The 72089-nt window shown below is 44.0% G+C and overlaps 1 protein-coding gene across 1 annotated transcript; it reads right to left on the reverse strand.

Moving 5' to 3' along the window:
* Positions 1–17277: 17277 nt before the first annotated feature.
* On the reverse strand, positions 17278–49489 carry LOC115118091 (bcl-2-modifying factor-like). The gene is made up of 4 exons (XM_029646635.2): positions 49357–49489; positions 44437–44633; positions 43829–44019; positions 17278–24953 (listed from the first exon to the last, which is right to left on the reverse strand). The coding sequence occupies exons 2-4, from the start codon at positions 44606–44608 to the stop codon at positions 24837–24839; spliced, it is 480 nt and encodes a 159-aa protein (XP_029502495.1). The 5' UTR covers positions 44609–44633; positions 49357–49489; the 3' UTR covers positions 17278–24836.
* Between the last annotated feature and the right edge of the window lie 22600 nt (positions 49490–72089).

Raw genomic sequence — 72089 nt, forward strand, 5'->3', positions numbered from 1 at the left:
TAGACAGGTGTGTGCCTTTCCAAATCATGTCCAATAAATAGAATGTACCACAGGTGGACTCCAATCAAGTTGTAGAAACTAATTTTTTAGTCTCATAGCAAAGGGTCTGAATACTTATGTAAATAAGGTATTTCTGTTTTTTATTCATAATACATTTGCAAAAATGTCTAAAAACCTGTTTTAGCTTTGTCATTATGGGCTATTGTGTGTAGGTTGATTTGAAAAAAATAATATTTTAGAATAAGGCTGTAACGTAACAAAATATGGAAAAGGGGAAGGGGTCTGAATACTTTCCAAATGCACTGTATCTCCAATAGGACCCGACAGAAAGGTCAATATTCAAGTTATGCACATCTCATGGAGGTAGGATCAGGTAGTCTACAGCATATAGTAAAGTATTAAGACAATGAGATGCCATGGGAAAATTCAAGTCCTTATTGTGATCTCTTATTGTGATCTACACAGAATGTAATCATCACTACATCAAACTGGTAATTCAGTGGTCACCAACCGATTGATCGCTTGCGCTTTTTTTTTTTTTCTTTGTGTTTTGCTTTTGGAGGTAGACACTTGATTCAGAAGCCCGCAGACCGGGAGAGCTGTGGCTAAATTTAGTTGTGCTGGCCAATCATAGCTCAAATCACTGTGCTCACAGCTTCCATGACCAGGCCACAGCAAAGTTTGATAGCCTACATGAGATTGCATAACTTTTAAAACCATGACCAGAGAGAGACTCTCAAAGAATTCAGCAGATGCTGTTTTTAAGAGTGGGTTCATGTTTAAGTGTATATTCAGCACTGTCAACAATGTTTTTATTCAACACAATTACAAAACATAAAACGCTGCTGTAGCAGCAATGAATGAGTAGCCAAGTGTATCCATAGGCCTGTGTTTTTATTATTAACCGCCCGTGTCTTTTTTAATATTCCTCAGGAAAGGATTTGACCTAGTTTTTTCCCCGAGTTGCCAGTATTCTTAAAAGCACCATGACAGATGCAGGGACCATCAGTCCACTAACATAAAGAAGCTAATTATTTGCTAATTATTTCAATTCATGCTCAGCTGTGCCTTGCAAACACTACACCAACTGATCTATTTTGTTATCAAAGCTTGAGTTTTGAAATATAATATGGTCTGAGAAGAACAATATTGGCAGGCCAGGCATATAGCCAATATATTTTGATAATGTATAAGGCCTACTGCACAAACCTCATTCCTACAGAACTGTTTTTGATAGGTTAGTTTGACATTTTTAAGTGATGTTAAACATTTCTCAGATCTCGGGATGCTTTTTGAATGAGAAAGTGATCTTGGCTCAGAAAAGGTTGGTGACAGCTGTAGGCAGTCACCAAAATGAAGTTTAAAATACAAATGTTACACATCACTCACTGTTGATTAAATTCACTGTTTTTTAAAAATGTTGATCTCTACATCTGACTGTCTTTGAACTGAATAATTTATGAGGAAATCTGTTCATTTGAGTGTCTGTATTTGTTTTGTTATGCTGTGTTTCCCGAGTGGATTCAGCTGGGGTTCCATGCCAGGTTATTTTCAATACTTTTAACAAAGTCAATATCCAAAGTGCAATTTAAAAAATAATAACGTAATTGCTGGAGTACTACTGAAGTACTACTTGGAATGATAACCTTCATACAAGAAACTCTGTACTATTCCCCAATGTTATTCATGAGATACAGTGAATTTGTTGTTTTGTTTATCTTGAGGAATGTTTTCATGTGTTCCCATGGTACAGTAGTGTCATCAGGTTAATGATGAGCTGCCAGCTCAGAGAAGATCATGGGAGTCTGAGTCCATCCCAGGTGGCTTCCAGCTCCAGATGTCTGTATGTTATCTCTTAGAGGAGTCTGGGTTCAGGAGTTTACACGGTTCCACTGAGTAATAACGCCAGCCCTCAGCGTTAGGGATGAGCCTGTTGATTAGCTGTGATGGCTGGCACTGTGACCTCAGTATGTGAATGAATGACAGTTGGGACAGGACCCACATGAAAAAATATTTCTGTTTACTATAGAATACCACACTATTTACAATAGAATTCTGTAGTAAACTGAAGTATACTGTTGAATACTATACTACATGCTGTAGTATCCCTCGGTCATGTGTAGTACTTACTATAGAATGTTGTAGTAGACTGTATTATCCGGGGTGAAAAAAACACTACAGTAATGTTAGTAAAAACACTACAGTCCGCAAAAACACTGCAGTTTTTTAACTATAGTAAATATTACAGTATTTAATTTGTGTATACACTGCCAACACTCTCCCCCATATCTCAATTTGTGCCACACATAAGTGAGAAACCTACATGCCAAGTATAGAGTAGACCATATATTGTGTTCCCTACAGGTTATAGAAAAGAGCAGAAGCTCTGAACTATCCAACACCAGTCCTATCTACCTACAGGTTATACAGTACCAGTCAAAAGTTTGGACACACCTACTCATTCAAGGGTTTTTCTTTTATATTTACTATTTCCTACATTGTATTATAAACTATGAAATAACACATATGGAATCATGTAGTAACCAAAAACGTGCTAAACAAATCTAAATGAATTTTAAAATTGAGATTCTTCAAAGTAGCCACCCTTTGTCCTGATGATAGCTTTGCACACTCTTGGCATTTTCTCAACCAGCTTCATGAGGTGGTCACCTGAAATGCACTTCAATTAACAGGTGTGCCTTGTTAAAAGTTAATTTGTGGAATTTCTTTCCTTCATAATGCGTTTGAGCCAATCAGATGTGTTGTTACAAGGTAGGGTAGGGGTGGTATACAGAATATTGCCCTATTTGGTCAAATACCAAGTCCATATTATGGCAAGAACAGCTCAAATAAGCAAAGAGAAATGACAGTCCATCACTACTTTAAGACATGAAGGTCAGTCAGTCGCAAAAACCATCCAGTGCTATGATGAAAATGGCTCTCATGAGGACTGCCACAAGAAAGGAAGACCCATAATTACCTCTGCTGCAGAGGATAAGTTTATTAGAGTTACCAGCCTCAGAAACTGCAGCCCAAATAAATGCTTCACAGGCTTCAAGTAACAGACACATCTCAACATCAACTGTCCAGAGGAGAATGCATGAATCAGGCCTTCATGGTCGAATTGCTGAAAAACCCCCACTAATAAATGACGCAAATAAGAAGAAGAGACTTGCTTGGGCCAAGAAACCCGAGCAATGAACATTAGACCGGTGGAAATCTGCCCTTTGGTCTGATAAGTCCAAATTTGAGATTTTTGGTTCCAACCGCTGTGTTTTGTGAGAAGCAGAGTAGGTGAACGGATGATCTCTGCATGTTTGGTTCGCACCGTGAAGCATGGAGGAGGAGGTGGGATGGTGTGGGTGTGCTTTGCTGGTCAGTGATTTATTTAGAATTCAAGGCACACTTAACCAGCATGGCTACCACAGCATTCTGCAGCGATACACCATCCCATCTGGTTTGTGTTTAGTGGGACTACCATTCGTTTTTCAACAGGACAATGACCCAACACACCTCCAGGCTTTGTAATGGCTATTTGACCAAGAAGGAGACTGATGGAGTGCTGCATCAGATGACCTGGCTTCCGCAATCACCAGACTTCAACCCATTTGAGATGGTTTGGGATGAGTTGGACTGCAGAGGAAAAGCAGCCAACAAGTGCTCACAATATGTGGGCACCCCTGCAAGACTGTTTCAAAAGCATTCCAGGTGAAGCTGGATGAGAGAATGCCAAGAGCGTGGAAGGTTGTCGTCAAGGCAAAGGGTGGCTACTTTGAAGAAACTCAAATATAAAATGTATTTTGATATGTTTAACATTTTTTTCATTACTACATGATTCCACATGTGCTCTTTTATAGTTTTGATGTCTTTACTATTATTCTACAATGTAGAAAATAGTAAAATAAAGAAAAACCCTTGAATGAGTAGGTGGGTGCAAACTTTTGACTGTTACTGTAGACAATTTGCTATTTATCGAGCAGGTTTCCTCAAGGAGAAAGCCTCCACTTCTATGTTTGTCACGCTGTGATCTGTTTCACCTGTCCTTTTGCTTGTCTCCATCCCCCTCCAGGTGTTGCCCATCTTTCCATTATCCCCTGTGTATTTATACCTGTATTCTCTGTCTGTTTGTTGCCAGTTCGTCTTGTTCGTTCAAGCTAACCAGCGTTTTTCCTGTCAGCTCCTATTGTTTCCCAGCCTCCCTTTCCTCGTCCTCCTGGTTCTTGACCTTTGCATGTCCTGACCCTGTACCCGCCCGCCTGACCTCTCTGCCTGACCCTGAGCCTGCCATCCTGTTTCTTTGCGCCACCTCTGGATAACTGAACTCTGCCAATCCCTGACCCTGAGTCCACCTGCCGTCCTGTTCTTTGCCTTACCCTGGTTCTTCGACCCCTGCCTGCCTTGACCTGTCTTACCTGTCCCTGTTGCTACAATAAACATTGTTACTTCGACAGTCTGCAACTGGCTCTTACCTTGATTCCCGTTAATGTTAAACATAAAATGTAAAAAACACTCTAGTAAACACTACAATAATGTCCGCCACAACACTACCGTAAATGCTACTGTATACTACAATCTGAAAAATCACTACAGTAATTGCTACAGTATACTACAATCTGTAAAAATACTACAGTAAATGCTACAGAGTCAATGTGCGGGGGCATCCGGTTAGTCGAGGTAGTTGCGGTAATATGTACATATAGGTAGAGTTAGTGACTATGCATAGATAATTAACAGAGAGTAGCAGCAGTGTAAAACAGTAAAAGAGAGGGGGCAATGCAAGTAGTCTGGGTAGCCATTTGATTAGCTGTTCAGGAGTCTTATGGCTTGGGGTAGAAGCTGCTAAGAAGCCTTTTGGACCTAGACTTGGTGCTCCGATACACCTTGCCGTGCGGTAGCAGAGAGAACAGTCTATGACTAGGGTGGCAATAATCTTTTACATTTTTTGAGCCTTCCTCTGACACCCCCTGGTATAGAGGTCCTGGATGGCAGGAAGCTTGGCCCAAGTTATTTACTGGGTCATACGCACTACCCTCTGTAGTGCCTTGCGGTCGGAGGCCGAGTAGTTGCCATACCAGGCAGTGATGCAACCAGTCCGGATGTTCTTGATGGTGCAGTTGTAGAACTTTTTTGAGGATCTGAGGACCCATACCAAATCTTTTCAGTCTCCTGAGGAGGAATATGTGTTGTCGTGCTCTATTCACAACTGCCTTGATGTGTTTTGACCAGGACAGTTTGTTGGTGATGTGGACACCAAGGAACTTGAAGCTCTCAACCTGCTCCACTACAGCCCTGTTGATGAGAATGGGGGTGTGCTCGGTCCTCCTTTTCCCCTAGTCCACAATCATCTCCTCTCCATCTCATCGTTGTCGGTGACCAGGCCTACCACTGTTGTGTCATCGGAAATCTTAATGATGGTTTTGGAGTCGTACCTGGCCATGCAGTCATGAGTGAACAGGGAGTACAGGAGGGGACTGAGCACACACCCCTGAGGGGCCCCCGTGTTGAGGGTCAGTGTGGCAGATGTGTTGTTACCTAACCTTACCACCTGTCAGGAAGTTTGGGATCCAGTTGCAGAGGGAGGTGTTTAGTCCCAGGTTCCTTAGCTTAGTGATGAGCTTTGAGGGCACTATGGTGTTGAATGCTAAGCTGTAGTCAATGAATAGCATTCTCACATAGGTGTTCCTTTTGTCCGTGTGGGAAAGGGCAGTGTGCAATAGAGATTGCATCATCTGTGGATCTGTTGGGGCGGTATGCAAATTGGAGTGGGTCTAGGGTTTCTGGGATAATGGTGTTGATATAAGCCATGATCAGCCTTTCAAAGCACTTCATAGCTACAGACCTGAGTGCTACAGGTCAGTAATCATTTAGGCAGGTTACCTTCGTGTTCTTGGGTGCAGGGACTATGGTGGTCTGCTTGAAATATGTTGGTATTACAGATTCAGTCAGTGATAGGTTGAAAATGTCAGTGAAGAACCTTGCCAGTTGGTCGGCGCATGCTCGCAGTACACGTCCTGATAAGCCGACTGGCCCTGCGGCCTTGTGAATGTTGACCTGTTTAAAGGTCTTACTCACATCGGCTACGGAGAGCGTGATCATACAGTCATCCGGAACAGTTGAAGCTCTCATGCACGTTTCAGTGTTGCTTGCCTCAAAGCGAGCATAGAAGTAATTTAGCTTGTCTGGTAGGCTCGTGTCACTGGGTAGCTCGCAGCTGTGAGTACAATTGGTTAGGTGGCCATAAAATGGCAGCCATCCCTCCTCCTCATTCTTATGCTATGATGTCTAAATAAGTCCATTGCACAGACGTTGAAGATGGGTTCTGTTCCCAGCTGCTGGACACATCAGGCCTGCTGGGGTTTAGCAGTGCAGAGAGAGGCAAAGAGCCAATCTACTACCTTGTTGTCATCAGAACTTGGCTCTGCTGGCCCTGCAACTCGTGCAATTTTTTAGATGAGATGGCAGCCATCCAAGCCTGGAGTAAATCAGCACTGTCCGTCAGTCAACAACAGCCAGCACAGAGAGGAGGGGAAGGAGGAAGTGTGCATATGAGAGAGAGGATGAGGGAAGGGAGGGGGAGCATGAAAAAATTTGTGGAAAATTATGAGTGGGGGAGGGAAGGCAAGAGAGATCGAGGGCTTGGTCTATTTTTGTGAAACCTGAGCTGGGAAAAATGTCTCTGAGTTTAACACTTTCCCAAAATGTTTTGCAGTTGTTACTGTTAGGAGGGATCCATTGCGTGAGCCAACACACGCAGGCACAGAACCGTACACACGTACATGCAGAGCCTCATACACAGCCCTGGTGTGCTTGTTTTTCTCTGTCCCTGCCCCATCCCTCACCACACTTATGTTATCAAGGTGAGGCACACACACACTAACAAGGCAGCCTGACGTCTCTGGCCTGACGTCCAGCCAACTGTCTCCACCCACTGAACCGGACCGGCTTCTGCCAGGAGGCTCTATCAGCTCTTTATCTGCAGCCTCCCTGCCTCGCTGTCTCTCAGCAAGGGGCTGTCTGGAAACTGGGCATGAGCAAATGCTGCTCTCATTACTGAACACCTCATGCAGAGTGAACACAGAGGGTTGAGACTGGTGTGTCCTCAGGAAACCACAGTGACTGCCTTATTTTATTCTGAAAGGAGCCTTTTCCTGCCAATTAATTCTCAACAATACCCCGCCTTGTTTATGTCCTGTATATTGTATATTGCTTGAGCCTCCTCAAGTGATGTTCCAAAGCATGGATTATCAGACACATGAAACAACAGCTGCCTGCGGTGGGAAGGTTTACAGTTTGAATCCTTTAATTAGGGTTTAAATGTAATAAGATAAGCATAAAAAGATAACATGTAAAAAGTAGCCCACAAAACAATAGGCAGCAGGAGACAAAAATGGCAAGTTCACTAGGTTTATGTGCTTTACTTGGAGGATTTTAAATCCCTCCCCTTGACCGCAGGATACTGCTAGTGTTTGTGAGTCAGAGATTGTGTGTGTGTGTGTGTGTGTGTGTTTTGGGTGTAACTATCCTTGTTGGGGCTAGAACAAGGACAATTCTGACAAGTGGTAACAGAAGGAAATAGGCTATTTTAGGCTTAGGGGTTAGGTTTAGGGTTAGGGTTAGGGTTACAACTAGAGTTTAAGGGATCATTTAGGATTTTGGCAATAGCCCTTTATCTACTTCCCCAGAGTCAGATGAACTTGTGGATACCATTTGTAATGTCTCTGTGTCCAGTATGAAGGAAGTTAGAGACATTTTCTTGCGTTAATGCTAACTAGCATTAGCGCAATGACTCGAAGTCTATGTTACAGTATCTGCTAGCATGCTATCAGACACCATAGACTTCCAGTCATTGCGTTAACGCTAGTTAGTAATTGCACTAGAGCTAGTAAGAAACTTCCTTCAAAGTGCACACAGAGATATAAAATTGCTATCTACAAGTTAATCTTACTCTGGGGAAGTAAAGGGCCTCATTTCCAAAATCCTGAAATATCTCTTTATGGTTAGAATTACGGTTTGAGTTAGGGGTTAGGGTTAGGACATAGGGATTTGGGGATAAGTTCAGGGTTAAGGTTAGGGATTAGAGAAAATAGAATTCTGAATGGGAATCAATTGTTTGGTCCCCACAAGGATAGTTAAACAAACATGTGTGCGTGTGCATGTGTGCTTTTATCTGTGTGTGTATGTGTGCCAAGAGTGTGTGAGTGTGCGTGCATATGTATGTGTGTGCTTGTCCTTCTTCTTGCGTGTGCTTCACAGCTGTGCGGCTTGGAGTGACTGGCGCTCAGCAAAGGACTGGGCTCTGCCGGGTTTCTCTTGGTTAACAGAAGAGAACTCACAGTGCTGCACAGTGATTGCACAACTTATTTTCTAAAGAAAATGTACAGAGACGGCTGCAGAATAAATTAAGAACCAATGGAGAAACACAATACAGAATATGGACAGAGTCAAAGAGATGAACTCTCACTGTCCCAAATCACAGGAATTTAACAACACTTGCAGCCCCCTTCTCAATGACTTATGCATGCCAGGTTCTTAAGCCTCAGTCTCTAAGCATGAATTAAATGCATCTTTGCCTTACTTATACCACAATAGTACATAACCTTGTATACTAATTGGGAAGGGGTTGAACTGAAGTGAATTAATGTTTCATGCACAGATATAAAAATCCCACAGTGTGTTAAAATCCCACAAACTCATTGTCTTCAATTGTAGAAAATAAAATAATAAATAATTGTCCTTTCAGTATTGACCTAGAGTCAACAGATCCATCTGCTGATAGTTGTGATTTGCTGTGATTTGATAGCAGAGCAGGGCTGAGGGCTAGAAGGGCTGGGAGGCTTGAGTTGAGGCTTGGGATGGCGGCAGGTAGCTTAGAGGTTAAGCGGTTAAGTGTGTTGGGCCAGTATGCGAAAGGTCGCTGGTTCTAATTTCCGAACTGACTAGGTAAAAAATCAGTTGATGTGCTTTTGAGCAAAGAACTTAACCCTCATTGCTCTGGATAAGAGCATGTGCTAAATGACTAAAACATAAAACTGGATGGGAATGGGGACTGGATGATGGAGGGCTTGGGGACTAGAGGGCTGGTGAGTCTGTGCTAGAGCTGGACGATAAACTGAAAATGATCTATTCTCCGTCAGGAAACTGAAACGTTTTGGCATGCATCCTCAGATCCTCAAAAAGGTTCTAGAGCTGGACCATCGAGAGCATCCTGACTGGTTGCATCACTGCCTGGAATGGCAACTGCTCGGCCTCCGACCGCAAAGCACTACAGAAGGTAGTGCAAATGGCCCAGTACATCACTGGGGCCAAGCTTCCTGCCATCCAGGACCTCTATACCAGGCGGTGTCAGAGGAAGGCCCTAAAAATTGTCAATGACTCCAGCCACCCTTGTCAAAGACTGTTCTCTCTGCTACCGCACGGCAAGCGGTACCGGAGCGCCAAGTCTAGGTCCAAGAGGCTTCTAAACAGCTTCTACCCCCAAGCCATAAGACTCCTGAACAGCTAATCAAATGGCTTCCCAGACTTTTTGTGTTGCCCCCCCTTCCCCTCTCTTACACCGCTGATACTCTCTGTTGTTATCATCTATGCATAGTTACTTTAATAACTCTACCTTCATATAAACTCAGCAAAAACAGTAACGTCCCTTTTCAGGACCCTGTCTTTCAAAGATAGTTTGTAAAAATACAAATAACTTCACATATCTTCATTGTAAAGGGTTTAAACACTGTTTCCCATGCTTGTTCAATGAACCATAAACAATTAATGAACAAATACCAGTGGAACGGTCGTTAAGACACTAACAGCTTACAGACGGTAGGCAATTAAGGTCACAGTGATGAAAACTTAGGACACTAAAGAGGCCTTTCTACTGACTTTCTACTGAAAAACACCAAAAGAAAGATGCCCAGGGTCCCTGCTCATCTGCGTGAACGTGCCTTAGGCATGCTGCAAGGAGGAATGAAACCTGCAGATGTGGCTAGGGCTACAGGGAGACAGGACGGACAGCTTATCATCCTCGCAGTGGCACACCACGTCTAACAACACCTGCACAGGATCGGTACATCCAAACACCACACCTGCAGGACAGGTACAGGATGGCAACAACAACTGCCCGAGTTACACCAGGAACGCACAATGCCTCTATCAGTGCTCAGACTGTCCGCAATCGGCTGAGAGAGGCTGGACTGAAGGCTTGTAGGCCTGTTGTAAGGCAGCTCCTCACTAGACATCACCGGCAACAACGTCACCTATGCGGACAAACCCACATCTCTGGACCAGACAGGACTGGCAAAAAGTGCTCTTCACTGACGAGCCGCGGTTTTGTCTCAACAGGGGTGATGGTCGGATGCGCGCCTGTCATCTAAGGAATGAGCATTACACCAAGGCCTGTACTCTGGAGTGGGATTGATTTGGAGGTGGAGGGTCCGTCATGGTCTGGGGTGGTGTGTCACAGCATCATCGGACTAAGCTTGTTGTTATTGCATGCAATCTCAACGTTATGCGTTACAGGGAAGAAATTCTCCTCCCTCATGTGGTACCCTTCCTGCAGGCTCATCCTGACATGACCCTCCTGCATGACATTGCCACCAGCCATACTGCTCATTCTGTGTGTGATTTCCTGCAAGACAGGAACGTCAGTGTTGCCAGCGAAGATGCCAGCGACGAGGCCAGTGAAGAGCCCTGGATCGGAGGGTGAGGGCTAGGGCCATTCCCTCAGAAATGTCCAGGAACTTGCAGGTACCTTGGTGGAAGAGTGGGGTAACAAATCACAGCAAGAACTGGCAAATCTGGTGCAGTCCATGAGGGGGAGATGCACTGCATTACTTCATGCAGCTGGTGGCCACACCAGATACGGACTGTTACTTTTCTCTGGAAGACTGAAACAGGTTTCCCTAAAAAATATCCCTGTATTTAGCTCCATCCATCATTCCTTCAATTCTGACCAGTTTCCCAGTCCCTGAAAAACATACCCACAGCATGATGCCGATGGTTTTCTCGGGGTGATGAGAGGTGTTTGGTTTGTGCCAGACAGCGTTTAACTTGATGGCCAAAAAGCTACATTTTAGTCTCATCTGCCCATTTTCTTCCATTTTTTCCCTTCGTCCATATGTTTGGGGAGTCTCCCACATGCCTTTTGGCGAACACCAAACATGTTTGCTTATTTTTGTCTTTATTAAGCAATGGCTTTTTTTCTGGCCACTCTTCCGTAAAGCCCAGCTCTGTGGAATATACGGCTTAAAGTGGTCCTATGGACAGATACTCCAATCTCCGCTGTGGAACTTTGCAGATCATTCAGGGTTATCTTTGGTCTCTTTGTTGCCTCTCTGATTAATGCCCTCCTTGCCTGGTCCGTGAGTTTTGGTGGGCGACCCTTTCTTGGCAGGTTTGTTGTTGAGCCATATTCTTTTCATTTTTTTTTATAATGTTGCTCTGTGGGATGTTCAAAGTTTCTGATATTTTTTTTTAACCCAACCCTGATCTGTACTTCTCCAGAACTTTGTCCCTGACCTGTTTAGAGAGCTCCTTGGTCTTCATGGTGCCACTTTCTTGGTGGTGCCCCTTGCTTAGTGGTGTTGCAGACTCTGGGGCCTTTCGAAACAGGTGTATATATACTGGGAACATGAGACAGATCATGTGACAATTAGATTGAACAGAGGTGGACTTTATTTAACTAATTATGTGATTTCTGAAGGTAATTTGTTGCACCAGATCTTATTTAGGGGCTTCATAACAAAGGGGGTGAAAACATATGCACGCACCACTTTTCCGTTTTTACATTTTTTAAATTTGACTTCACCAATTTGGACTATTTTTTGTATGTCCATCACATGAAATACAAATAAAAATCAATTTAAATTACAGATTGTAATGCAACAAAATAGGAAATATGCCAAGGGAGTGTAACGCTCGTCTGAAGAAGTAGACCAAGGTGCAGCATGGTAAGTGTTCATGATCTTTAATAAGTAGACAACGATAGACAGCTGCCTCTGATTGGGAACCACACTCGGCCAAAACCAAAGAAATACAAATCATAGAATGCCCACCCCACATCACACTGACTTCACCAAATAGAGAAATAAAACGACTCTCTAAGGTCAGGGCGTGACAGTACCCCCAAAGGTGTGGACTCCCGGCCACAAACCTGAACCTATAGGGGAGGGTCCGGGTGGGGACCGTCGCTGCAGGCTCCGGACTGGGGACCGTCGCTGGAGGCTCCGGACTAGGGACCGTCGCTGGAGGCTCCGGACTGGGGAGCATCGATCATCACTGGAGGCTTCGTGCCATGGATCATCACTGGAGGCTTCGTGCCATGGATCATCACTGGAGGCTTCGTGCCATGGATCATCACTGGAGGCTTTGGGCAATGGATCATCACTGGAGGCTTTGTGCCTTGGATCATCACTGGAGGCTGGGTTCATGGAGCTGGCACAGGTTATACTGGGCCGTGGAGACGCACTGGAGGTCTAGACCGCAGAGCTGGCACAACCCGTCCTGGCTGGATGCTCACCCTAGCCCGGCAACTGCGGGACGTTGGAACAGGATGCACTGGACTGTGAAAGCGCACCGGAGACACTGTGCGTAGAGCCGGCGCAGGATATACTGGGTCGAGGAGGCACACTGGAGGTCTGGATCCCCCCGTGTGCCTCCTCCCAAATTGTTTTGGGGCTGCCTCTCGTGCCTGCTTCGTCGTGCCAACTCCTCGTATCTTCGCCACTCCGCCTTTGCTGCTTCTAGCTCCCCCTTAGGACGCCGATATTCTCCAGCCTGTGTATGATATACCTAAGTATGATTCCCAATCAGAGACAACGATAGACAGCTGCCTCTGATTGGGAACCACACTCGGCCAAAACCAAAGAAATATAAAACATAGAATGCCCACCCCACATCACACCCTGACCTCACCAAGTAGGGAAATAAAATGTCTCTCTATGGTCAGGGTGTGACAGGGGGATGAATACTTTTGCAAGGCACTGTATGTAAATCATTATTTGAACATGTTCGTAACCTGTTGTGTAAAAGTGATAATTCCCTCGAAGCCGGTGTTTTGAGGATATATTGGTATGGATTTTCAGGCATTATCACTGAAATAAACATATTGTTCTATGTATAGTTTTGTGATAATTCATTACATTTATCGTGATATGGATTTTTGTTCATATCGCCCAGCAATGAGTCTGTGCCGACTGGGAGGTTAGCTGTGTTGGAGGGGGCTCTGTTGCCCCCAGCATACCCAGTACAACTTAGCTCAGCCTATGCACTCTGGCTTTGTTGACTTAGCTGGTGTTCCCATGACAACTGTAGACTTTCCTGGAGCCAGATGTGTACAGAGAAGAGTAGAGAATGTGAGAATACTTCAGTGTTTGTGTTCGCTATGACATGGCTGAGGTTGTTATTTGATATGTAGACTATTGCCTTTCTGCAGAAGTAGCATGGAAATAACTCTGGGATAAAGTGTCAAGCAACAGGATGGTGTTACTATTCACTGTCAATGGACTATTATAAACTCTTAGTAATAATGTTAATTTGGTGGATCACTGCCTCTTACTCAAACAACAACACAACAGTACTTCAGGTAGTGAGTCAGAGGCCATGGGCACCTCCAGTATTATTTTAGCCAAAGCACAGACAAGACAATTAAAGGCAAAAACAAACAATGCCAAAATACACAATGCTATCTAAAGAACCATCTTAAACAAAAGAGAAAAGTGCTGTAATCATGAGGTTGGTTTATCTCCATTTTAATATGTCTTCCCAGACAGCACTAGTCCCCTGCCATCAACTTCATCTGGCATGCAATCAGGAGAGCCACAGAGTTGTTTTGGTGCTGTCACTCAATCAGGAGGTACCTCCCAACCCCCCTTGTTCTCGTCCTAGCCCCCCTCTTTTACAGCCCACTTTGCAGATGCTTTCAGACTAGGAGGGATGTCTTTACAGAAGCACAATATCAACAAACAGAACAAAGAAAAACTGGAAAATGTTACACATAAACTTGGAACATATACATTTACAGAAAACTCTGTCCTTTTTTTCACATTAGCCAGACAGGGTGCCTCATTGCCTGGCAGAGAATACAAAACAATTGATGTACTAACAAACCGACCTATCCATGTAGCCTATCCAGCTCTATATGGTCCTCTTTGTCCCTGATAATAGGGTAAAATTGCTATTGTCAAGGAGTAATTCATGTCATAGTAGACACATTAAAATGAGCTGTAGTCACTAGTTGCTCCCCCAGTAAATGTCTGTCTGAAATTATAGGTTAATGAAATGAGTGTGCTGCTCATAGGTGATAATTTAGTAATTACCTATGTGTTTGGGTGAGATGGTGTGAGATGAGATGGTGTTGGGTGAGAGTACAGTCCTGGGGGGGATTCTGTGGCTGGGTGGGACACAGGGGGTGATGAGGTGCCTGTCAGCGCTAATTTGCTGTTATTCTCCAGCTCATAGCTACTTTATTCACTTAATGATACTGTGCCTATCTGATGCCTTTAGCACAACTGTCAGCCTCTACAGAGAGAAAACCGAACTTAACAGTACTAGGCAGAGGCCAGACCGAATGACATGTAGAGATTGACTCTGTGCTGGTTTTGTTGTGTTCATCAGCTGAGCACAATCAGTCTTCTTTTCTCGGTTCTCTTGTGAGCCGCCCCACTCAGCCAAAGGCTCCAGTCACGGAGGCTGCACTGCATCGATTGGCTTTGCAGACATAAACAAGAGCTGCACTTGCAAGTGACCCATGGGCCTGACCCCAGAGATAGACGCTCCCTCTAATGGGTGTCTCTTTCAGCGGGCGGTCCGTGGAACAGAGAAGCCATTGTTTGTGCCAGGAACAGCCAAGACTCAAGCCCACAAAAGTGCTGAGCCAAGAGGAGCAGGCTAGAGAGCCAGGGAACTATGGGCCCTTCCTCCTCCTCCTGCTGCAAGGCAGAGCCTCAGCCTTCCACTCCCTGAGGGAGAGTTAACCCAGGAGAGGATTGCCACCTCCCCCCTCAGAGCAGAGCCATGCTAACAAAGCAATCATTGCACTGATAACACCTGGTCTGGCTGCTTCACTTGTTTTGATCACACATCTTTTATCACTTTTATCTTTTCTTAGTCTCTTGTTGCTTTTTGGAGGATTTGAAGAGATTTGAAGAGATACTTTAAATGACAAACCTATAGTAGCTAGAAGTGAGAACCCACCACATCCTCTGATGCACACAGGCCTGGGTGTTCTCCTGCTGGAAGTGGCCAAACAGGTGCGTCGGGTGTCAGTGAGGTGTGAAATCTTACTTGGCAGCCATGACAATACGCTTGCCACACGTCAGACCTGGGGGAGGTGACTTTACACACAGCACACAGCGTTAACTAGTCTATTCAACTCAGCCTGAGCTGAAGAGCAAAATAACACTGGGTTTTACTGCAATTTGTTGTAATGATGATCCCTTGTAAGATATGGTGCAAAGAAATTGACATAAACCTCACATATTGAATGTGAGGTTTATTTTATGTTGTGGTACTTGTGTATGTCATGTATCTATAAAAACAACACCTTTATCTCACAAGAACATTCACAAGTGATTATATAGTCATTATAAACACCATGTTAGGAACCACACACTGATATTCCACCACTGTTATGCATAAGGGACATTCATGCATATATTTGTCATCAGCAGTATAGGTCGCAATTGTAGTCGCAGTATAGGTCGCCAGGTCGCAATTGTAAATGAGAACTTGTTCTCAACTTGCCTACCTGGTTAAATAAAGGTGAAATTAAAATAAAATATCAAGCCCCCTGGTCTGACAGTCCCAGTAGTACTACTGTAAGTCATCTGCAGGCATGGCAGCCGTGGCTCTGACCTTTGTAGAAGTGACAGTAATGCAGAGTGAGGGGACTTCATGGACACATCCTCCTAACCAAGGCTCTGCTGGAGACCAGGGCACAGGTTGTCTGTAGTAGCTACTCATCCTCAGTATTACCAATGCCCTGCTAGACAGGCCTGTGTGTGTGTGTGTGTGTGTGTGTGTGTGTGTGTGTGTGTGTGTGTGTGTGTGTGTGTGTGTGTGTGTGTACAGTACTGCTAGTTAGACAGTCATGAGAGTAGGCTGAAGGCCCCATCGCTCCCAATAAATGAATGAGCACTCAGCAGGAGGGATGTGACGGGCACTCCCACTGACAAACACCTGGCTAACTTCTAATGGCTGGCTGGCAATCCTCAGATGCTTGGATAGTTTTAAGTGGCTTCATTTCACAATGATGCTTACAACAAATGGACAACTTGATGTTGGATGTTGGAGGGAAGAGAATAATAACTTCTACCTCAGCACTACAGTACTTGCATCGAAGCAAAGAATTTATCAAGTAACCACACAGTTGAAGTCAGAAGTTTACAAACACTTTAGCCAAATACATTTAAACTCTGTTTTTCACAATTCCTGACATTTAATCCTAGTAAATATTCCTTGTCTTAGGTCAGATAGGGTCACCACTTTAAAAAATAATTTCTGGGCACCATGGTGTCTTGTTTCTCTTTCAAAGAAATCAAAGACTGTTCTATGCAGGTTATTGCATCGTCAATGGTCTGCTATACTACAGACACACAGCTAGTTCAGCACATGACAGATTTGAAAGAACACTGTATAATATCACAGGGATTGCTCAGGGACGCATCAGATCTACAGACAAAACGTACTTTCCAGTTCATGTTGATTACAAAAGAATGCAAAAGTAGACAAAAAGGATTGAAACCATAACCAATGCCCGGTGACAAAAAATGTTTGGCAAATGATCTGCATGGTACTGATCCAGCTCCAAAGCACTGACCAGACAATGGTCATACTGTAGTTATGTACAGTTGAAGTCGGAAGTTTACATACACCTTAGCCAAATACATATCTCACTGGTCACCCCCAAAACCAATTCTTCCTTTCCTTCCAGTTCTCTGCTGCCAATGACTGGAACGAACTGCAAAAATCACTGAAGCTGGAGACTATATGCAATATAACTACTATGCAATAAAATGCAAATGAATTACTTTAAAATCATACAATGTGATTTTCTGGATTTTTGTTTTAGATTCTGTCTCTCACAGTTGAAGTGTACCTATGATAAAAATTAGACCTCTTCATGCTTTGTAAGTAGGAAAACCTGCAAAATCGGCAGTGTATCAAATACTTGTTCTCCCCACTGTATGTAAACTTCCGACTTCAACTGTAAGTGTATGTAAACTTCTGAATTCAACTGTAACATGTAGTTTTACCAGGGGACCTTTTTTGGGGAGAAAACAATTGAAACCATTTACACTTTCAATATAATTTTATTGAAAAAAAAGTACCAATAAAACAGAACAAGTAATTCAGAAAAAGATTTGTTGAGCAAAGCTCTTATATGTACAGCATATTGCACTACATAACAAATTGTCCTTACTTCCATAATGTATCAACAAAAATAAAACACAAAAAAAGAAATGAGTGCACAGTACAGTCTTGAAAACACACAGTCAATGTTCACAAAAATGCTACATTTTCGCTGGGTCTCTTTTCTTGGGAGTACAGAGAGTGTGTGATAATCAAGACTTAGTTGAAACTGAGCAGTTAAAGGCATTTTCCAGGTGTCAGTAATACATGTACAGTTCATCGGTTCCTAAAAAAGGACAATGTTTCTTGGTTATGATTTAACCTCAGAGATCATATGGAGCACAACACGAAAATAAATGGTTCCGTTTTGACGGTAATCGTTGAAAACATGTTTACACCAGAACCAGTCAAAAAAAGGAATGTTTCAAGCTCATTTATATACAAAAAAGTCCTTGATCTCATTGGACTTGTTAAAAAGATCGAACAGGTATTAAAAACGATTTAAAAGCCTCAAAACTGTCCCTATAAAAGCTGACCCTTTCATATGAAAAGACATTAAAAAAGTTCGGAAAGACAATGAGTATGAAATGGTCTCATAAAAAAGGTACATTTAAAGAAAGTGGACAAAACAAATCAAGACACTGACGGTTTTTCCATAATATACAAAACTCACTGTATAGAGTTCCTTTAGCTTTGCACAGTGCTGAGATATGGCAAGTATATGTCTATCTCCAGTACACAGCTTCAGAACCCCCTCTGAAAAATAATTTCTGGGCACCATGGTGGCTTTTTTCTCTTTCAAATAAATCAAAGACTGTTCTATGCATCGTCAATGGTCTGCTATACTACAGACACACAGCTAGTTCAGCACATGACAGATTTGAAAGAACGAACCAGAGTACACTGTACAATATCACAGGGACTGCTCAGGGACGCATTAGATCTACAGACACAAAGTACTTTCCAGTGCATGTTGATTACAGAAGAATGCTAAAGTAGACTAAAAGGATTGAACCCATAATCAATGCCCAGTGACAAAAAAAATGTTTTGGCAAATTATCTGCACGGTACTGATCCAGCTCCAAAGCATTGACCAGACAATGGTCATACTGTAGTTATGTACAGTTGAAGTCGGAAGTTTACATACACCTTAGCCAAACACATTTAAACTCAGTTTTTCACAATTCCTGACATTTATTCAGAGTAAAGATTCCCTGTTTTAGGTCAGTTAGGATCACCACTTTACAGTGCCTTGCGAAAGTATTCGGCCCCCTTGAACTTTGCGACCTTTTGCCACATTTCAGGCTTCAAACATAAAGATATAAAACTAAATTTTTTTGTGAAGAATCAACAACCAGTGGGACACAATCATGAAGTGGAACGACATTTATTGGATATTTCAAACTTTTTTAACAAATCAAAAAATTGGGCGTGCAAAATTATTCAGCCCCTTTACTTTCAGTGCAGCAAACTCTCTCCAGAAGTTCAGTGAGGATCTCTGAATGATCCAATGTTGACCTAAATGACTAATGATGATAAATACAATCCACCTGTGTGTAATCAAGTCTCCATTTAAATGCACCTGCACTGTGATAGTCTCAGAGGTCCGTTAAAAGCGCAGAGAGCATCATGAAGAACAAGGAACACACCAGGCAGGTCCGAGATACTTTTGTGAATAAGTTTAAAGCCGGATTTGGATACAAAAAGATTTCCCAAGCTTTAAACATTCCAAGGAGCACTGTGCAAGCGATAATATTGAAATGGAAGGAGTATCAGACCACTGCAAATCTACCAAGACCTGGCCGTCCCTCTAAACTTTCAGCTCATACAAGGAGAAGACTGATCAGAGATGCAGCCAAGAGGCCCATGATCACTCTGGATGAACTGCAGAGATCTACAGCTGAGGTGGGAGACTCTGTCCATAGGACAACAATCAGTCGTATATTGCACAAATCTGGCCTTTATGGAAGAGTGGCAAGAAGAAAGCCATTTCTTAAAGATATCCATAAAAAGTGTTGTTTAAAGTTTGCCACAAGCCACCTGGGAGACACACCAAACATGTGGAAGAAGGTGCTCTGGTCAGATGAAACCAAAATTGAACTTTTTGGCAACAATGCAAAACGTTATGTTTGGCGTAAAAGCAACACAGCTCATCACCCTGAACACACCATCCCCACTGTCAAAGATGGTGGTGGCAGCATCATGGTTTGGGCCTGCTTTTCTTCAGCAGGGACAGGGAAGATGGTTAAAATTGATGGGAAGATGGATGGAGCCAAATACAGGACCATTCTGGAAGAAAACCTGATGGAGTCTGCAAAAGACCTGAGACTGGGACGGAGATTTGTCTTCCAACAAGACAATGATCCAAAACATAAAGCAAAATCTACAATGGAATGGTTCAAAAATAAACATATCCAGGTGTTAGAATGGCCAAGTCAAAGTCCAGACCTGACTCCAATCGAGAATCTGTGGAAAGAACTGAAAACTGCTGTTCACAAATGCTCTCCATCCAACCTCACTGAGCTTGAGCTGTTTTGCAAGGAGGAATGGGAAAAAATGTCAGTCTCTCGATGTGCAAAACTGATAGAGACATACCCCAAGCGACTTACAGCTGTAATCGCAGCAAAAGGTGGCGCTACAAAGTATTAACTTAAGGGGGCTGAATAATTTTGCACGCCCAATTTTTCAGTTTTTGATTTGTTAAAAAAGTTTGAAATATCCAATAAATGTCGTTCCACTTCATGATTGTGTCCCACTTGTTGTTGATTCTTCACAAAAAAAATACAGTATTATATCTTTATGTTTGAAGCCTGAAATGTGGCAAAAGGTCGCAAAGTTCAAGGGGGCCGAATACTTTCGCAAGGCACTGTATTTAAAAAATGTGAAAAGTCAGAATAATAGTAGAGAGAATGATGTATTTCAGCTTTTTTTTCTTTCGTCACATTCCCAGTGGGTCAGAAGTTTACATACACTCAATTAGTATTTGGTAGCATTGCCTTTAAATTGTTTAACTTGGGTCAAACGTTTCGGGTAGCCTTCCACAAGCTTCCCACAATAAGTTGGGTGAATTCTGGCCCATTCCTTCTGACAGAACTAGTGTAACTGAGTCAGGATTGTAGGCCTCCTTGCTCGCACACGCTTTTTCAGTTCTGCCCACAATTTTTCTAAAGGATTGAGGTCAGGGCTTTGCGATGGCCACTCCAATACCTTGACTTTGTTGTCCTTAAGCCATTTTGCCACAACTTTGGAAGTATGATTGGGGTCATTGTCCATTTGGAAGACCCATTTGCGACCAACCTTTAACATCCTGACTGATGTCTTGAGATGTTGCTTCAATATATCCACATAATTTTTCTCTTCATGATGCCATCTACTTTGTGAAGTGCACCAGTCCCTCCTGCAGCAAAGCACCCCCACAACATGATGCTGCCACCCCCGTGCTTCACAGTTGGATTGGTGTTTCTTCTGCTTGCAAACCTCCCCCTTTTTCCTCCAAACATAATAATGGTCACTATGGCCAAACAGTTCTATTATTTTTTCATCAGACCAGAGGACATTTCTCCAAAAAGTGCGATATTTGTCCCCATGTGCAGTTGCAAACCGTAGTCTTTTTTGTCTTTCTTATTTTTTATTGCGGTTTAGGAGCAGTGGCTTCTTCCTTGCTGAGCGGCCTTTCAGGTTATGTCGATATAGAATAAGTTTTACTGTGGATATAGATACTTTTGTACCTGTTTCCTTTGCAAAGGTCCTTTGCTGTTGTTCTGGGATTTATTTGCACTTTTCGCACCAAAGTACATTCATCTCTAGGCGACTGAACACGTATCCTTTCTGAGTGGTATGACAGGTGCGTGGTCCCATGGTGTTTATACTTGCGTAATATTGTTTGTACAGATGAACCTGGTACCTTCAGGCATTCGGAAATTGCTCCCAAGGATGAACCAGACTTGTGGAGGTCTACAATTTCTTTCTGAGGTCTTAGCTGATTTCTTTAGATTTTCCCATGATGACAAGCAAAGATGCACTGAGTTTGAAGGTAGGCCTTGAATATGTCCACAGGTACACCTCCAATTGACTCAAATTATGTCAATTAGCCAATCAGAAGCTTCTAAAAGCCATGACATTTTTTGGAATTTTCCAAGCTGTTTAAAGGCACAGTCAACTTAGTGTATGTAAACTTCTGACCCACTGGAATTGTGATACAGTGAATTATAAGTGAAATAATTGTTGGACAAATGACTTGGGTCATGCACAAAGTAGATGTCCTAACCGACTTGCCTAAATTATAGTTTGTTAACAAGACATTTGTAGAGTGGTTGAAAAATGAGTTTCAATGACTCCAACCTAAGTGTATGTAAACTTCCGACTTCAACTGTAGCTAAACTGATCTGTGATCTTTCCAGAATGAACACTGATATTCTACTGCTATCTGCTGAATGGCTAACGTGACATGGTTGATTCATATAAATGCCTTAACCGATTGGGCCCATTTCTGGAGATGACTACCCTCAGGGAAAACACAGCGCAGATAACCATCGTTCTATACAGTCAAACAAATGAATTATATACACATTTTTAAAAAACAAAAGGAAGAGAAATTGCACACAAAATCCATACAGTAGAAAAGGGTGAATATACAAAAAATAAATTAAAAAACGGAAAACAACGCTAAAAGTCCTAAAGGAAATGGATGAGCAGTACACATAGATGTAGGCTACAGTAGAGCGAGAGAAGCGAGTTTAGGGACGGTTTAAGGACTACAGTGAGACAGGAGGCTACGGTGACTGGCTCAGCATTCAGGATCTGCAGGAAACAACAACAAACAACAAAAACAGCGATGTTCAGCTCATCTCTCACTGCCCCACATGGTTCTAAATTAGTCCCTGCCTCAACAGACAGAGCAAGCGTCATCATCTGACCAGTCTGTCTAAAGTATCTAATATATTTCAACTGATGCAGACAACAGAATTGGACCGAACCACTCCATTCCTTTGTCATCCTACTCTACATGGGAAACTGTTATTTGTAATTTTCCCTGGCACTGAAACATACAGGTAACTGCCAAAATAATGGAAACACTTGAGTAAATGAGGGATGCAAAGTATATTTAAATCAGGTATTTCCACACAGGTGTGGTTTCTGAGTTAATAAAGGAATTAATATCCCATTATAAATATATGTTTAAAAAGGTTGGGCAGGCCATTATTTTGGCTACCATGGCTATGCCCCCATAGGATGACAATGTCCCCATCCACAGGACACGAGTGGCCACTGAATGGTTTGATGAGCATGAAAATGATGTAAACCATATGAAATGGCCGTCACTGTCACCAGATCTCAACCCAATTGAACACTTATGGGAGATTCTGGAGGGGCGCCTGAGACAGCGTTTTCCACCACCATCAACAAAACACCATATTATTCCAAGCACTTGTAGAATCTATGCCAAGGGGCATTGAAGCTGTTCTGGCTCGTGGTGGCCCAACACCACCCTATGAAGACACTTTATATGGGTGTTTCCTTGATTTTGGCAGTTACCTGTTTCTCCAGCATTCTAAATTATGGGTTGAAAGAAAGCACTGATTATACAGACAGAAGATGACACAGAAGATGGCTGTAGGACCAAATTACCAAGAGTTGTGTCTGAAATTACAGCCTCATGATGTATACTTCTCCTTCAAAATGGGCAAAAAGTAAAGTACTGTAGGACCAAACATAACCGTATTAACAGGAGTTGTGTCTGAAATTACAGCCTCATGATATATACTGCTACTTCAAAATGGACAAAAAGTGAAGTAAAAGGGCAATAAAATGTACAACAAACAGCATCTTCAAGAATACAGCAGTGTCTTCAAAAAGATTCATATTTCAATAGTAATTACAGTCTTGCATACTACCAGTTCATTTCTAATCTCAGACACGTTCTCTTGTCAATTGGATTATCAGTGTTGATTTCTATTAAAAAGTTACACCACAGGATCTGAGGACAAAGAACTAATACAAGATCACTCCACAGGTTAAAAAATATATATATATAAAAGCCCATGCAAGAATCCTGAGAGGAGGGAAGATGTTGTTGTTTCACATGTTTGTTTTGGTGTCCAGAATACAAGTGCATCTCTGGCAGTGGGTTAGAGAGCACATCGATTGGCGGGCTAAAAAACATTGGAATTTCAATGAGGCATTCATCTAACCAGCATCACTTGTACCTCAGATGTTTTATTCTAATGATAACAGGCCATATTCAGTCACTTCCTGGGAAGATATAGCTTGATCATGTGAATGAAAACATTGTAATGTTACCATTGCAAATCAGATACAGTTAAAAACCTTCATTTAATGACAGAGGTTGGCTTTGTAACCAAATCTACTCCTGACTGATGTACTATAGTGCAAACAGTGTGGATACATAGCTCCACTTGAAGGGCCTGGTAGTCTTAAAACAAAAAATGATCAGCACAATCTCTCTTACAATGACTGGGGTCCAGTTCGGGATTTATGAAATGAGTAAAAGATAAGTCTGAAATAAACTCTCTGAGTAACTCGTGGGATCCACTTTTGCTTTGGAAGTTGTATCATGGCTGCGGGTAGATGTTTTGGGAGTGCTGTTGAAGGGGGGTGGGGGGGGGGTCCTAAAGAGTATTTTTCTCTGCTAATACAGCAGTAATAAAGGCCTAGTTCACAAATGTTATGAGAAAATGTTTATATATATATATATATATATATATATATATATACACTTTTTTATCAGGGGGTGCTGTAGCACCCCTATTTCCCGCGGCTATGTACTGTATCTACCTTCACACCACAAAGTGGCATTTACCACATCGGAAGCCACTGGATGTTTCATTATTTTTGGTGACAATGGGAAAAACAACAATTATTGAAATCAAAACTATAAAAGTGACTGGAAGAGCAAAGAATAATCAACATGTAATATAACAGTATTATAACAGTATACACAACCCCATTGAGGAGAAGGTTGAGGTGAAAAATGCTTTGTTCTGAGAGACTGCATCTTTGGAAATTAGTAAGTTATCAAGTTTGACCAATTATTTCCTGGAAACTTCAGAAAAGAAAACCCTATGAACCACTCTTCTTTCCCTTCTTCAGATCCCTCTATCTCTTTCTTTCTTCCGCTTGGTTCTTGTCAACAGTCATTGGGTTGTGGTAGAAGACATTGACAAGGCATTCCCGGGACCATGGAGGTCATTCAAGATGTACACATACGGAAGTGCAAACAAATTCAACAGGAATAATGTACTGTACAAAATACTACATCAAACAATTACCAAAATAAGGACATCGGCCAGTAGAGGAATCTCGTGAAACAACATGGCATCTTCTTGGAAAAAAACAACCTCGTAAAAAATGGTTGTCTCCGTCCCGCGGGGACCTTTTCTCTTTTGTAATTTTTCCCCAACAGACCCGTGTTCAATTTGACAGTGCCATTTGGAGTCCAGTTCCTGTGGGAGAGGGGTAGTCTGGGCTGGGCCTCTCCATCACCTCCACCCTGCTCTCCCCCCTCCAGCGATGGCCTCCTGCTCAAACAGCAGGGTGAGCAGAGCCGAGGCCAGGCGCCACCACAAGGGCCTCATGTTCCTTTGGTTTCGGTGATACTGCAACAAAACAAGGGAGAAAAACAACCGAATCAGAACAGCATAAGGACAGGGAACTGGCCTAGTCAATTAAAAAATGTCATCATTCCTTTACCAGGGTCTTCAGTTGGAGCTGTGGATGTGTGTTGGTGTGTGATGGGTGGTGATAGTGAATGAGAGAGATCAACATGGTGAATTGAGGAGGGATAGGTCATAACCAGACACCGGAACGGCTATGATATTCTCACAACAGTCTGTGTGTGTGTCCAGCACTACTTATTAATGCAGGTTCTTTGTGTGCAGGATTGAGAACCCTAACCCCAGCCAATGTAACACTAACTTCCACCCCACCCCATGCCACAGACACATTCATTGCACAGCAAGTCTATGGAAACAGAATCAACAGCACATCAGGAGCAACCTCCCTCTCCCCCTCAGGCTGGAGAGCCAACTGGATGGTGTGTGATTTGGAGGATAAAGCTATCTCTGCCATAGAGGAGGAGATAAGATAATTGCACTATATAGGACTAGAGAGCACTTGAGGAGGGTGTGGATCCACAAGAACATATCTCAGTATGAGAGCTGAGCTTAGCTCCACAGACGAAACACAGACACTACCGGACCTGATAACACCACAGCTATTTCAGATACACGTCACACATCAACAAAGAGCAACAATAGGCTGGATAAAAAGCTTTGACAAAAAAAAGCTTAGCACATTGCCAGTGTCAGACAACATTCTCCCGTTGTAAACCAATTCCACCAAAGCGTGACTGCCGAGTTGACTTGTTTCTTAACATGACATCTGACGCAGCATCTGTGTGCAAGCCCAGAAATCAACCTGTTTACAACTAGCCTGCACTTTGCAATGTGATAAGACCCAGGTTTCCACTAGCCCCCATACAGTGAGATGAACTTTGCAGAGCGTTGCATAAAGCTGGTGCCAGTTTCAAACAGGCTCATGCACTTTCCACACCCGCACCCGTTTTTGTAAAAGGAAGAAATACATTATTGTATAGCCATCGGATATTTGAGGTACTACTGGGAATATTGATAGCACTAGTTTTGTGATATAGCATTTATCAAAAGTTAAGCTGGGGATATTTTGATAATTGCATAACAACGAAAGAAGTCTGCTTCATAAATATATATTATCCAATGCACAAATTGAACTATACTGAACAAAAATATAAACGCAACATGTAAAATGTTGGTCCCATGTTTCATGGGCTGATGTAAAATATCCCCAAAATTTTCCATACGGACACAAAGCGTATTTCTCTCAAATGTTGTGCACAAATTTGTTTACATCCCTGTTAGTGAGCGTTTCTCTTTTGACAAGATAATCCATCCACCTGACAGGTGTGGCATATCAATAAGCTTATTAAACAGCATGATCATTACACAGGTGCACCCTTTGCTGGGGACAATAAAAAGCCACTCTTAAATGTGCAGTTTTGTCACACAACACAATACCACAATACCAGACATTGTGTATGGTGTCGTGTGGGCGAACGGTTTGCTGATGTCAATGTTGTGAACAGAATGCCCCATGGTGGCGGTACGGTTATGGAATGGGAAGGCAAAAGCTACGAGCAACGAACACAATTGCATTTTATCAATAGCAATTTGAATGCACCGAGATACCGTGATGAGATCCTGAGGTCCATTGTCGTGCCATTCATTCACCACCATCACATCATGTTTCAGCATGATAATTCACGGCACCATGTCGCAAGGATTTGTACACAATTCCTGGAAGCTGAAAATGTCCCAGTTCTTCCATGGCCTGCATACACACCAGACATCACCCATTGAGCATGTTTGGGATGCTCTGGAGTGACGTGTACGACAACGTGTTCCAGTTCCCGCCAATATTCAGCCACTTCGCGCAGCCATTGAAGTGGACTAAGACAACATTCCACAGGCCACAACCAACCGCCTGAACTCTAATCAAAGGAGATGTGATGCATGGCATGAGGCAATTTCTGGTCACACCATATACTGACTGGTTTTCTGATCTATGCCCCTACCTTTTTTTTAAAGGGATCTGTGACCAACAGATGCATATCTGTATTCTCCGTCATGTGAAATCCATTGATTAGGGCCTAGTGAATTTACTTCAATTAACTGATTTCCTTATATGAACTTTAACTCAGTAAAATCTTTAAAATTGTTGCATGTTGCGTTTATATTTTTGTTCAGTTTGGTTCACCTAGAGACACAGCGCTAACAACAGCTAGGGTAGCAGCACTTATGAAAGTTGTGCCTTTACATCTAATTACAACTAGAAAGCACATAACCAAGCCCATCAATCTGTCTGTGATTACACCTGAACTGGCCAACTCTGACAGAGGGCGAAGCCTATTATAGGCAATTGTGACAGTCAGTAATGCTGTATGTACACCTGGTTTGAATCCCCGAGCCGGAAAGGTGGAAAAATCTGCCATTCTGCCCTTGAGCAAGGCAGTTAACCCCCAACGACAACTGCTCCCTGGGCGCTGATGACGTGTATGTCGATTAAGGCAGCCCCCCCACACCTCTTTTATTCAGATGGGTTGGGTTAAATGAGGAAGACACATTTCAGTTGATGCATTCAGTTGTACAACTGACTAGGTTAACACAATATATTTGATCAACAAACACTGCTACGCCACACAATGACATTAATGTGAGGTCGACCGATTATGATTTTTCAACGCCAATACCGATTATTGGAGGACCCAAAAAAATGCCGATACCGATTAAATCGACCGATTGTTTTTATTTATTTGTAATAATGACAATTACAACAATACTGAATGAACACTTTTAACTTAATATAATACATCAATAAAATCAATTTAGCCTCAAATAAATAATGAAACATGTTCAATTTGGTTTAAATAACGCGAAAACAAAGTGTTAGAGAAGAAAGTAAAAGTGCAATATTTGCCATGTAAGAAAGCTAACGTTTAAGTTCCTTGCTCAGAACATGAGAACATATGAGAGCTGGTGGTTCCTTTTAACAGGAGACTTCAATATTCCCAGGTAAGACATTTTAGGTGGTAGTTATTATAGGAATTATAGGACTATTTCTCTCTATACGATTTGTATTTCATATACCTTTGACTATTGGATGTTCTTATAGGCACTTTAGTATTGCCAGTGTAACAGTATACAGTATAACAGCTTCCATCCCTCTCCTCGCTGCTACCTGGGCTCGAACCAGGAACACATCGACAACAGCCACCCTCGAAGCAGCGTTACACATGCAGAGCAAGGGGAACAACTACTTCAAGTCTCAGAGCGAGTCACGTTTGAAACGCTATTAGCTAGCCATTTCACATCAGTTACACCAGCCTAATCTCGGGAGTTGATAGGCTTGAAGTCATAAACAGTGCAATGCTTGAGCTGCTGGCAAAACGCACGAAAATGCTGTTTGAATGAATGCTTACAAGCCTGCTGGTGCCTACCATCGCTCAGTCAGACTGCTCTATCAAATCATAGACTTAATTATAACATAATAACACACAGAAATACGAGCCTTTGGTCATTAATATGGTCAATTCCGGAAACTATCATTTCGTAAACAGAACGTTTATTCTTTCAGTGAAATACGGAACTGTTCCGTATTTTATCTAACGGGTGGCATCTCTAAGTCTAAATATTGCTGTTACATTGCACAACTTTCAATGTAATGTCATAATTACGTAAAAATCTGGCAAATTAGTTCGCAATGAGCCAGGCGGCCCAAACTGTTGCATATACCCTGACTCTGCGTGCAATGAACGTAAGAGAAGTGACACAATTTCACCTGGTTAATATTGCCTGCTAACCTGGATTTCCTTTAGCTAAATATGCAGGTTTAAAAATATATACTTCTGTGTATTGATTTTAAGAAAGACATTGATGTTTATGGTCACACGTTGGAGCAACGACAGTCCTTTTTCACGAATGCGCACCATGTGTAGTTATAACTAGTGATTATGATTGATTGATTGTTTTTTATAAGATAAGTTTAATGCTAGCTAGCAACTTACGTTGGCTTCTTACAGCATTCGCGTAACAGGCAGGCTCCTCGTGAGGCAGGTGGTTAGAGCATTGGACTAGTTAACCGTAAGGTTGCAAGATTGAATCCCTGAGCTGACAACATAAAAATCTGTCATTCTGCCCCTGAACAAGGCAGTTAACCCACCGTTCCTAGGCCGTCATTGAAAATAAGAATGTGTTCTTGACTGACTTGCCTCGTAAAATAAAAAGGCAAAATCGGCAACCAAAAATACAGATTTCCGATTGTTATGCAAACTTGAAATCGGCCCTAATTAAATCGGCCATTCTGATTAATCGGTCGACCTCTAATGTGTACATTCTCACAGCCATAAATGTCCTGTAAAAACGGCAGCAGTGACCTTGTCTCCTCCTCTGGTTCCTCCACCCTGCTCAGCACAGAGAGGGTGACAAGGCAGCACAGAGAGGGTGACAAGGGACAGAGAGGGTGACAAGGGGTGGGCCCACCCTGTAGCTCCCTCATTGGTCATGAGTCACACTACCAAGTGTCTAAAATGACTCAGTCAGGGTCTAAATTTAGCCAGTGATAGAGAACAGACACTTGCCAGACTTTTTTAATGCATTTTATTTAACCTTTATTTAATTAGGAAAGTCAGTTAAGAAAAATTATTCTTTACAATGACGGCCTACAAGAAGGCAAAAGGCCTCCTGCGGGGACGGGGGCTGGGATTAAAAATAAAATATAAATATAGGACAAAAACACACATCACAACAAGAGAGACACCACAAAACGACATGAAGAGAGACCTAAGACAACAACTTAGAATGGCAGCAACACATGACAACATAACATGGTAGCGACATAACATGGCAGCAACATAACATGGCAGCAGCACAACATGGTAGCAGCACAAAACATGGTACAAACGTTATTGGGGACAGACAACAGCACAAAGGGCAAGAAGGTAGAGACAACAATACATCACGCGAAGCAGACACAACTGTCAGTAAGTGTCCATGATTGAGTCTTTGAATGAAGAGATGGAGATAAAACTGTCCGGTTTAAGTGTTTGTTGCAGCTCATTCCAGTCGCTAGCTACAGCGAACTGAAAAGATGAGCGACCCAGGGATGTGTGTGCTTTGGGGACCTTTAACAGAATGTGACTGGCAGAACGGGTGTTGTTTGTGTCAGATAGGGGGGAGTGAGGCCTAAAAGGGTTTTATAAATAAGCATCAAGCAGTGGGTCTTACGACGGGTATACGGAGATGACCAGTTTACAGGGGAGTATTGAGTGCAGTGATGTGTCCTATAAGGATCATTGAAGGCAAATCTGATGGCCGAATGGTAAATAACATTTAGCCGCTGGAGATCACCCTTACCTGACAAACTATAAATTACGTCTACGTAATCTACCATGGGTAGGATGGTCATCTGAATCAGGGTTAGTTTGGCAGCTGGGGTGAAAGAGGAGCGATTACAATAGAGGACACCAAGTCTAGATTTAACCTTAGCCTGCAGCTTGTGCTGAGAGAAGGACAATGTACCTTCTAGCCATACTCCCAATTACTTGTATAAGGTGACTACTTCAAGCTCTAAACCCTCAGAGGTAGTAATCACACCTGTGGGGAGAGGAGCATTCTTCTTACCAAATCACATGACCTTTGTTTTGGAGGTGTTCAGAACAAGGTTAGGGGCAAAGAAAGCTTATTGGACACTAAGAAAGCTTTGCTGTAGAGTGTTGAACACAAAATCCAGAGAGGGGCCAGCTGAGTGTAAGACTGAATCATCTGCATATAAATGGATGAGAGAGCTTCCTATTGCCTGAGCTATGTTGTTGATGTAAATTGAGAAGAGCGTGGGGCCTAGGATCGAGCCTTGGGGTACTCCCTTGGTGACAGGCAGTGGCTGAGACACTGCACTCTTTGAGAGAGGTAGTTAGCAAACCAGGCCAAAGACCCCTCAGCGACACCAATACTCCTTAGCCGGCCCACAATAATGGAATGGTCTGCCGTATCAAAAGCATTGGCCAAGTCAATAAAAATAGCAGCACAACATTGCTTGGCAATGGCAATGGTGACATCATTGAGGACCATTAAGGTTGCAGTGACACATCCATAACCTGAGCGGAAACCACATACCAGAGAGAATACTATAGACATCAAGAAAGCCAGTCAGTTTGTCCAAAACTTTTGATAAACAGGGCAACATAGAAATAGGCCTATAACAGTTAGGATCAGCTTGATATCCCCTTTTAAATAAAGGACGCACCGTGGTTACTTTCCAAGTAATGGGAACTTCCCCATAGAGGAGAGACAGGTTAAAAAGGTCAGAGATAGGCTTGGCGATGATAGGGGCAGCAACTGACCCAGATGGTTTTTGGGGTCAGGTTTAATCAGCTCCTTTAGCACCTTGGACACTGCAGGGAGAACATTTGTAGCAGGGCAGGGGGAAAAGAGGGAGGAGCATCGGGGCTAGTCGCATTAGAAGGGGTGGGAGATGAGGAAATGTTGGACGGGCAAGGAGGCATGGCAGAGTCAAATAGGAATCCGGACTTAATGAAGTGGTGAGTAAACAGCTCAGCCATGTGCTCTTTGTCAGTAACAACCACATCATCAACATTAAGGGACATGGGCAGCTGTGAGGAGGAGGATTTATTCTCCAGGTCTTTAACAATTTTCCAGAACATCTTGGGGTTAGACCCACAGTGAGAGAACTGCTCCTTAAAGTAACTAACTTTGGCCTTCCGGAAATCCTGAGTGCTCTTATTTCTCATTTTCCTGAACGAGAGCCAGTCAGCCTGAGTATGCGTGTGCCGAGCATCATCACTTTAACATAAGCCTGATGTGTTTTGTCAGAGCCTCATGATGCAGGCAACCTGTCGGTCTGTCGGCCCAATGGCTCACACAAGCATTAGCTTATCAGCTACACAGACAGGCAGCGACCAGTGGCCAGAGACTCACAGCTCAGGACAGGAGTGCAACCAAGAGGCAGAAGTGGACAGGAATACAGACATGCACATCTCAACAACCACACGCATTTTTCCCCACCCCCTCATGTGTGCTGTAAAGAAAATAGAGTGCCCTTATAGAACAGTGAGAAGATAAGGAAAGGAAACACACACACACACACACACCCTAGGGACATTCAATGCTTACGCTTTCAACACTCATCGAAAGCACCAGGAGGAGTCTTTAGAAAAACACACTATTGTAACTCAACTCTGCTCCTCGCCCCCATGCAGACTGTGGCAGTCTTCCTGTCATTGTGTCTGTCATTACTGTCATGTCAGCCTACTCTGCTCTGGGGACCTCTGCTCCGTCCCCTCCAGCCTTCTCATACGGAGGAGCAATTTATCTGTCAGCACCAATGCTCCTCTTATACTCTTAAGCACCTTAAGCCCTTCCCCTGCCACGATGGTAGGATGATATGGAAATGGGAGGGTGTTGAGCCATAATACACAGTATGCCATGTCTCTTCATTTATGAGTCAATCAAAGAGATGAATGTCAAACTGTGTTTGAAAGCCTGCTGATGCCCTACATAATTGCAATAACCCAACAAGAGGGAGAAATGGAGGGATGGCGAGAGAGACATATCAACATTGAAAAGTGGCAGTCCAAGTGAGTCTGAAAGACGAGATCACACTCACACACACACACATACTCAGTCTCATGCATGCGTGCACACACACACGCACACAGCGTGTTCGTAAACTCAGCAAAAAAAAAAGAAAACGTACTCTCACTGTCAACTGTGTTTATTTTCAGCAAACTTAACATGTGTAAATATTTGTATGAACATAACAAGATTCAACAACTGAGACATAAACTGAACAAGTTCCACAGACATGTGACTAACAGAAATGGAATAATGTATCCCTGAACAAAAGGGGGGGGTCAAAATCAAAAGTAACAGTCAGTATCTGGAGCGGCCACCAGGTGCATTAAGTACTGCAGTGCATCTCCTCCTCATGGACTGCACCAGATTTGCCAGTTCTTGCTGTGAGATATTACCGCACTCTTCCACCAACTCACCTGCAAGTTCCTGGACATTTTTTGGGGGGGAATGGCCCTAGCCCTCACCCTCCGATCCAACAGGTCCCAGATGTGCTCAATGGGATTGAGATCCAAGGCTCTTCGCTGGCCATGGCAGAACACTGACATTCCTGTCTTGACGGAAATCACGCACAGAACGAGCAGTATGGCTGGTGGCATTGTCATGCTGGAGGGTCATGTCAGGATGAGCCTGCAGGAAGGGTACCACATGAGGGTGGAGGATGTCTTCCCTGTAACGCACAGCATTAAGATTGTCTGCAATGACAACAAGCTCAGTCTGATGATGCTGTGACACACCGCCCAAAACCATGATGGACCCTCCAACTCCAAATCGATCCCACTCCAGAGTACAGGCCTTGGTGTAACGCTCATTCCTTAGACGATAGACGCGCATCCGACCATCACCCCTGGTGAGACAAAACTGACGCGTCAGTGAAGAGCACTTTTTGCCAGTCCTGTCTGGTCCAGAGACGGTGGATTTGTGCCCATAGGTGACGTTGTTGCCAGTGATGTCTGGTGAGGACCTGCCTTACAACAGGCCTAGAAGCCCTCAGTCCAGCCTCTCTCAGCCTGTTGTGGACAGTCTGAGCATTGATGGAGGGATTGTGCGTTCCTAGTGTAACTCGGGCAGTTGTTGTTGCCATCCTGTACCTACATTTTACATTTACATTTAAGTCATTTAGCAGACGCTCTTATCCAGAGCGACTTACAAATTGGTGCATTCACCTTATGACCTCCAGTGGAACAGTAGTGCATCTAAATCTTTTCAGGGGGAGGGGGGGTGAGAGGGATTACTTTATCCTATCCTAGGTATTCCTTAAAGAGGTGGGGTTTCAGGTGTCTCCGGAAGGTGGTGATTGACTCCGCTGTCCTGGCGTCGTGAGGGAGTTTGTTCCACCATTGGGGGGCCAGAGCAGCGAACAGTTTTGACTGGGCTGAGCGGGAACTGTACTTCCTCAGTGGTAGGGAGGCGAGCAGGCCAGAGGTGGATGAACGCAGTGCCCTTGTTTGGGTGTAGGGCCTGATCAGAGCCTGGAGGTACTGAGGTGCCGTTCCCCTCACAGCTCCGTAGGCAAGCACCATGGTCTTGTAGCGGATGCGAGCTTCAACTGGAAGCCAGTGGAGGGAGCGGAGGAGCGGGGTGACGTGAGAGAACTTGGGAAGGTTGAACACCAGACGGGCTGCGGCGTTCTGGATGAGTTGTAGGGGTTTAATGGCACAGGCAGGGAGCCCAGCCAACAGCGAGTTGCAGTAATCCAGACGGGAGATGACAAGTGCCTGGATTAGGACCTGCGCCGCTTCCTGTGTGAGGCAGGGTCGTACTCTGCGGATGTTGTAGAGCATGAACCTACAGGAACGGGCCACCGCCTTGATGTTAGTTGAGAACGACAGGGTGTTGTCCAGGATCACGCCAAGGTTCTTAGCGCTCTGGGAGGAGGACACAATGGAGTTGTCAACCGTGATGGCGAGATCATGGAACGGGCAGTCCTTCCCGGGAGGAAGAGCAGTTCCGTCTTGCCGAGGTTCAGCTTGAGGTGGTGATCCGTCATCCACACGGATATGTCTGCCAGACATGCAGAGATGCGATTCGCCACCTGGTCATCAGAAGGGGAAAGGAGAAGATTAATTGTGTGTCGTCTGCATAGCAATGATAGGAGAGACCATGTGAGGTTATGACAGAGCCAAGTGACTTGGTGTATAGCGAGAATAGGAGAGGGCCTAGAACAGAGCCCTGGGGACACCAGTGGTGAGAGCACGTGGTGTGGAGACGGATTCTCGCCACGCCACCTGGTAGGAGCGACCTGTCAGGTAGGACGCAACCAAGCGTGGGCCGCGCCGGGAGATGCCCAACTCGGAGAGGGTGGAGAGGAGGATCTGATGGTTCACAGTATCGAAGGCAGCCGATAGGTCTAGAAGGATGAGAGCAGAGGAGAGAGAGTTAGCTTTAGCAGTGCGGAGCGCCTCCGTGATACAGAGAAGAGCAGTCTCAGTTGAATGACTAGTCTTGAAACCTGACTGATTTGGATCAAGAAGGTCATTCTGAGAGAGATAGCGGGAGAGCTGGCCAAGGACGGCACGTTCAAGAGTTTTGGAGAGAAAAGAAAGAAGGGATACTGGTCTGTAGTTGTTGACATCGGAGGGATCGAGTGTAGGTTTTTTCAGAAGGGGTGCAACTCTCGCTCTCTTGAAGACGGAAGGGACGTAGCCAGCGGTCAGGGATGAGTTGATGAGCGAGGTGAGGTAGGGGAGGAGGTCTCCGGAAATGGTCTGGAGAAGAGAGGAGGGGATAGGGTCAAGCGGGCAGGTTGTAGGGCGGCCGGCCGTCACAAGACGCGAGATTTCATCTGGAGAGAGAGGGGAGAAAGAGGTCAGAGCACAGGGTAGGGCAGTGTGAGCAGAACCAGCGGTGTCGTTTGACTTAGCAAACGAGGATCGGATGTCGTCGACCTTCTTTTCAAAATGGTTGACGAAGTCATCTGCAGAGAGGGAGGAGGGGGGAGGGGGAGGAGGATTCAGGAGGGAGGAGAAGGTTGCAAAGAGCTTCCTAGGGTTAGAGGCAGATGCTTGGAATTTAGAGTGGTAGAAAGTGGCTTTAGCAGCAGAGAGAGAAGAGGAAAATGTAGAGAGGAGGGAGTGAAAGGATGTCAGGTCCGCAGGGAGGCGAGTTTTCCTCCATTTCCGCTCGGCTGCCCGGAGCCCTGTTCTGTGAGCTCGCAATGAGTCGTCGAGCCACGGAGCGGGAGGGGAAGACCGAGCCGGCCTGGAGGATAGGGGACATAGAGAGTCAAAGGATGCAGAAAGGGAGGAGAGGAGGGTTGAGGAGGCAGAATCAGGAGATAGGTTGGAGAAGGTTTGAGCAGAGGGAAGAGATGATAGGATGGAAGAGGAGAGAGTAGCGGGGAGAGAGAGCGAAGGTTGGGACGGCGCGATACCATCCGAGTAGAGGCAGTGTGGGAAGTGTTGGATGAGAGCGAGAGGGAAAAGGATACAAGGTAGTGGTCGGAGACTTGGAGGGGAGTTGCAACGAGGTTAGTGGAAGAACAGCATCTAGTAAAGATGAGGTCGAGCGTATTTCCTGCCTTGTGAGTAGGGGGAAGGTGAGAGGGTGAGGTCAAAAGAGGAGAGGAGTGGAAAGAAGGAGGCAGAGAGGAATGAGTCAAAGGTAGGCGTGGGGAGGTTAAAGTCGCCCAGAACTGTGAGAGGTGAGCCGTCCTCAGGAAAGGAGCTTATCAAGGCATCAAGCTCATTGATGAACTCTCCGAGGGAACCTGGAGGGCGATAAATGATAAGGATGTTAAGCTTGAAAGGGCTGGTAACTGTGACAGCATGGAATTCAAAGGAGGCGATAGACAGATGGGTAAGGGGAGAAAGAGAGAATGACCACTTGGGAGAGATGAGGATCCCGGTGCCACCACCCCGCTGACCAGAAGCTCTCGGGGTGTGCGAGAACACGTGGGCAGACGAAGAGAGAGCAGTAGGAGTAGCAGTGTTGTCTGTGGTGATCCATGTTTCCGTCAGTGCCAAGAAGTCGAGGGACTGGAGGGAGACATAGGCGGAGATGAACTCTGCCTTGTTGGCCGCAGATCGGCAGTTCCAGAGGCTACCGGAGACCTGGAACTCCACGTGGGTCGTGCGCGCTGGGACCACCAGATTAGGGTGGGCCGCGGCCACGCGGTGTGGAGCGTTTGTATGGTCTGTGCAGAGAGGAGAGAACAGGGATAGACAGACACATAGTTGACAGGCTACACAAGAGGCTACGCTAATGCAAAGGAGATTGGAATGACAAGTGGACTACACGTCACGAGTGTTCAGAGAGTTAAGCTTACGTAGCAAGAATCTTATTGACTAAAATGATTAAAATGATACAGTACTGCTGAAGTAGGCTAGCTGGCAGAGGCTGCGTTGTTGACTAAGTAGGCTAGTTGGCATTGGCTGCGTTGTTGACACTACACTAATCAAGTCGTTCCGTTGAGTGTAATAGTTTCTACTGTGCTGCTATTCGGGGCTAGCTGGCTAGCTAGCAGTGTTGATTACGTTACGTTGCGTTAAAAGAACGACAATAGCTGGCTAACTAACCTAGGAAGTCGCTCTAGACTACACAATTATCTTTGATACAAAGACGGCTGTGTAGCTAGCTATGTAGCTAGCTACGATCAAACAAATCAAGCCGTTGTACTGTAATGAAATGAAATGAAAAATGTGATACTACCTGTGGAGCGAGCGAAATGCGACCGGATTGTTGAGTGCAGAAGTTCTGTTCGGTAGACGTTGGCTAGCTGTTGGCTAGCTAGCAGAGTCTCCTATGTTAAGGACGACATAAAACTACACACTCTAAACTACACAATTATCTTGGGTACGAAGACAGCAAAGACAACTATGTAGCTAGCTAACACTACACTAATCAAGTCGTTCAGTTGAGTGTAATAGTTGTGCTGCTAATCGGTAGACGGTGGACTAGCTAACGGTGGACGTTAGCTAGCTGGCCAGCTGCAGGGCAGTGTAGACTGCGTTAGGACGACGAAATACGATAATTACGCAATTATCTATGAAACAAAGACGGCTGTGTAGCTAGCTAAGAAGAAATTGATAAGATTAGACAAATCAAACCGTTGTACTATAATGAAATGTAATGAAATGTAATACTACCTGCGGACCGAGTGCAGATGCGACCGCTCGCTCCAACCCGGAAGTTGTTACCTGTCCCGCAGGTGTGATGTTTGGATGTACCGATCCTGTGCAGGTGTTGTTACACGTGGTCTGCCACTGTGAGGACGATCAGCTGTCCGTCCTGTCTTCCTGTAGCTCTGTCTTAGGCGTCTCACAGTACAGACATTGCAATTTATTGCCCTGGCCACATCTGCAGTCCTCGTGCTTCCTTGCAGCATGCCTAAGGCACGCTCACGCAGATGAGCAGGGACCCTGGGCATCTTTCTTTTGGTGTTTTTCAGAGTCAGTAGTAAGACCTCTTTAGTGTCCTAAGTTTTCATAACTGTGATCTACCGCCTGTAAGCTGGTAGTGTCTTTTTTTAATATCTTTTTTTCTTTTTTTACCCCTTTTTTCTCCCCAATTTCGTGGTATCCAATTGTTAGTAGCTACTATCTTGTCTCATCGCTACAACTCCCGTACGGGCTCGGGAGAGACGAAGGTTGAAAGTCATGCGTCCTTCGATACACAACCCAACCAAGCCGCACTGCTTCTTAACACAGCGTGCATCCAACCCGGAAGCCAGTCGCACCAATGTGACAGAGGAAACACTGTGCACCTGGCAACCTTGGTTAGCGTGCACTGCGCCCGGCCCGCCACAGGAGTCGCTGGTGCGCGATGAGACAAGGATATCCCTACCGGCAAAATCCTCTCTAACCCGGATGACGCTAGGCCAATTGTGCGTCGCCCCACAGAACTCCCGGTCGCGGCCGGTTATGACAGAGCCTGGGCGCGAACCCAGAGTCTCTGGTGGCACAGCTGCAGTACAGCGCCCTTAACCACTGTGCCACCCGGGAGGCCTGTTAGCTGGTAGTGTCTTAATGACCGTTACACAGGTGCATGTTCATTAATTGTTTATGGTTCATTGAACAAGCATGGGAAACAGTGTTAAAAACCCTTTACAATGAAAATCTAAGAAGTTATTTGGATTTTTATTAATTATCTTTGAAAGACAGGGTCCTGTCTTTTTCTGAGTTTATGTGGGTGCGTGCATACATGCAGCACGGAAATGAGTGTACCTACCTCACTGCTGAAGACTTATATACACAACAAAACCACAGCACCAGGAATAGCAGACATGGGCTAAACTTGAGATCACGCATACAAACCACACGGATCTGTTTTGGGTTAGTCTGTACAAGCATCACTCAACAGCAGCCAGACAGGCAGAGAGAAACTCTCAGAGACTCAGGCCTGTATAACTCCCTGGGCTGAGTGGGCTCTGCACACAAGAACAGTAATTCTGTCCACTCGAATGACAAGAGAGTAAATCAAGAACTTCAAGAACTGAAATAACACCTAACTGTTGCTTACTATGTAGGTAATCAAAGTCAATATTCCAGATCCACTATTCTCTGGGATTCGGAAATCTAAAAAACAATGCCTCACGCGGTTGTTTTTTTCCTTAGCCTCTCTGGGGCAGGGGGCAGTATTTTGAAGTTTGGATGACAAACGTGCCCAAAGTAAACTGCCTGTTACTCAGGCCCAGAAGCTAGGATATGCATAAAATTGGTAGTATTGCATAGAAAACTCTCAGTTCTAAAACTGTTAAAATATTGTCTGTGGGTATAACGGAACTGATTTTGCAGGTGAAACCCCGAGGACAATCCATCCAGGAATATTACTTTTTTTGGTCATTTGACTTTCCTATGGTTTCCTATGGTTCTATGCGAAAGTCTCATAACTAGGACTCGGGTTGCAGTTCCTACGGCTTCCGCTAGATGTCAACAATCTTTAGACATGGTTTCAGGCTTGTATTTTGAAAAACCACAAAGACAAAGACCTTTTGGTTAGTGGACACTGATTACATGAAGTGCTGGTTTGCCTGCGTGACCGTGTGCGCGTCCTTCATTGTTTTTCCTTTCTATTGAATACACAATTGTCCAGTTGAAATATTATCGATTATTTAGATAATTGAGGATTCATTATAAACATCGTTTGACATGTTTTGACAAACTTTACCAGTACTATTAGGATGTATTCGTCTGCATGTTTTGACCGCCTTTGAGCCAGTGGATTACTGAACAAATCGCGCCAACCAAACAGAGCTTTTGGGATATAAAGAGGGACTTTATCGAACAAAACGATCCATCATTGTGTCATTGGTGACCTTTGGATTGCAAAAAGATGAAGATCTTCAAAGATAAGTGATTTATTTTATCGCTATTTTTGTGTTTTGTGACACCTGTGCAGGTTATGAATTTATATTAATGCAGGAAGTACGTGAGGTGCTGTCCTCAGACAATCAAATGCTATGCTTTCGCCGTAAAGCCTATTGTAAATTGGACCACGTGCTTCGATTACCAAGATTTTAAGCTAAAGAATCATCTATGAGACTTGTATTTTTATACATTTTTAATATTAGCAATTTTGTATTTTGAATTTGGCGCTCTGCAATTTCATCGGATGTTGGCCAGGTGGGAAGCTACCATCCCACCTGCCCGGCAGAGGTTAATTGCTGAGGTTAGCAGTGTGTGAGTGTGTGAGCCCTATCGCGCTGTAGCTTCAGGATATGACATCACATTGTTCTCATACTAACTGATGTTACTTGTTGTGTTTACCCAGTGAGAAACGAGAGAGACAGAGAGAGAGAGAGAGAGAGAGAGACTTCCCTTATACCCTGCCCTGGCCTGTCTCTGCTGAGGCTAAGCTGTGTGTCAGTCAGTGTATCATAGCCCTAGTGTAATAACGCCTGCCTGCAATGTCCTGTGTCATATCAGATGAGACACAGTGCACTGTGGCTGCAGGACAGAAGTCTGTGGTATTAATAAAATCTCAGCGTGAGTGTGGGAGAAAAAAATGCATTCTGTTTCCATGAATCATCCTTGAGATGTTTCTACATCTTTATTGGTGTCTACCTGTGGTCATATTCAAATTGTTTGGACATGATTTGGAAAGGCACACACCTGTCTTTTATACGGTCCCACAGTTGACAGTGCATGTCAGAACACAAACCAAGCCATGAGGTCGAAGGAATTGGCCGTAGAGCTCAGAGGCAGAATTGTGTCGCAGTACAGATCTGGGAAAGGGTACCAACAAATGTCTGCAGCACTGAAGGTCCCCAAGAACACAGTGGCTTCCATCAATCTTAAATGGAATCATTTTGGAATGACTTCCCAGAGCTGGCCGCCCAGCCAAAATGAGCAACCGGTGGAAAAGGGCCTTGGCCGATGTTCACTCTGACAGAGCTCCACAGTTCCTCTGTGGAGATGGGAGAACCTTCCAGAAGGACAACCATCTCTGCAGCACTCCACCAATCAGCCAGATGGAAGCCACTCCTCAGTAAAAGGCACATGACAGCCCGCTTGGAGTTGCCAAAAGGCATCTAAAAGACTCTCAGACGATGAGACACAAGATTCTCTGGTCTGATGAAACCAAGATGGAACTCTTTGACCTGAATGCCAAGCGCCATGTCTGGAGGAATCCTGGCATCATCCCTACGGTGAAGCATGGTGGTGGCAGGATCATGCTGTGTGGATGTTTTTCAGCGGCAGTGACTGGGAGACTAGTCAGGATCGAGGGAAAGATGAACAGAGCAAAGTGCAGAGAAATCCTTGATGCAAACCTGCTCTCAGGACCTCAGACTGGAGCGAAGTTTCACCTTCCAACAGGACAACGACCCAAAGAAGAGATCCAAGACAATGATGGAGTGGTTTCGGGACAAGTCTCTGAAAGTCATTGAGTGGCCCAGGCAGAGCCCGGACTTGAACCCGATCAAACATCTCTGGAAAGACCAGAAAATCGCTGTGCAGCGAAACTCTCCATCCAACATGACAAAGCTTGAGTGGATCTGCAGATTAGAATGAGAGAAACTCCCCAAATACAGGTGTGCCAAGCTTGTAGCGTCATACCCAAGAAGACTTGAGGCTGTAATCCCTGCCAAAGGTGCTTTAATAAAGTACTGAGTAAAGGGTCTGAATATTTATGTATACGTAATATTTTTTATAAATGTGCACAAAGTTCTAAAAACCTGTTTTTGCTTCGTCATTATGGGTATTGTGTGTAGATTGAATACTTTCAGAATGCACTGTAGCTCAGACACACTGGTAGGATTGTCAAATGTTTGCCTGCCTTAGCACCTCTGAACAGTGTCGGCAGTCAATCTATTTTGTGTTCACACAGCAAAGACCTTGAAGTCGTCATCCACAGCCTTGTTAAAATACTCCAAACCAGATGGTGGCAGTAGCATTGTTTGAAAAATGCATGTCTGTGAGTGTTGCTTAATTTATGGTTTAGATTCCAATTAAATCTAGATAGCTACGTTAAATATTGCTATTTTGTAGAAATCCCAGATGGCCACAGCTAGGTAACTACCTAGCAAGATGATGAAGAAACTACTTAATTCCCTCTCCATAATCTCATACTGCCAGTGCCGGCCCATAGCCAATTTTTTTGCTAGCTACCTAATGTTAGCATATTCGCTAGCTAGCACAATATAGCTTTCTAGCTAGCTAAGGACACTGCACTAACTTGGCAGCTAACACAGGCAGCTGTTTCACAGACACTAATCCATTGTGATTTAAAGGTGCACTACAGATAAATCGCTCAGCCATTTCCTGGTTGCTAAAATTTGAATAGTTCACCTAATTTCAGTTGTGACAAAACAAGCAAGTATAGTGTAGAGATCCTTGTGCCATCTAAACTGCTGTGAAATATATTTTCCATAACCAAAAATTTATTTTCACAAAACTTGTGGTGGTGTACAAGACAGGGAAGCATAGGCATAGTGCACATAGAACCGATCTACCCCTTCTTAGACCTGTTTTCCATAAAAATGACAGATCTATAACTTACATTTCTATGTGAATTTGGTTGGGTCCCCCAAAAAGTTACATATTGCAGCTTTAATTATGTCAATACTAACTACAGTGTTAGCTAGTTTGGAGGAAGTATTTAGTGTTGTGTGCATTGCATTGCGTCTGTGTACTTAACTAGTTACCATCCCATAGCCTACATTGCATATGAAGTATGACTGGCTCATGACATTTAACCATGAATGTACAGAGAAAATGTGTTATTTTTTCCTTTTTGTTGTCACTCCTGATGGCTCCCCCACGTGGGGGTTCGTGCTCTCTGATTGGCTCAAAGTCAAGTAGTTGGCCACTGAGAAGCATTGCGATTCTACAAATAGAAATGGCAGGTTCGTTGCTACTGGGGCGGAATGCAGCAGGTACCGCTTTTGTTCTAGCAAGTGAAGGAATGACCTCCCACTGTGGTAAGTACCTAGTCAGCAGTCTATCGGCAGTGAGACTCTCTGTGTGTTTCATGCTTAAGACTCAATTCATGAAAGAGATTTTAAGGAAATGCAAGACGGTTTTCTTAAGTTGGTCAGACTCCCTAACCACAGCTGTTCACCTGGGCTCACGCGCCAAGCTTCGGGTTACAATATTAGTTTTTTCATTTGAGTTATTTAGCCAACGCTCTTATCCAGAGCGACTTACAATTAGTGCATTCATCTTAAGATAGCTGGGTGAGACAATCATATATCATAATCGTAGCAAGTACAACATGTTTACCTAGTCCGGTCACTTCAGCTTAGTCTCTGTGTGAGAATGTGTTGAGTGTGTTTATGTGTGTAAGAGTGTGTGTGAGTGTGTCTTTGACTCTGTGTTTTCCTTTCCCTCTAAATGTGCCATTGGTGCTCTGCAGAAAGAAACTCTCAATGATCCACGGTTCTACCACCAATACAACCTAACCTATAGTATGTCAAGAGAGAATAGTCTGACTACTTCAATGCAGCCAGTACATGAACTAAAAGTGTCACCCCGACCATAGTATACAGTGTTTGGTGTGGACTCCTCCATGCCCCCTGTGGCGCCGTGGCAGCATAGGGAGGAAATGGGGTGAGAAAGGCAGAGAGAAATAAACAGGAAGCTGAGACCGGGAGGGAAGGGGTGAGTGTGGGAAAGGCTGCCCTGGTTAAGCTACGTCTTGGGGGGGTAGAATGAGAGGTCAGAACACTGGGCTAATGCATGCTCACTGACTAGCCAAAACAAACACGGGACACTGAGACATGACCACAATGGATGCCCGTAAAGAAGCCACTTCTGCTGCTCAGTCTCTCTCTCAGCAGACCTCTGAGTACAGTAGGCCTGCTCAGTGGACTTTAGCTGTGCGGTGCAGTCAGTCACGGTGGGTATTCTCACCACTTGAAGGTGTTCTTGGTGGAACTGGTCTCCGATGAGTTGGAGTTTCTGTCCAATGCAGACCTCTATGCTGCGTGCTGGCAGCTGGGGCTGCCGATTGAGCCGCTCCATCCCCCCTTGCTCTCCCAGAGGCCCCTGGTCTCCAACACGCTCAAACTGCGCTGGGAAGTGCAATCGAAAGCCTGCGTTGCCTGTGGGAAAAAGCCATAGATACTGGTCAGGTCAATATCTTAATGTTCATTGAGAGTGCCATATGCTCTGCAACTCATAACAACGCCAAAGTTCAGATACAGTAATCTTTTCCATTACCAGTGCTATCTGTAGTGTGACAGGACAGAGAGGGCATCACTGACAGACAGCTATCCTTGGTGTTCTAGTAAAGGGTCAGTTATACAGGTATGGCCTGTTGTCACATCAGGGCCAGGCTAAATCACCTAATGGCGCCATCTGAATGGGAAAGCAGCTGGGTACACTACACACAGGTCATAAAAGCTGCTGTGGCTGGGACTATCAGGCGCCAAGAGCGGAGTACAGCAGAGCTCCACTCTTATCTATTCCTCATACTGTGTTTGCGTGGGTGTGTGTTAACATAGTGTGTGTGGCCGTACCGTAGAAGAGTGGTCTGGGCTCCTGGGCCACCCCGCAGGGCAGCATATTATTGGGCAGTGGCAGGACAGGGCTGGGTGTCTGGGTTCCCCTGTCCTCGTACTTTATCTCCCTGAAGGCTGTGCGCCAGCAGTGGGAGTCTGGCTCAAACACATCATCCTCCTCATCGTCCATACGGCGGCGATCTGCCAAGACCTGCCTAAGGGGAGAAGAGAGAAATTGAGAGAGAGTTGGGCCTATTGCTCTGCTAAGACTTCCTTTGACTACTGTTTTGATAAATTGAGATCATTACCTTCAAATCAATGTGGATTCTAAACATGTCTGTCTCTGTACTAATGAGATGACCTCAGGCAGGACCTCAGGCAGAGTACATTTAACATTTAATTATCATTAAAGACAACTTTCTAATCCATAATAACTACCCTTCCATAAATAAAACCCACGCTGGCTGATCCAGACAGAGCAGACCCAGGTCAGTGGGGGATATCTATGTGGAACATAAAACTAGCAGAGATCTGCTCAGTCTGTGGTTGTGAAGCACACTGCTGATTTAGACAAATCGTTCAGCTCATCACAGTCATCAAACCACACAATTGGCTGCGGCTAAGAGACTTGTTGGCTAAATGTACCTAAATCGGGGGTTTGGTTGAGCGAGAGGCAGTCTCCATCTCTCTCCGATCTCAACCCAGCAGATCTGTGGCTAGCTTGGTCCCTCATACAGTCCAAAGGATTGAGACTACAACATGCAGAGTAGCCTAGACAACAAATTATTTGCATATTTGACTAATAGGTTTATATGGCAAAACTGAAGCTTGGTCTCTAAAGACTTGCTTATAATAAATAGTTCATGACAGTTGTAAAAAACAACAGAAAAGTTAAAGGATTCTGTACAACATTGCTTCAAGATCACACATAAGGATCCCCCCAGTACTTCCAATGTTTCAGACCCTAGGCTAGCAGAGAAAATAATCTTGGTTAACCCAGAACTAAAGTATTGTGTAATCGGTCAGATGCTCAATTAAGTTCTGGGTTCATATGTGTTGAGAAGAGATCGGAAACTAGACTAGCGGCCAAATATCCCTTCCTCTTCCGAAATTCAAAAGATGCTAACACCTGTGAAAATGTGATTTGTCCAAAGCACCGGAACTAATACTGTCCAATCTCTAGATAACAAGGTGGATGAAATTAGGGCACAAGTTGCCTTCCAGACAGACAGAGATTGTAACATTCTCTGTTTCACGGAAACATGGCTCACTTGGGATATATTGTCAATCGAGAGCATCCTGTCGGGCTGTATCACCACCTGGTACTGCAATTGCACTGCCCTCAACCACAAGGCTCACCAGAGGGTGGTGCGGTCTGCACAACGCATCACCGGGAGCAAACTACCTGCCCTCCAGGACACCTACAGCACCCAATGTCACAGGAAGGCCAAAAAGACCATCAAGGACAACAACCACCCGAGCCACTGCATGTTCACCCCGCTATCATCCAGAAGGCGAGGTCAGTACAGGTGCATCAAATCTGGGACCGAGAGACTGAAAAACAACTTCTATCTCAAGGCCATCAGACTGTTAAACAGCCATCACTAACATAGAGAGGCTGCTGCCAACATACAGACTCAAATCTCTGGCCACTTATTAAATAAACTGACGTAATAAAAGTATCACTAGTCACTTTAAATAACGCCACTTTAATAATGTTTACATATCCTACATTACTCATCTCATATGTATATACTGTATTCGACACCATCTACTGCATCTTGCCTATGCCACACGCCATCGCTCATCCATATATTTACATGTACAGTACATATTCTTGTTCATCCCTTTACATTTGTGTGTATAAGGTAGTTGCTGTGAATTTGTTGGATTAATTGTTAGGTTTTACTGCATAGTCGGAACTAGAAGCACAAGCATTTCACTACACTTGCATCAACATCTGCTAACCATGTGTATGTGGCCAATAAAATTGGATTTGATTTAATTTGCTCCACGCATGACAGCTCTACTGTACCATTTATGCTTACGTAGTCTGTCCACAAGAGATTAGCAGACAACAATCTCCATGCTTGGTTCATTCACAGCATTGCAACCTTCAGCAATATGGGGGTCAAATACTTCTGAAATGTAAGAAACCTTTGTGAACCCTTTCAGAACTCTCCATCAAGCCTTTAATGCAGGCTTAGGCTACTAACACACCACTTCCAAATGAGAGTGCAACAAATGGGTAATGACAGCCTTGGAGGAAGAGAGACAGAGCCACTCTCCTCTTCTCTCCTTGGATTTGTCAACATGCCAGCTTCTGAGGACACTTTTTAATTTATTCACCCAAAGAGATTTGCCTCAGTCTCTTTAGTGCCTATTATTCTGGGGTTTGCTATGCCACGCTGTATGCATTCACAATAAGCCCTATGTGGAAAACCACTTAGTGCTTTGTTCTGGCAAACAAGACAAGAACATGGAAGTTGCAAGAAAATACAGTGTATTCAGAAAGTTCAGACCCCTTGACTTTTTCCACATTGCATCAATCTACACACAATACTCCATAATGACAAAGCAAATACAGGTTTAGACATTTTTGAAAATGTATTAAAAAAAACATACAACTGAAATATCACATTTACATAAGTTTTCAGACCCTTTACTCAGTACTTTGTTGAAGTATATTTGGCAGCAATTACAGCCTTGAGTCTTCTTGGGTATTTTGCTCCTCTCATCTTTCCCCCAATCCTGACTAGTCTTCCAGTCCCTGCCGTTGAAAAACATCCCAACAGCATGACTCTGCCACCACCATGCTTTACCGTAGGAATGGTGCCAGGTTTCCTCCAAACACATTCAGGCAATAAGAGTTCTATCTTGGTTTCATTTGACCAGAGAATCTTGTCATGTGCCTTCTACTGAGGAGTAGCTTTCATCTGGCCACTCTACCGTAAAGGCCTGATTGGTGGAGTGCTGCAGAGATGGTTGTCCTTCTGATAAGATTCTCCTATCTCCACAGAGGAACCCTGGAGCTCTGTCAGAGTGACCATCTTGGTCACCTCCCTGACCAAGGGCCTTCTCCCCGATTGTTCAGTTTGGCCAGGCGGCCAGCTCTAGGAAGAGTCTTGGTGGTTCCAAACTTCTTCCATTTAAGAATGATGGAGACCACTGTGTTCTTGGGGACCATCAATACGGCAGCAGACATTTTTTGGTACCCCTCCCCAGATCTGTGCCTCGACACAATCCTGTCTCGGAGTTCTACGGACAATTCCTTCGACTTCATGGCTTGGTTTTTGTTCTGACATGCACTGTCAACTGGGCGACCTTATATAGACAGGTTTGTGCCTTTCCAAATCCTGTCAAATCAGTTGAATTTACCATAGGTGGACCGCAATCAAGTTGTAGAAACATCTCAAGGATGATCAATGGAAACAGGATGCACTTAAGCTCAATTTTGAGTCTCATAGCAAAGGGTCTGAATACTTATGTAAATAAGGTATCTGTTTTTTTTGTTTGTAATACATTTGCAAAATAAATTTAAAACCTGTTTTTGCCTTGTCATTATGGGGTATTGTGTGTAGATTGATGAGAGTAAGAAATGATTGTATCAATTTTAGAACAAGGCTGTAACATAACAAAATGTGGAAAAGATATACTTAGGTTGTTTCTCTTACTACTTCCATTCAGTTCTCTGCCACAGACCAAAGTCTGCCCTTTTAAGTGTGTCAGCCAGTGGCTCCCCCTACTGCATTGGGTTCATGGATTTACAAATAGCCTACTATCACTTAATACAACTCTAAACACCACCTCACAGATACTGACAACACACTCACATCAGCTCAGCTTAACATTCCTACCCATACACCTCTTGAGCACAGCACTAATGTCATAAACAACACATAGTTGAACGTTATACTCATAGTCATGTACACACCACAAATAATACTCTCCATCACAAAGAAGACCCTACACCACAAAGAAGACCATCACCCCCCAAAAAACACTACACACGTGCAGTGTACATACACACTCACAGAGACACAAATGCAGCCCCCTGTAATAATTCTCTACCCCCATCACACTATATCCCACTATTTGGAAATCTGACAGTGACAACTAGTTCTTTATCTGTGTCCCTGCATATAGTTATTTGGGAAAGTGAGGTTTCGGATAAGGAGTGTGGTCAAGACGGGTGGGTCAGGCAAAGGACACTAAAACCATTCGGGTAACTGACATTATATGGGCTATACTACCCCAGAGACACTGAACTGTGAGATATGACAATGACAACCGTCTCTCTCAACTCATTTATTGTGCGGCCGCAGATAATCTTTATTCTCTTCTTTATCGTAACGCGTTCTGATTATTTCAGAACAACCTGTAATAGTTGTCTTATTACACTTGCTTATTCCTTTGTTTATAAGCCATGCACGTTAATAATCAAAGTTGAACGAATTACATAGTCGACAATATAGATGTGCTCTTTCCCAGTGTGAGTCCCTGGTTAAATTGCGTGTTTGTTTAGAGTTTAAGTAAACCAACCAGAAGCTGGAAATGCCGACACGGTGCCGACAGACGGTAGCTCTACAGAGATCGCAGCGCGAAAAGTAAAACAGCCTACAAGGTTGGCTACGATTGTTGTCATAATACAACACCCCACAACTACTGTCAAGACAAAAGTTAGTAAAGTATTCATCCGATGGCATATATCGGTGAGAAATAGCCACATAATGGGTCGGTAAAGTCACTTTATCCCAGTGGCTATACAGGGATGTTGTGAGAGACAATGTAGCGGCTCAATGATGACACACAATGTCCAAGATTTTACAGCACAGGCAGGTCTTTCAAACTATGCAGACCAGCAAAACAACAATGTAAAAAACAACAGGTTAATGACAGTGTTCAATCTTATATGATACATTAAGACTCGGAACTCACCACAAGATAGTCCTTAGTGTATAGAAAAATGAAAAGGGTATATGTTCACTGTAAACCCAAATGGATTTAGTCCGTACTCAGTATCACCCCACGCAAACTTTTATTCTGTGTGAGACAAATAGCAACAAGCTGATTTCATTTCACAGACGTCAGCTAGAAAATCACCCGCCCTCAAACAGGGCGTGAACACAGAAAAAAAATAGGCTAAATTGAAGTGGTCTTAAAGAAGCATCGGTACGTTAGGCCATTTTTATTGTTTTATAACGTGACTCGTGTATGGCCCTTTAAGATATTTTTCGCGTTTTGTTCTCATAACCAATCAGAGTGTTTGTTTTGATCCCGCCTTCAAAATAGTGTATTCAGACACGTGGACGGGAAATTCCCTTGTGCACGAGACAGCTTCAGTTTTGAAATCCCCTCGTGCACGAAACTGTTTCGGTTTATTGATTATTCTTAGCTGATTGAGCTGCTATCAATGAAAGTAAGAACAAGTGAGCACAACGGGTTTATAGACTACTACTGTATTACTGTATAATCTGTATAATAAGAGTAATGTCAGTAGTATTATGAGTGACAAAAAACATTGAATGTTATAGGTTACACTATGCCCACTCAATAGTTTTGCAATGACCAGAGCAATGACCTGCTCCGAATACAACATGTGTAGACCTTACCGTGAAATGCTTACTTACAAGCCCATAACCAACAGTGCAGTTAAAGAAAGAGTTAAGAAAATATTTATCAAACTAAAGTAAAGAACTATAAACACTAACACCATAAAATAACAATAACGAGGCAATATACATGGGGTACCAGTACTAAATCAATGTGCGGGGTACAGGTTAGTCAAGGTAATTTTTACATGCAGGTAGGGGTGAGGTGACTATGAATAGATGATAAACAGTGATTAGCAGCAGTGTAAAAAACTATTGGAGGGGGTGCCAATGTAAATAATCCGGTTGCCATTTGATTAATTGTTCAGCAGTCTTAAGGCTTGGGGGTAGAAGCTGTTAAGGAGCCTTTTGGTCCTAGACGTGGCGCTCCGGTACCGCTTGATGTGCGGTAGCAGAGAAAACAGTCTATGACTTGGGCGACTGGAGTCTCAGACAATTTTTTGGGCTTTCATCTGACACCGCCTATTATATAGGTCCTGGATGGCAGGAAGCTTGGCCCCAGTGATGTACTGGGTCGTACGCACTACCCTCTGTAGAGCCTTACAGTCAGATGCTCTCGATGGTTCAGCAGTAGAACCTTTTGAGGATTTTTGGGACCCATGCCAAATCTCCTGTCTCCTGAGGGTGAAAAGGTGTTGTCATGCCCTCTTCACGAATGTCTTGGTGTGTTTGGACCATGATAGTTAGTTGGTGATGTGGACAACAACAAACTTGAAACTCTAGACCCACTCCCCTACAGCCTTGTCGATGTCAATGGGGCCCTGTTTGGCCCACCTTTTCCTATAGTCCTCGATCAGCTCCTTTGTCTTGCTCACATTGAGAGAAAAGTTGTTGTCTCTGACCTCCTCCCTATAGGCTGTCTCATTGTTGTCGGTGAACAGGCTTACTCACTGTTGTGTCGTCAGCAAACTTAATGGTGGTGTTGGAGTCGTGTTTGGTCACGCAGTCGTAGGTGAACAGGGAGTACAAGAGGGGACTACGGAAACACCCCTGAGGGGCCCCAGTGTTGAGGATCAGCATAGCAGACGTGTTGTTGCCTACCCTTACCATCTGGGGGCGGTCCGTCAGGAAGTCCAGGATCCAGTTGCAGAGGGAGGTGTTTAGTCCCAGGGTCCTTAGCTTAGTGATGAGCTTTGTGGGCACTATGGTGTTGAATGTTGAGCTGTAGTCAATGAACAGCATTCTCACATAGGTGTTCCTCTTGTCCAGGTTGAAAGGGCAGTGTGGCGTGTGATTGAGATTGCATCATCTGTGGATCTGTTGGGCGGTATGCGAAATGGAGTGGGTCTAGGGTATCCGGGAGGATGCTGTTGATGTTAGCCATAACCAGCCTTTGAAATCACTTCATGGCTACAGACATGAGCGCTACGGGCGGTAATCATTTAGGCAGGTTACCTTCTCTTCCTTGGGCACAGGGACTATGGTGGTCTGCTTGAAACGTGTAGGTATTACAAACTCAGTCAGGGATAGGTTGAAAATGTCAGTGAAGACACTTGCCAGTTGGACCGCGCATGCTCTGAGTACATGTCCTGGTAATCCATCTGGCCCCCGGCTTTGTGAATGTTGACCTGTTTAAAGGTCTTGCTTACATTGGCTACCGAGGTCGTGATCACACTTTCATCCAGAACAGCTGGTGCTCTCATGCATGCTTCAGTGTTGCTTGCCTCGAAGCGAGCATAAAAGGCATTTAGCTCGTCTGGTAGGCTCGCGTCACTGGGCAGCTCGTGGCTGGGTTTCCCTTTGTAGTCTGTAACAGTTTTCAAGCCCTGCCACATCCGACGAGCGTCAGAGCCAGTGTAGTAGGATTCAATCTTAATCCCGTATTGAAGTTTTGCTTGTTTGATGGTCCGTCTGAGGGCATAGCGGGATTTCTTATAAGCTTCCGGATTAGGGTCCCGTTCCTTGAAAGCAGCAGCTCTAGCTTCTAGCTCTATGATGATGTTGCCTGTAATCCATGGTTTCTGGTTGGGATATGTACTTACGGTCACTGTGGGTTCGACTTCGTCAATGCACTTATTGATGAAGCTGCTGACTGAGGTGGTATACTCCTCAATGCCATTTGATGAATCCCAGAACATATTCCAGTTTGTGCTAGCGAAACAGTCCTGTAGTGTAGCATCTGCGTCATCTTTAAAAATTTATATTTAACCAGGTAGGCTAGTTGAGAACTAGTTCTCATTTACAACTGCGACCTGGCCAAGATAAAGCATAGCAGTGTGAACAGACAACAACACAGAGTTACACATGGAGTAAACAATAAACAAGTCAATAACACAGTAGAAAAAAAAGAAAAAGAAAAAAAGAGTCTATATACATTGTGTGCAAAAGGTATGAGGAGGTAGGGAATAATTACAATTTAGCAGATTAACACTGGAGTGATAAATGATCAGATGGTCATGTGCAGGTAGAGATACTGGTGTGCAAAAGAGCAGAAAAGTAAATAAATAAAAACAGTATGGGGATGAGGTAGGTAAATTGGGTGGGCTATTTACCGATAGACTATGTACAGCTGCAGCGATCGGTTAGCTGCTCAGATAGCAAATGTTTAAAGTTGGTGAGGGAGATAAAAGTCTCCAACTTCAACGATTTTTGCAATTCGTTCCAGTCACAGGCAGCAGAGAACTGGAAGGAAAGGCGGCCAAATGAGGTGTTGGCTTTAGGGATGATCAGTGAGATACATCTGCTGGAGCACGTGCTACGGGTGGTTGTTGCCATCGTGACCAGTGAACTGAGATCAAGTGGAGCTTTACCTAGCATGGACTTGTAGATGACCTGGAGCCAGTGGGTCTGGCAACGAATATGTAGTGAGGGCCAGCCGACTAGAGCATACAGGTCGCAGTGGTGGGTGGTGTAAGGTGCTTTAGTAACAAAATGGATGGCACTGTGTTAAACTGCATTCAGATTGATGAGTAAAGTATTGGAAGCTATTTTGTAGATGACATCGCCGAAGTCGAGGGTCGGTAGGATAGTCAGTTTTACTAGGGTAAGTTTGGAGGCGTGAGTGAAGGAGGCTTTGTTGCGAAATAGAAAGCCGATTCTAGATTTGATTTTGGATTGGAGATGTTTGATATGAGTCTGGAAGGAGAGTGTACAGTCTAGCCAGACACCTAGGTACTTATAGATGTCCACATATTCTAGATCGGAACCATCCAGGGTGGTGATGCTAGTCGGGCGTGCGAGTGCAGGCAGCGAACGGTTGAAAAGCATGCATTTGGTTTTACTAGCGTTTAAGAGCAGTTGGAGGCCACGGAAGGAGTGTTGTATGGCATTGAAGCTCGTTTGGAGGTTAGATAGCACAGTGTCCAAGGAAGGGCAAGAAGTATACAGAATGGTGTCGTCTGCGTAGAGGTGGATCAGGGAATCGCCTGCAGCAAGAGCAACATCATTGATATATACAGAGAAAAGAGTCGGCCCGAGAATTGAACCCTGTGGCACCCCCATAGAGACTGCCAGAGGACGGGACAACATGCCCTCCGATTTGACACACTGAACTCTGTCTGTTAAGTAGTTGGTGAAACAGGCAAGGCAGCCATTAGAAAAACCGAGGCTACTGAGTCTGCCGATAAGAATATGGTGATTGACAGAGTCGAAAGCCTTGGTCAGGTCGATGAAGACGGCTGCACAGTACTGTCTTTTATCAAAGGCAGTTATGATGTCTTTTAGTACCTTGAGCGTGGCTGAGGTGCACCCGTGACCGGCTCGGAAAGCAGATTGCACAGCGGAGAAGATACGGGGGATTCGAGATGGTCAGTGATCTGTTTGTTGACTTGGCTTTCGAAGACCTTAGATAGGCAGGGCAGGATGCATATATGTCTGTGACAGTTTGGGTCCAGGGTGTCTCCCCCTTTGAAGAGGGGGATGACTGCGGCAGCTTTCCAGTCCTTGGGGATCTCAGACGATATGAAAAAGAGGTTGAACAGGCTGGTAATAGGGGTTGCGACAAAGGCGGCGGATAGTTTCAGAAATAGAGGGTCCAGATTGTCAAGCCCAACTGATTTGTACAGGTCCAGGTTTTGCAGCTCTTTCAGAACATCTGCTATCTGGATTTGGGTAAAGGAGAAGCTGGGGAGGCTTAGGCGAGTAGCTGCGGGGGGGGGGGGGGGGGGGGATGATGGCCGAGGTTGGAGTAGCCAGGAGGAAGGCACTGCCAGCCGTTGAGAAATGCTTGTTGAAGTTTTCGGTTATCATGGATTTATCGGTGGTGACCATGTTACCTAGCCTCAGTGCAGTGGGCAGCTGGGAGGAGGTGCTCTTGTTCTCCATGGACTTTACAGTGTCCCAGAACTTTTTGGAGTTGGAGCTACAGGATGCAAATTTCTGCTTGAAAAAAAAAAGCAAAGTTAAAGCCCTGGGCTAGTAGGAGCGTCTGCTCCGACGGAGGCCGTATGAAGGCACAGCGGATGGAGTATTCATCGGCAGACCAGTCGTGGTGGTGCGGCGGGGCGCCGCGTCGACAGAGAATCCAAGCCAGATGGCGAAAGAGGTATTGTGGAATTTAGTTTGCTAGCCGGGAGATGTGCCTGGCTCACGGCTTACTGGTGCTAGCTTCGTGGCAGTGGCGTTAGCCACTATATCCAATCGGTAGCAGCGGTGATCCGGTGCCAAGGTCCAGAGTTTACAGCAAGGATCCGGTGGAGTATTGGGCTCTAGCCGTGTATGAGTGGGGTTCGGCTGAACAGCTGAGTAGGCCTGTAGGTGGGCCTCAGGGATAGCTTCGGTACTGGGTACCACGGTGAGTGCAAGCTAGCTGTGAGCTAGTGAAGATCAGAAGTAGTGGTCCAGGGATTACGGCAGGAATCCGGCGTTGTTGTGGAGAGACAGTCCGATACTGGTAGACTAGCGAGTATTATCCAGGCTAAAAACAGGGCTGGTATCTCTGCAGAAGGTAAAAGCCGCTAGCAGTGGCTAACAATGACTAAATAGGTTGTAGCTAATTAGCTGGTTAGCTTCTGGAGGTTCTTGAATGTGTTCTAAAATTTAAAATAATAGCGATTCCGTATCACATTGGGTGAGGAAGGTATAATCGAATTAAAAATCGAAAAGAGATTGAAAATAAATTGAAATATATATATATACAAAAAATATGAAAAATACAAAAGTACACGAGAGGACAAACAAACACGTCTTCACTGCTACGCCATCTTGGTATCCATCTGACCACTTCCGTATTGTGCAAGTCACTGGTACATCCTGCTTTAGTTTTAGCTTGTAAGCAGATATCAGGAGGAGAGAATTATGGACAGATTTGCCAAATGGAGGGTGGTAGAGAGCTTTGTATGCATCTCTGTGTGTGGATTAAAGGTAGTCTAGAGTTTTTGTCCCCTCTGGTTGCACATGTGACATGCTGGTAGAAATGAGATAAAACTGATATAAGTTTTCCTGCATTAAAGTCCCCGGCCACTAGGAGCACCACTTCTGGATGATTAAAGCTAATTTCCTGCAATTCTATGGCTTAGGCCTATGACCAGGGTGGAAGAGTGTAAAATAAAGGTATATTCAGGTGTATTCAGGATGCTTTGAACGTTAAATGGACACTCAAAATTCGATGACTTTGTTACTTTGACGTTTTTGGAGGATGACATTTAAAGTATGCTAATATTATTTTTAAAACACATTTTTTAGCTGGTTTGACACTTTATTCAGACTTAGGGAGGAGCAGTGGGAAGGTTGGAAGAAGAGATTGTGCTCTCCGTTCTCAGGTGTTACCAGTACACCAAGACTCTGCACAGGTAATGTTAATATTAATAGTTGATTGCAGTGGGTAACCAAATCATAGATTGCAGTCTCCTTGTCCATAGATTGCTTTCAAGTTAAGGACACAAACATTTTGTATTTTGTCATTTGGGTGAACTCCGTTTAAAATAGGGCTAGAAGAAAATCCTGCATGCTCTCCAGGAGGATTGGCCACCCATAGTCTATGTTTCGCAAGTGCTGGGTGTTTGAAAATGTTGTTGTTATAACAATTCATTTCTCAATCACCCAAACTTCGAGAAACATAAAGTGCCTTTAGAAGGTACACAGACCCCTTAAATTTCTCCACATTTCGTTAGGTTACAGCCTTATTCTAAAATGTATTAAATTATTTTTTTCCTCAACAATCTACACACAATACACCATAAAGACAAAGCAAAAAAATGTTTTTAGAAAATGTTGCAAATAAAAAAAAACAGAAATATTACATTTACATATGTATTCAGACCCTTTACTCAGTACTTTGTTGAAGCACCTTTCGAGTCTTGGGATGGGATGACCCTACAAGCTTGGCACACCTGTATTTGGGAAGTTTCTACCATTCTTCTCTGCATCTCATCTCAAGCTCTGTCAGGTTGGATGGGGAGCGTTGCTGCACATCTATTTGCTGGAGCGTTGCTGCACAGCTATTTTCAGGTCTCGTTGTCCTGTTGGAAGGTGAACCTTCGCCCCAGTCTGAGGTCATGAGCGCTCTGGAGGAGGTTTTCATCAAGGATCTCTCGGTACTTTGCTCCGTTCATCTTTCTCTCTATCATGACTAGTCTCCCAGTCCCTGCCTCTGAAAAACATCCCCACAGCATGATGCTAACACCACCATGCTTCACTGTAGGGATGGTGCCAGGTTTCCTCCAGACATAACGCTTGGCATTCAGGCCAAAGAGTTCCATCTTGGTTTCATCAGACCAGAGAATCTTGTTTCTCATGGTCTGAAGGTATTTTAGGTGCCTTTTGGCAAATTCCAAGCGGGATGTCATGTGCCTTTTACTGAGGAGTGGCTTCCATCTGGCCACTCTACCTTAAGGGCCTGATTGGTGGAGTAATGCAGAGATGGTTGTCCTTCTGGAAGGTTCTCACATCTCCACAGAGGAACCCTGGAACCATCGGGTTTTTGATCACCTCCCCGACCAAGGCCCTTCTCCACCAATTGCTCAGTTTGGCCAGGCGGTCAGCTCTAGGAAGAGTCTTGGTGGTTCTTAACTTCTTCCATTTACGAGTGATGGAGGCAACTATGTTCTTGGGGTCCTTCAATGCTGCAAACATTTTTTGGTACCCCTCCCCAGATCTGTGCCTCAACATAATCTTGTTCCGGAGCTCTACAGACAATTCCTTCGACCTCATGGCTTGGTTTTTGCTCTGACAATTGAATTTGCCACAGGTGGAGTTACATCTATTTGTGGAAACATCTCAATGATTATCAATGAAAACCAGATGCACCTGAGCTCAATTTCAAGGCTCATAGCAACGGGTCTGAATACTTATGTAAATGAGGTATTTCTGTTTTTTATCTGTAATAAATTTGCAAAAATGTCTAAAAACCTGTTTTCGCTTTGTCATTATGGGGTATTGTTTGTAGATTGCTGACGCTTTTCATGCATTTAATCCATTTTAGAATAAGGCTGTAACAAGAATAAGGCTGTAAAAAAATGTAGAAAAAGTCAAGGGGTCTGAATACTTTCCGAAGGCACTGTATAATGAATATCAATATTCAGGTGGTTTGTGACTACTAGTTAAAGAACCTTGCCATCAATGTACATAGACAAAAGATGATGCGTTTGAGTTGTGAGTCCCCCTACCATCTCTGCCTACCCCCCACCATCATGTGCACAATACTAAAATGTCAAAAACTTGATTACTGGAGCATTTAATAGCCAATGCTAATTTGTATGGCTTATTAAAAGCTGTACATGATTGGTTGCAATAATACATAGCCTCATATAATTCATTTTCAAAAGACACAAATTGTCCAAACAGATTCTGATTTGTCTGTTTGACAAAATTATTTTCATAGTTCCAAATCAGGTCACCCTACAAAACTTCCCAACTAAAACATACTGTTTAGGTCTGTCTGCTTCCTTTTCGTTGTCACATCCTAAAAGGTGCTACATGGGCAATCTGGCGTCTGTATTGGTCGTGTTCATCATTTATGGTGATACGGCCTCTGCAGAAATCAGGGCATTCATACTTCTTGTACATCGCGAAGCAGTGCAGAGCTGTTGAGCAGAACTCTGATGAAGGATAGTGTCAAGGAAGTGCTGAAAAAGGCATTGTTCGTCACCAAACTGTTCCTGGATGGTTGGGAGAAGTTTCTCTCAGAGGATGTGTTGGTACCTTTCTTTGTTCATGGCTGTGTTCTTAGGCAAAATTGTGAGTGAGCTCAGCCCTTGGCTGAGAATCAACCCCACACATGAATGGTCTCAGGATGCTTTACTGTTGGCATGACACAGGACTGATGGTAGCGCTCACCTTGCCTTCTCCGGACAAGCTTTTTTCCGGATGCCCCAAACAATCGGAAAGGGGATTCATCAGAGAAAATGACTTTACCCCAGTCCTCAGCAGTCCAATCCCTGTACCTTTTGCAGAATATCAGTCTGTCCCTGATGTTTGTCCTGGAGAGAAGTGGCTTCTTTGTTGCCCTTCTTGACACCAGGCCATCCTCCAAAAGTCTTTGCCTCACTGTGCGTGCAGATGCACTCACACCTGCCTGCTGCCATTCCTGAGCAAGCTCTGTACTGGTGGTGCCCCGATCCCGCAGCTGAATCAACTTTAGGAGACGGACCTGGCGCTTGCTGGACTTTCTTGGGTGCCCTGAATCCTTCTTCACAACAATTGCACCGCTCTCCTTGAAGTTCTTGATGATCCAATAAATAGTTGATTTCGGTGCAATCTTACCGGCAGCCACATCCTTGCCTGTGAAGCCCTTTTTTTGCAAAGCAATAATGACGGCACGGTTTTCCTTGCAGGTAACCATGGTTGGCAGAGGGAGAACAATGATTCCAAGCACCACCCTCCTTTTGAAGCTTCCAGTCTGTTATTCAAACTCAATTAGCATGACAGAGTGATCTCCAGCCGTGTCATCGTCAACACTCACACGTGTTAACGAGAGAATCACTGACATGATGTCAGCTGGTCCTTTTGTGGCAGGGCTGAAATGCAGTGGAAATGTTTTTGGGGGATTCAGTTCATTTGCATGGCAAAGAGGGACTTTGCAATTAATTGCAATTCATCTGATCACTCTTCATAACATTCTGGAGTATATGCAAATTACCAGCATACACACTGAGGCAGCAGACTTTGTGAAAATTAATATTTGTGTCATTCTCAAAACTTTTGGCCACGACTGTACATAAAACAGCGCTATCATGATGCTCTTTTTACTCTAATCTTGAGGGGAGTTTCTATAAAACATGCGTCCAATCCCCTTGATGCCTTATATAACTAAACCAATCTAAACCAATATTCTTCAATGTGCTGCAGTTCACAGTGCTGTGTCAAGACAGGACAATGATAGAATTTCTGCTCATGATGATGTTAAATTGAAGGCACTGATACTCAGATTTCAATATGATTTGGAGCACAGTTGAAAGGTCAACGTGCTGACTATAGAATGGACGAATTAGAAAAATAAAGCAGTACTTTTCAATGCATGAGATATAAGAGATGTGCAGTGAGTGTCAGAAGAGGGTCATATGCGTGTGTCTCACGTCCAATGCGTGAGAGTTGGCAGCTCTTTTTCTAAACAGATGTAATACTTGTCTGTGGCAAAATGTTGTGTTCATATTTAGGATGACATTATTGGGTTTGTTCTGGCACTACCAGAAATAGAAAAGTGTGTTCTAGAGGGTCATGCATCTTGCAAGAACATTTAAGTAGATTATAGCCCCCAACCCTTAACCTCCCTAACCTCCCTCCGGGGCCATGTTTTGTAAAGGGAGATTTGGTTGGGGGGCTCCAAATGCTGATGCACTCGCACATTACGAAATGTAGGGGTGTTAACTCCGGTGTCCTGGCTAAATTCCCAATCTGGCCCTCATACCATCATGGCCAACTAATCATCCCCATCTTCCAATTGGCTCATTCATCCCCCCTCCTCTCCCGTGTAACCATTCCCCAGGTTGTTGCTGTAAATGAGAATGTGTTCTCAGTCAATTTATCTTTTAAAATACGGATTCAATAAAATAAATCAATAAAAGATCGCTTGAAAAATTAGGCGACGCACAATTGGCGCAGCGTCGACAGGGTTAGCTGAGGGTTTGGCCGGCCGGGATGTCCTTGTCCCATCGCGCTCTAGCAACTCGTTGTCGGGCCGGGCGCATGCATGCTGACTTTGGTCACCAGTTTTACGGTGTTTCCTCCGACACATTGGTGCAGCTGGCTTCCGGGTTAAGCGAGCAGTGTGTCAAGAAGCAGTGTGGTTTGGCAGGGTCGTGTTTCAGAGGATGCATGGCTCTCAACCCTCACCTCTCCCGAATCCGTATGGGAGTTGCAGCGATGGGACAAGACTGTAACTACCAATTGGATATAAAATCAAATCAAATGTATTTATATAGCCCTTTGTACATCAGCTGATATCTCAAAGTGCTGTACAGAAACCCAGCCTAAAACCCCAAACAGCAAGCAATGCAGGTGTTGAAGCTCGTTGGCTAGAAAAATCTCCCTAGAAAGGCCAAAACTTACGGAGAAACCTAGAGAGGAACCAGGCTATGAGGGGTGGCCAGTCCTTTTCTGGCTGTGCCAGGTGGAGAATATAACAGAACATGACCAAGATGTTCAAATGTTCATAAATGACCAGCATGGTCAAATAATAGGTCTGGGACAGGTAGCACGTCCGGTGAACAGGTCAGGATTCCATAGCCGCAGGCAGAACAGTTGAAACTGGAGCAGCAGCACGGCCAGGTGGACTGGGGACAGCAAGGAGTCATCATGTCAGATAGTCCTGAGGCATGGTCCTAGGGCTCAGGTCCTCCGAGAGAGAGAAAGAAAGAGAGAAAGAGAGAATTAGAGAGAGCATACTTAAATTCACACAGGACACCGGATAAGACAGGAGAAGTCCTCCAGATATAACAAACTGACCCTAGCCCCCCGACACATAAACTACTGCAGCATAAATACTGGAGGTTGAGACAGGAGGGGTCAGGAGACACTGTGGCTCCATCCGGTAATACCCCCGGACAGGGCCAAACAGGAAGGATATAACCCCACCCACTTTGCCACAGCCCCCACACCACTAGAGGGTTTTCTTCAACCACCAACTTACCATCCTGAGACAAGGCCGAGTATAGCCCACAAAGATCTCTGCCACGCCACAACCCAAGGGGGGGCGCCAACCCAGACAGGAAGATCACATCAGTGACTCAACCCACTCAAGTGACGCACCCCTCCTAGGGACGGCATGAAAGAGCACCATTACGCCAGTGACTCAGCCCCTGTAATAGGGTTAGAGGCAGAGAATCCCAGTGGAAAGAGGGGAACCGGCCAGGCAGAGACAGCAAGGGCGGTTCGTTGCTCCAGAGCCTTTCCGTTCACCTTCACACTCCTGGGCCAGACTACACTCAATCATATGACCCACTGAAGAGATGAGTCTTCAGTAAAGACTTAAAGGTTGAGACCGAGTTTGCGTCTCTCACATGGGTAGGCAGACCATTCCATAAAAATGGAGCTCTATAGGAGAATGCCCTGCCTCCAGCTGTTTGCTTAGAAATTCTATGGACAATTAGGAGGCCTGCGTCTTGTGAAGGTATGTATGTGTAGGTATGTACGGCAGGACCAAATCAGAGAGATAGGTAGGAGTAAGCTCATGTAATTCTTTGTAGGTTAGCAGTAAAACCTTGAAATCAGCCCTTGCCTTGACAGGAAGCCAGTGTAGGGAGGCTAACACTGGAGTAATATGATCAACATTTTTAGTTCTAGTCAGGATTCTAGCAGCCGTATTTAGCACTAACTGTAACTTTATTTAGTGCTTTATCTGGGTAGCCGGAAAGTAGAGCATTGCAGTAGTCTAACCTAGAAGTAACAAAAGCGTTGATAAATTTTTCTGCATCATTTTTGGACAGAAGGTTTAGGATTTTTGCAATGTTACATAGATGGAAAAAAGCTGTCCTTGAAACAGTCTTGATATGTTCGTCAAAAGAGAGATCAGGGTCCAGAGTAACGCCGAGGTCCTTCACAGTTTTATTTGAGACGACTGAACAACCATTAAGATTAATTGTCAGATTCAACAGAAGATCTCATGACAAAGGGGTAAAAAATATATAATAATATTACAAAATCTATAATTCATTTTGACGTGTTTGCAGAGCACATTTTAGTTGAGCAATTTTACATCTAGCTAAGATGTTTGGTGCAGTATTTCTCAATTAAAAAATGTGCATGAAAATTAGTTGTCTGTTGTTGAATGACAACAAAGATTTTATTGAAGACTCCCTACTGTTGACCAATCACTGACGAAGGGGTGTAGACTTCAGCTACCGACTTCGGCTTACCTCTGGAAAAAATGTTGTGTGCCCGGACAGTCCAAAAGTCCAAAATAAACAAAAACATAAAAACATGCTGTCATAATATATACAGAAACTCTTCCATATTGTTTTGTTCTGGGAAGCATGCGGACGCCTTTAGTGTTTGGGGCCCTACAGGCAGCACTAGTCTGCGTATAGGCAGAGACGGCACTGCCTCCCTACCTTATGAAATCAGCAGAGAGATAATAATGTCTTTAATTTATTTCACACATAAACTATGGTTGTTTGCTATGATCATATTACCCAAAAGCCTGCCATTGAATTTGGCAATGCTTTTAGAGTTCCCATCTCTCTAACAGAACTCGCTGGGACTGGGATCCTTACAAAACATATCAGGCCAGCCTGTCATGTTACCTTTATTTGACATCCACTATTATGGCCAATTGGGATGCAGTGCGCATTGAGTCCTGGGCTCAGCTCAGTTTGCAGGGCTGACCAGGGTAGGGCTGACCAGGGCAGAGCTGACCAGGGCAGGTGCTGGTTGTTATGATCTGCTTCCCCTCCTCCCCTCAGGGGTATCACTGATCAATAAACACTTGGACAGCTGGGGCAGAGCGTGACCCTGAATTCTCTCATAGAACAAGACAATCACCCTGCCCCCAACTCCTCTAGCTCCCAACTCTATCAACTGTGATGTCCCAGGATGGGGGCTGTGTGAGAAGTCGCGGTTCGCTCTGTCCACTTTGAATGAGTTGGACTTTCTGCCTGGTCTTTGTCCCTCCTGCAGTGTATTCAGGGAGGTGGAGATGTTCCGTGGAAAAGAGGTTGGCTTTTTTCCCAGTGTGATATTTAAACAATAAGGCTTGGGAGGGTGTGGTATATGACCAATATACCACGGCTAAGGGCGGTTCCTAAACACAACGCAACACGGAGTGCCTGGATACAGCCCTTAGAGGTGGTATATTGGCAATGTACCACAAACCCCTGCCTTATTGCTATTATAAACTGGTTACCAACGCAATTGGAGCAGTAAAAATAAATGTTTTGACGTACCGATGGTATACGGTCTGATATGCCACGGCTTTCATCCAATCAGCATTCAGGGCTCGAACCACCCAGTTTATAATGGAATTTGATCACTCTTGCATGAGCGACCACTGACAAAAACAAAGCTGAGAGGAGATGAAGCTTTGATGATGGCAACATGCTTCGTGCATCAACAAAACAAAACAGGAGTTTTCAATTAATCACTTTCAAGTTTGTTGGAGAGCAAAAAGAATCGAGTACATACACATGTAGTAATTGCGACATAATAGGTCATCATTGGCCCCTGCCAAACCAGTGGAAGTAGAATATTGTCCCATAAGAAACCATAAACACACAGGGGTTTAAAACTGTCATTTTATTCTTGCCTGCCCATTGTCATTTGAGAAGTAACCTTTTGACAGTGCAGCTGTCATGAGAAGTGTTTATGCCGGCACCTTTCCAATTGAGTCAGCAAACTCTCTTTGAGGGAAATGAGTCATGCCTTACAAACGGTTAATTTCATTTCTTTGAATGTCTTGTTCTCTGGAAACCAAACAGCAGTCTATTTGACAGCTTTGACAACAGTTCTGTATTATGTCAGATCCTTAAATAGCCTCTTGTTTTTGTCTACAACACCATGTAATTTTAGGAAGCAGAGTGGCTTAGTCTGCCATTACATTTTATAGCCTGTGTTTATACTTTTGTTGCCAGATGAAGTGTTTATATTTTTGCCTGGGATTAATTTGATTTATTTTCTAAAGCTGATGTATAAACAGATAAATATGATTATGTTGGTCCACAGAAGGCCCGAGCTGAACCCAGAGTTGTGCTCTCTGTCTTGAACCCCAGAGGCAGGGACAACTCCACCCAGAGTTAATGCTGAGTTTGCCGGCCCTCTGCCAGTTCATCAAGCTATCACCAGGCTCACGAGGCGGCCACCAATATTTATCTCCTCACTCTGAGGTGATGGATAAATATCTAAATATCAATGGTTAATCTCATGGTTTAAGTCCTCTGTTAACCAGTTCAATGGAGAAAAGTCTAATAAAATGTTGGATGATTAAACAAGTAGTAATGAATGATAATAGGGTTGTATGCCATTCAGTGTGATGTATCAGACATGAAGAGCAGTCAGGTTCATTTTGTCCCCAAGCTACTCCCAAGAGGCATACATATAGGCATTTTGCTTTAATAGAGCTGCATCTCTCCGGCTACGCTATCTAAGAGCATAAATATTGCAGTCAACAAAACATTTTAAATCTCTAGTGGCACCTGTTTATGGGCATATTTCCTTCACAATCTATATTTTGTCTGTTTATTGATACAAGCTATGTTGCATAAAGGCTCTCTATGAATGATTATGAAAATACTGTCATTCGTAGAGCTTTACAACAGAGTCAGGGTACTCAGTTCCTAAGGAAACTGTGAATGGGGGGGAATAAACAAGATCCCATTGAAGACTCAGAAGCCTTGAGAGGCAAAGCCAGCATCACTTTCTGACAGCTCTCTGTAAAAGACTGAGAAGAGCAGACACACACACACACACACACACACACACACACACACACACACACACACACACACACACACACACACACACAGACGGCTGCACAATCAAATGCTCCACTTCCTCAACAACTTCAAAAACCCATCGTACCTTATCTATTTATCTATCTCTCACTGTCTCACACACAGATTCCGTTGCCCACCAAAACATGTCCAGCATGTACATCCTGCCTAGAAAATGGACATGTTCCATAGCAACTGCAACTGCATCTGCATGGCCAGCCAGTTAGAAGAGGCAAGTAAGGTAAACTGACCAATGGCAGAGATCACATTCAAGAAGCCCTGGTAACTGAGGGGGCTTTCCACTTGTCCTCAGAGGCTGTTCCCCCAGTGACTAGCCCTTGTGTCATTGGCGCTAGGAAACACCCAGAGCTCTCTGTCCTTTCTCTAAGTGCACACCACACATTTTTACTCTGCCATCCCCCTTATTTCAGGATTCCTCCAAGAATTCATCAAAACAGGTAGGGTTTGTGCTGAGGGGTGTCTCGCGACTGCGTGACAGGGTCAAGAACACTCAATGTCGACAATGTAAGATGAGGTGTGAAGGACGGGAGGCTCAAGCTTGAAGGACCTGGAGCAGAATCAGGGAAAACATAACAAGATAGAGCAGTATGGTGCACATGCAAACACACACACACACACACTGCTCTGCATAAGCCTTCTGCTGGATCAGTCTGTTGTCATACCATCAGTGATCTGTTGTTTTTGTTGAGAGCTGAATGACCGGCAGACATTTAAATGCAACATCTAAAGCTTTATTACAGTTACTGTGATTGAACATGCCAAAGGTTTAATAAAAACCTGTGATAAGGATTTTCAAAGATCATATTGCTTTGTAATGCACCACTATTATTATTCCAACTCACTGCTGCTTTTAGTTAGGCCCGTGGCATCATACCAGACATACTGTATCAGAAAATTGGATATCAAATGTTACAGCCCAGCAAAATTATTGTTAGCCTATAGTCATGGTATTTATTTCCAGGTTGGTTTTCTTTAGCTGGAGACAGAAATGACAAGGTGCTTGTCTGTCTGCACTGCAGCCCTTTGCAGGTGTTCTCAGGTGAAGACAGGTTGAATAATGTAACAGGCAGTGGGGGGTAGGGGGTAATGTGTGTCTGACCCCAGCCTCTTCAGACAGAGCGAAAGGGAAATCATGAAGGTGAGGAGGACGGACTGCCTGGTTATGAAGCAATGACACATGATCTGGCCTGGTAACTGAGAGGCCAGACACAAACGGACAGCTTTTCACTCTGTCAGGTAAACATACATCCATCCCTAGCTCTCTTCGCAGCAGTTGTTTTATACAAAGGGCCTTGTTCTGTTTTGGAGGTCATTCTTTCCCAGTTTGAGTCTTGTCCCCTAAAGTGTCAATGCCAGACCCTGTTCCACCCACGTCAAAACCATCACACTGCCTTGCTTGTGGGTGTCTACGGTTTGTAGGAGCTGTTGAGATATGTAACATCTTTAGCCTCAATTGCAATCTAAGCTACTGCGGTATCTTGGTATGAATGTATTCTATGTTTGCACTTTTAAGCCGCTAACATAATCCCGGTAGAGTCTATGAGATCCCCGGAGTCACTTAGTGTGCAGCCCTTTGTCAATGTCTTTACTAATGTACTGCATATCAGTCAATCAGAGTGGAAATCATTTCAGTGGCTTTGACCTAAGATTTGACCTAAGATCTGTCAGTGTCCATCAGAAGTCCTGCTCATGATTATGAATGCCGTCCAACAGAAGACCTTAACATGGATTTCTATATTGTTTTGGAGAAATATGTGACATTGTTATGATCTTCCTGTTGACATCCAAACTATTAGATCTGGCTTATTGGCCTCTTCAATCAGGTCAAATCAACCTCAGGAGAGAATCCATGATACACAAAACAGCTTGACTCAAACCAGACAGGACAGCAACAACACACAGTTGTTGTCAGACACGCTCTATGTTACTTGAAAATAGAGCCATCCAACTGGGCACACACTGGTTGAATCAGCGTTTCCACGTTGTTTCAATGAAATGATTGATTTCTGTGCCAAGTATGTTAGGTCTGTTGCTATGTGCATCTTGTATTTCTCAGCCATTACAAACATCTACATTTCTGGCTGCTTTACAACAGGGATTCCCTGAGGAGCGAAGAGAAGAATGAAGTAGCATCTCTGACTGCTACTCTTAAACCTTCCCTGACCTGCCCACCATCAGAACGCCATTGTGACTGCAGGAACATGTCCTCTTCCTTTCATCTCAGCTCTGTAGGACATATTTAAGACCCATTAAAATCCAAAGATTCTCCTAACTTGGGTGATGCCAGAATCAATTGGAATGCCTTCTCTATCTCCTAAACAGTTGATAGAGTTTTCAGATATTGGGGCCATTGGTTACCCAGTGTGTGGAGAGTGATTGAATAATGGCTTAGTGAGACCCTGAGTGGTGTGTGGAGCTGTTGTGATCTGCTTAGTCCTGTGAAGATCTGAGAAGATCTGAGACATACACACACATAGTCGTCTGGCGTCTGCACGCACACACACACACACACACATAGAGGATGACTGTGGTAGAGTTGACCTGTCACCCTGCCTTAACAAAGACACCCTGTCCGATGTGAGGCACACATTAAAGTAATTCCCCCACAAGGCGGGCATGTCCAAACAGCTGTGGACATGACTGTCTCTCTGAAGTGAGGGAGTAGAGGGAAGACAGCCCAGTGGTGGCCATGGCGGAGGAGAGGATGGAACAGTGGATGAACAGCATGGAGACCACTCCCTGTGAATGAGTCAATCTGACACTAGGCTTATAACAATACAAAGAGCCCTCAAACTAACAAAGGCTGTTCTCTCACACATCTCCACCAATGATAAGGCGTCATACTGCTCTTAGGAACCTTTGATATGCTGATATTTCTCTCCATTTTCTTTTCATTTTGTTATTATTACTTTATTAATTTTTTACAAACCTCACTCATAACATCAGTTGCCAGAGGCACTTACTAAAATCTGTTAATGATCAAACTAAACATCTCAAATATGATTTGACAGTCAATGGGCAGTACAGACCTACTATATACAAAATATGTCCATTTGAATTTACAGTAGAGACAGAGACAGGCCAGCGCCATGGTCCTGTAAGTAGATCAGTGTTTGTTTATAGGAGGTTAATTACCTGTGTCTGTCTGAAAGTGGGCCCATGTGGAGGTCCAGGTAAAGTCAAGAGCCTCTGTATGGAAAAGGATCGTTGATGGCATCTGTCATCAGTTCCTAATTCTACCGCCTGGGCTGTGTGGATCCAGTTTCTGCTACTAAACACCTAGGATTCATATTTAATCACACTTCATTATCTCACACAATGTAGGAAGCAGACAGACCCTTACCTGACACCAGACATGGTCAACACCCACACTGAAAAAGAAAATCACACCATCCCCTGCCAACAGAAATAGCACACACACACACACACACACACACACACACACTTTTTTACTATTCCACCAGACAGAAGTCTCAAAAGTACAGCCAAAAGTGACTCAAGCCTTTGATGTGTAGAAGTCCACAAAGTTTTTAATTTCTCAGCAAGTTAGTTATTTTATCCCAGATACCCTGGCCTCATAGTTTCTGGTTCAAAGAGCAGAAGAATATAATCAAGCTTAATCTTTTATCCACACAACAACAGTGGCCGGTTTTGTTGGTTGGTTATCAGGTTAGAGTCAGCATGATGTCATTCACGCTCAGGGTAAGTAGTCTAATATTGGGACATAAAATATGATTTTGGTCAGATCACCTTGGGCTTGATGGGCCCTATTATAAGTAGAGTATCTAGCAGAATATGCCAATGCAAAGGATTTAAATCCCATTTAATCTTCAGTTTTTTAGGACTACATGCTGGCGATACTTATTTTACCATCACAAAACAATAGGATGATTAAATAGGTCTTGTTTGTGTATAAGAGCATCTGCATGTGTGTGTGCACGTCTGCACTCGTGTGGGCTTTTGTGTAAATGTGTGTGAGTGTTGATGCACACATACAGGGTGATCAGTGAGAGTTAGCTGAGGGCCACCTGGAGAGCTCCAGTATAATCTGCCAAAACCTCAGTGACATGCTTCAGCAGGCCCTTTCAAGCCCCGGTCCCAGCAATTTGTACTTACACCGGCCTGGATAATTATCCTCCGCTTGTCATTCCAGCTCTAGGACTCCAGCCAGCAGTAACTTTAGCCACTCCTGAAAGATGCAGGAGATACAGTATTAACAAAAAACTCCAATATCTCCTTTCTACAAGCTGTGACTTGAAGAACAATTAGACCTGATCTTATTAGGCTGATTTCTCTGTTTATGAGGTAAATCAGTTCACGCAGGAGAAATAATTGATTGAATGAGAGTGGATTTTCTAAACATGCTTGTTGAGCTATTCATAGAATGGCTTACATTTTCAATCACCCAAACGGCTGGCATACTCAGCCCCTGTAATGCACAAGGATGATGCCATGGATATGACATGGATATTTCAATCATTTCCTGTGTGTCAATTGAAATAGTTTCATAGAAAAACACATAGACAAGATAAATTGCTTGAGGTAATACCCTAATACAGTTTTCATTTTTACCAATTTGACCAGTTTTTCCAGTCATTGAATGTTGTCCCGGTCACATTGGTGCCATCTATTATAAAACATATGGAAATCTGCGTAGTCGTTGTCCACTGCTTTATCTCGTCTTTTAGGCTCAGCATACAAGTGTAGGATCTTAATTTGATCACCCTGTTGTTGCAGGAAATGTCTGTGCGGTGTGGACGCACGGCTTTCGACCTTCGCCTCTCCCCAGTCCGTACGGGAGTTGCAGCGATGAGAAAAGACTGTAACTACCAATTGGATACCATGTAAAAGGGGTAAAAGTAAAAAAAAAAAAAAAAAATGTCCATTATTTATAATTCACATTTCCTGTTGCTGCAGGATTATTTTCCTGCTCTGAGAAACTGGTCAAATTAAGATCTGTCATCTGAAGTTGGTATCAGCTCAAACATAGCAGTAGAAGTGTAAACAACACATTTAAGAGTAATTTGACCCTGAGTAGGGACAGGTAATCAGAGAGTGACCTCAGACACAGCCAGCTCCCATTTCTCCTCATCGCCACAAACAGGCAACAGTCACACCAACAGAGAAAGTCTTCATCAAGATCTCATAAACACACACGCAGACACACATGCAGGCACATACACACAATGATATAAAATACCTTGTCATCTTCAATGTGATCTTAGCCTCTTCATTATTAATCTCTATCAGTTTCAAATAATGGTTATCATTATCGGGGCCAAAATCTAAATGAGCTGGTGAGGAAAACATGGTGAGATACTGTAATGGAATACGCTAGAGGTGTCACAAGGTTTAAAGCTGAATTATTCATTGAAGAGGAGCACCAGAGATAGAAAATCAAGCCTGCCAACTGATACACTGCCAACTGAAATATTAGCTGGTGGACAACATCATATATTAGTCCATGAATGCTTTTTAATGTATATTCCATTAAAAATGTACACCAACGCCAAGAAGAGCTCCCCACCACCCCCAGGTCCCCAGACAGCCCCGAGATGCACAGTTCTCTGGGTGCATTGACCTCATACACTAGGTCTGCTGTGTGTGTGTGTGTTTCTGCGCGTGCCTGTGTGTGTATATGTATGTGTGTGTGGTTGCAGGGGTGGGGTCACTCCGTCCACTGGGTTTAGAGGCCCGCCCAGCAGACTGTTGGCATGGTAGATGGGTGGGAGGGTGTGGTGACCTCTAACCTGGGTTACGTGAACCCCCTCGTGGGTAATGATGAAGTCAGATTCACTAATAGACAGAAAACAAAAGTGCTGTCAGTCATTCTGGACTGGACATCAGCAACAGCAACACAGGAGAATTCCACTTGGCCAGGCAGACTCTGAGCACATGGCCCCAAGTCTGCACTTATGTGATATTGATAATGGAAAAATGCGTGGCTTTTACAGTAATGATTATGACTTTAAGTGTTGTCGAAGGAAAATGGACTGTATATTGCCATGTGTGTTTTTACACAGGTACTTAGATACCATTATGTCTTCAGATGAATTGGATATGCACATCGTAATTATTGTCATCCCACTGCAAGTGCTTTCATCAATTGGAAGTTTTGCTGTATCACAATTAAAGAAAAATCCTGGAATCAAATCAACAACTACTGATGAGATTTTCATGAGATGAATGTACTAATATATATGGACCCACTGTGCACAGACGTCAATTCAACGTCGATTCCACGTTGGTTCAAAGTAATTTTGTTGAAATGACATGGGAACAACGTTGATTCAACCATGGGGTGCCCAGTAGTGAGTATGTGAGAGCATATGGAACGTGTGTGACGTCTTCTATATCAATATGGAATATAGAATTAGCCTAAACTCTTTCCCACTCCTCGTGTGTATGGTAACCTGTATAGCATGGTTCCCTAACTGGCAGCCCGTTGGCAATTTCATTTGGCCCCCCAAGACTTTTCCAAAGTATTCCCACGCATAATATAGAGACACGTGATTGTATACAAATGTAATCAAGATTAGAAATGATGTTTTAGTCAAATATTATATCTGTTCGGGCTTCTTGTGGCGGCCAATTTGCAGTCTACAAATGATTTGTAATTATGTTCCCGGCGCCTGACCAGCCGCTCTTGATAGAATCGGCCTGCAGCTGAATCTAGTTGATCTCTGCTATAAGGCTATACATTAACCTCTGGGCATCATTGAAGGTTTGTGATGTTATGGTATGTATTGTGCATAATCCTTTGATGATAAAGTACATTACTGCACTAATACTGTATACTGTATAGATGTCCATAATTGTTTGGCACATGGATCAAGACCATACATAAAAATAACTACTACCAGGAAGGAAAAACATTACTTAATGGATATATTTTGTTTATTTGAGGGAAAAAAACATGATCAGTGAACCATATTTTTATTTAACCTTTATGTAACTAGGCAAGCCATAATCAGCGTTTTAATGAAGTCATTATCCAGAGATATGTGCAGTTAGGGTATGTGATCATGCACATAACAGGGAAAATGCCATGTTAACTTTAAAAAAGCTCCACAAGTAATTACTTATTTTGGTGGATTCCCCTTCAGCAGCATGCTTTGCTGTTTAACTCGTCCTATGCCTGGAGGTCAGGTGATGTCATTTCCATGCCTGTGGGTTTTTGTTTATCCTTCTGAACTTTTCACCCATACCAGCAGCATTGGAAAACAGGACGGACCAAAGA

Source organism: Oncorhynchus nerka, linkage group LG18, assembly GCF_034236695.1.
Source record: "Oncorhynchus nerka isolate Pitt River linkage group LG18, Oner_Uvic_2.0, whole genome shotgun sequence".
NCBI lineage: Eukaryota > Metazoa > Chordata > Actinopteri > Salmoniformes > Salmonidae > Oncorhynchus > Oncorhynchus nerka.

Coding starts and splice junctions, on each gene's coding strand:
- LOC115118091 (XM_029646635.2), bottom strand. CDS start 44,608: ATGGACGATGAGGAGGATGATGTGTTTGAGCCAGACTCCCACTGCTGG. Junction 44,020..44,436: donor GCCCAGACCACTCTTCTACG/GTACGGCCACAC, acceptor TTTTTCCCACAG/GCAACGCAGGCTTTCGATTG. Junction 24,954..43,828: donor ACCAAGAACACCTTCAAGTG/GTGAGAATACCC, acceptor GTTTTGTTGCAG/TATCACCGAAACCAAAGGAA.